We start from the raw sequence: 71,739 nt of genomic DNA, 5'->3' as shown, positions 1-71,739 counted from the left end.
GGAAAGAAGCTTTCTGAGAAACTGCTTAGTGTTCTGTTAATTCATCTCACAGAGTTACATGTGTATTTCGAGGATCTCTTTGCTAGCCCTATTTCTGTGGAATCTGAGAACAGATATTTCGGATCCCTTTGAAGACTATAGGGCCAAAGGAAATATCCTCTGATAACAAAGAGAAAGAAGCTTTCTGAGAAACTTCTTTGTGTTCTGTGAAATCATCTCACAGAGTTACAGCTTTCCCCTCAAGAAGCCTTTCGCTAAGACAGTTCTTGTGGAGTTGGCAAAGTGATACTTGGAAGCCCATAGAGGGCTATGGTGAAAAAGGAAATATCCTCAGATGAAATCTGGAAAGAAGATTTCTGAGAAACTGCTTAGTGTTCTGTTAATTCATCTCACAGAGTTACATGTGTATTTCGAGGATTTCTTTGCTAGCTCTATTTCTGTGGAATCTGAGAACAGATATTTTGGATCCCTTTGAAGACTATAGGGCCAAAGGAAATATCCTCCGATAACAAAGAGAAAGAAGCTTTCTGAGAAACTTCTTTGTGTTCTGTGAAATCATCTCACAGAGTTACAGCTTTCCCCTCAAGAAGCCTTTCGCTAAGACAGTTCTTGTGGAATTGGCAAAGTGATATTTGGAAGCCCATAGAGGGCTATGGTGAAAAAGGAAATATCGTCAGATGAAATCTGGAAAGAAGCTTTCTGAGAAACTGCTTAGTGTTTTGTTAATTCATCTCACAGAGTTACATGTGTATTTCGAGGATCTCTTTGCTAGCTCCATTTCTGTGGAATCTGAGAACAGATATTTCGGATCCCTTTGAAGACTATAGGGCCAAAGGAAATATCCTCCGATAACAAAGAGAAAGAAGCTTTCTGAGAAACTTCTTTGTGTTCTGTGAAATCATCTCACAGAGTTACAGCTTTCCCCTCAAGAAGCCTTTCGCTAAGACAGTTCTTGTGGAATTGGCAAAGTGATATTTGGAAGCCCATAGAGGGCTATGGTGAAAAAGGAAATATCGTCAGATGAAATCTGGAAAGAAGCTTTCTGAGAAACTGCTTAGTGTTCTGTTAATTCATCTCACAGAGTTACATGTGTATTTCGAGGATCTCTTTGCTAGCCCTATTTCTGTGGAATCTGAGAACAGATATTTCGGATCCCTTTGAAGACTATAGGGCCAAAGGAAATATCCTCCGATAACAAAGAAAAAGAAGCTTTCTGAGAAACTTCTTTGTGTTCTGTGAAATCATCTCACAGAGTTACAGCTTTCCCCTCAAGAAGCCTTTCGCTAAGACAGTTCTTGTGGAATTGGCAAAGTGATATTTGGAAGCCCATAGAGGGCTATGGTGAAAAAGGAAATATCCTCAGATGAAATCTGGAAAGAAGCTTTCTGAGAAACTGCTTAGTGTTCTGTGAATTCATCTCACAGAGTTACATGTGTATTTCGAGGATCTCTTTGCTAGCTCTATTTCTGTGGAATCTGAGAACAGATATTTCGGATCCCTTTGAAGACTACAGGGCCAAAGGAAATATCCTCCGATAACAAAGAGAAAGAAGCTTTCTGAGAAACTTCTTTGTGTTCTGTGAAATCATCTCACAGAGTTACAGCTTTCCCCTCAAGAAGCCTTTCGCTAAGACAGTTCTTGTGGAATTGGCAAAGTGATATTTGGAAGCCCATAGAGGGCTATGGTGAAAAAGGAAATATCGTCAGATGAAATCTGGAAAGAAGCTTGCTGCGAAACTGCTTAGTGTTCTGTTAATTCATCTCACAGAGTTACATGTGTATTTCGAGGATCTCTTTGCTAGTCCTATTTCTGTGGAATCTGAAAACAGATATTTCGGATCCCTTTGAAGACTATAGGGCCAAAGGAAATATCCTCGGATAACAAAGAGAAAGAAGCTTTCTGAGAAACTTCTTTGTGTTCTGTGAAATCATCTCACAGAGTTACAGCTTTCCCCTGAAGAAGCCTTTCACTAAGACAGTTCTTGTGGAATTGGCAAAGTGATATTTGGAAGCCCATAGAGGGCTATGGTGAAAAAGGAAATATCGTCAGATGAAATCTGGAAAGAAGCTTTCTGAGAAACTGCTTAGTGTTCTGTTAATTCATCTCACAGAGTTACATGTGTATTTCGAGGATCTCTTTGCTAGCCCTATTTCTGTGGAATCTGAGAACAGATATTTCGGATCCCTTTGAAGACTATAGGGCCAAAGGAAATATCCTCTGATAACAAAGAGAAAGAAGCTTTCTGAGAAACTTCTTTGTGTTCTGTGAAATCATCTCACAGAGTTACAGCTTTCCCCTCAAGAAGCCTTTCGCTAAGACAGTTCTTGTGGAGTTGGCAAAGTGATACTTGGAAGCCCATAGAGGGCTATGGTGAAAAAGGAAATATCCTCAGATGAAATCTGGAAAGAAGATTTCTGAGAAACTGCTTAGTGTTCTGTTAATTCATCTCACAGAGTTACATGTGTATTTCGAGGATTTCTTTGCTAGCTCTATTTCTGTGGAATCTGAGAACAGATATTTTGGATCCCTTTGAAGACTATAGGGCCAAAGGAAATATCCTCCGATAACAAAGAGAAAGAAGCTTTCTGAGAAACTTCTTTGTGTTCTGTGAAATCATCTCACAGAGTTACAGCTTTCCCCTCAAGAAGCCTTTCGCTAAGACAGTTCTTGTGGAATTGGCAAAGTGATATTTGGAAGCCCATAGAGGGCTATGGTGAAAAAGGAAATATCGTCAGATGAAAGCTGGAAAGAAGCTTTCTGAGAAACTGCTTAGTGTTCTGTTAATTCATCTCACAGAGTTACATGTGTATTTCGAGAATCTCTTTGCTAGCCCTATTTCTGCGGAATCTGAGAACAGATATTTCGGATCCCTTTGAAGACTATAGGGCCAAAGGAATTATCCTCCGATAACAAAGAGAAAGAAGCTTTCTGAGAAACTTCTTTGTGTTCTGTGAAATCATCTCACAGAGTTACAGCTTTCCCCTGAAGAAGCCTTTCGCTAAGACAGTTCTTGTGGAATTGGCAAAGTGATATTTGGAAGCCCATAGAGGGCTATGGTGAAAAAGGAAATATCGTCAGATGAAATCTGGAAAGAAGCTTTCTGAGAAACTGCTTAGTGTTTTGTTAATTCATCTCACAGAGTTACATGTGTATTTCGAGGATCTCTTTGCTAGCTCTATTTCTGTGGAATCTGAGAACAGATATTTCGGATCCCTTTGAAGACTATAGGGCCAAAGGAAAAATCCTCCGATAACAAAGAGAAAGAAGCTTTCTGAGAAACTTCTTTGTGTTCTGTGAAATCATCTCACAGAATTAGAGCTTTCCCCTCAAGAAGCCTTTCGCTAAGACAGTTCTTGTGGAATTGGCAAAGTGATATTTGGAAGCCCATAGAGGGCTATGGTGAAAAAGAAAATATCGTCAGATGAAATCTGGAATGAAGCTTTCTGAGAAACTGCTTAGTGTTCTGTTAATTCATCTCACAGAGTTACATGTGTATTTCGAGGTTCTCTTTGCTAGTCCTATTTCTGTGGAATCTGAAAACAGATATTTCGGATCCCTTTGAAGACTATAGGGCCAAAGGAAATATCCTCCGATAACAAAGAGAAAGAAGCTTTCTGAGAAACTTCTTTGTGTTCTGTGAAATCATCTCACAGAGTTACAGTTTTCCCCTCAAGAAGCCTTTCGCTAAGACAGTTCTTGTGGAATTGGCAAAGTGATATTTGGAAGCTCATAGACGGCTATGGTGAAAAAGGAAATATCGTCAGATGAAATCTGGAAAGAAGCTTTCTGAGAAACTGCTTAGTGTTCTGTGAATTCATCTCACAGAGTTACATGTATATTTCGAGGATCTCTTTGCTAGCCCTATTTCTGTGGAAACTGAGAAAGGATATTTCGGATCCCTTTGAAGACTATAGGGCCAAAGGAAATATCCTCGGATAACAAAGAGAAAGAAGCTTTCTGAGAAACTTCTTTGTGTTCTGTGAAATCATCTCACAGAGTTACAGCTTTCCCCTCAAGAAGCCTTTCGCTAAGACAGTTCTTTTGGAATTGGCAAAGTGATATTTGGAAGCCCATAGAGGGCTATGGTGAAAAAGGAAATATCCTCAGATGAAATCTGGAAAGAAGCTTTCTGAGAAACTGCTTAGTGTTCCGTTAATTCATCTCACAGAGTTACATGTGTATTTCGAGGATCTCTTTGCTAGCCCTATTTCTGTGGAATCTGAGAACAGATATTTCGGATCCCTTTGAAGACTATAGGGCCAAAGGAAATATCCTCCGATAACAAAGAGAAAGAAGCTTTCTGAGAAACTTCTTTGTGTTCTGTGAAATCATCTCACAGAGTTACAGCTTTCCCCTGAAGAAGCCTTTCGCTAAGACAGTTCTTGTGGAATTGGCAAAGTGATATTTGGAAGCCCATATAGGGCTATGGTGATATAGGAAATATCGTCAGATGAAATCTGGAAAGAAGCTTTCTGAGAAACTGCTTAGTGTTCTGTGAATTCATCTCACAGAGTTACATGTGTATTTCGAGGATCTCTTTGCTAGCCCTATTTCTGTGGAATCTGAGAACAGATATTTCGGATCCCTTTGAAGACTATAGGGCGAAAGGAAATATCCTCCGATAACAAAGAGAAAGAAGCTTTCTGAGAAACTTCTTTGTGTTCTGTGAAATCATCTCACAGAGTTACAGCTTTCCCCTGAAGAAGCCTTTCGCTAAGACAGTTCTTGTGGAATTGGCAAAGTGATATTTGGAAGCCCATAGAGGGCTATGGTGAAATAGGAAATATCCTCAGATGAAATCTGGAAAGACGCTTTCTGAGAAGCTGCTTAGTGTTCTGTGAATTCATCTCACAGAGTTACATGTGTATTTCGAGGATCTCGTTGCTAGTCCTATTTCTGTGGAATCTGAAAACAGATATTTCGGATCCCTTTGAAGACTATAGGGCCAAAGGAAATATCCTCCGATAACAAAGAGAAAGAAGCTTTCTGAGAAACTTCTTTGTGTTCTGTGAAATCATCTCACAGAGTTACAGCTTTCCCCTCAAGAAGCCTTTCGCTAAGACAGTTCTTGTGGAGTAGGCAAAGTGATATTTGGAAGCCCATAGAGGGCTATGGTGAAAAAGGAAATATCGTCAGATGAAACCTGGAAAGAAGCTTTCTGAGAAACTGCTTAGCGTTCTGTTAATTCATCTCACAGAGTTACATGTGTATTTCGAGGATCTCTTTGCTAGCCCTATTTCTGTGGAATCTGAGAACAGATATTTCGGATCCCTTTGAAGACTATAGGGCCAAAGGAAATATCCTCCGATAACAAAGAGAAAGAAGCTTTCTGAGAAACTTCTTTGTGTTCTGTGAAATCATCTCACAGAGTTACAGCTTTCCCCTGAAGAAGCCTTTCGCTAAGACAGTTCTTGTGGAATTGGCAAAGTGATATTTGGAAGCCCATAGAGGGCTATGGTGAAAAAGGAAATATCGTCAGATGAAATCTGGAAAGAAGCTTTCTGAGAAACTGCTTAGTGTTCTGTTAATTCATCTCACAGAGTTACATGTGTATTTCGAGGATCTCTTTGCTAGCCCTATTTCTGTGGAAACTGAGAAAAGATATTTCGGATCCCTTTGAAGACTATAGGGCCAAAGGAAAAATCCTCCGATAACAAACAGAAAGAAGCTTTCTGAGAAACTTCTTTGTGTTCTGTGAAATCATCTCACAGAGTTACAGCTTTCCCCTGAAGAAGCCTTTCGCTAAGACAGTTCTTGTGGAATTGGCAAAGTGATATTTGGAAGCCCATAGAGGGCTATGGTGAAAAAGGAAATATCGTCAGATGAAATCTGGAAAGAAGCTTTCTGCGAAACTGCTTAGTGTTCTGTTAATTCATCTCACAGAGTTACATGTGTATTTCGAGGTTCTCTTTGCTAGTCCTATTTCTGTGGAATCTGAAAACAGATATTTCGGATCCCTTTGAAGACTATAGGGCCAAAGGAAATATCCTCGGATAACAAAGACAAAGAAGGTTTCTGAGAAACTTCTTTGTGTTCTGTGAAATCATCTCACAGAGTTACAGCTTTCCCCTCAAGAAGCCTTTCGCTAAGACAGTTCTTGTGGAATTGGCAAAGTGATATTTGGAAGCCCATAGAGGGCTATGGTGAAAAAGGAAATATCGTCAGATGAAATCTGGAAAGAAGCTTTCTGAGAAACTGCTTAGTGTTTTGTTAATTCATCTCACAGAGTTACATGTGTATTTCGAGGATCTCTTTTCTAGCCCTATTTCTGTGGAATCTGAGAACAGATATTTCGGATCCCTTTGAAGACTATAGGGCCAAAGGAAATATCCTCCGATAACAAGGAGAAAGAAGCTTTCTGAGAAACTTCTTTGTGTTCTGTGAAATCATCTCACAGAGTTACAGCTTTCCCCTGAAGAAGCCTTTCGCTAAGACAGTTCTTGTGGAATTGGCAAAGTGATATTTGGAAGCCCATAGAGGGCTATGGTGAAATAGGAAATATCGTCAGATGAAATCTGGAAAGAAGCTTTCTGAGAAACTGCTTAGTGTTCTGTGAATTCATCTCACAGAGTTACATGTGTATTTCGAGGATCTCTTTGCTAGCCCTATTTCTGTGGAATCTGAGAACAGATATTTCGGATCCCTTTGAAGACTATAGGGCCAAAGGAAATATCCTCCGATAACAAAGAGAAAGAAGCTTTCTGAGAAACTTCTTTGTGTTCTGTGAAATCATCTCACGGAGTTACAGCTTTCCCCTGAAGAAGCCTTTCGCTAAGACAGTTCTTGTGGAATTGGCAAAGTGATATTTGGAAGCCCATAGAGGGCTATGGTGAAAAAGGAAATATCGTCAGATGAAATCTGGAAAGAAGCTTGTTGCGAAACTGCTTAGTGTTCTGTTAATTCATCTCACAGAGTTACATGTGTATTTCGAGGTTCTCTTTGCTAGTCCTATTTCTGTGGAATCTGAAAACAGATATTTCGGATCCCTTTGAAGACTATAGGGCCAAAGGAAATATCCTCGGATAACAAAGAGAAAGAAGCTTTCTGAGAAACTTCTTTGTGTTCTGTGAAATCATCTCACAGAGTTACAGCTTTCCCCTCAAGAAGCCTTTCGCTAAGACAGTTCTTGTGGAATTGGCAAAGTGATATTTGGAAGCCCATAGAGGGCTATGGTGAAAAAGGAAATATCCTCAGATGAAATCTGGAAAGAAGCTTTCTGAGAAACTGCTTAGTGTTCTGTGAATTCATCTCACAGAGTTCCATGTGTATTTCGAGGATCTCTTTGCTAGTCCTATTTCTGTGGAATCTGAGAACAGATATTTCGGATCCCTTTGAAGACTATTGAGCCAAAGGAAAAATCCTCCGATAACAAAGAGAAAGAAGCTTTCTGAGAAACTTCTTTGTGTTCTGTGATATCATCTCAGAGTTACAGCTTTCCCCTCAAGAAGCCTTTCGCTAAGACAGTTCTTGTGGAATTGGCAAAGTGATATTTGGACGCCCATAGAGGGCTATGGTGAAAAAGGAAATATCCTCAGATGAAATCTGGAAAGAAGCTTTCTGCGAAACTGCTTAGTGTTCTGTTAATTCATCTCACAGAGTTACATGTGTATTTCGAGGATCTCTTTGCTAGTCCTATTTCTGTGGAATCTGAAAACAGATATTTCGGATCCCTTTGAAGACTATAGGGCCAAAGGAAATATCCTCGGATAACAAAGAGAAAGAAGCTTTCTGAGAAACTTCTTTGTGTTCTGTGAAATCATCTCACAGAGTTACAGCTTTCCCCTCAAGAAGCCTTTCCCTAACACAGTTCTTGTGGAATTGGCAAAGTGATATTTGGAAGCCCATAGAGGGCTATGGTGAAAAAGGAAATATCCTCAGGTGAAATCTGGAAAGAAGCTTTCTGAGAAACTGCTTAGTGTTCTGTTAATTCATCTCACAGAGTTACATGGGTATTTCGAGGATCTCTTTGCTAGCCCTATTTCTGTGGAAACTGAGAAAAGATATTTCGGATCCCTTTGAAGACTATAGGGCCAAAGGAAATATCCTCCGATAACAAAGAGAAAGAAGCTTTCTGAGAAACTTCTTTGTGTTCTGTGAAATCATCTCACAGAGTTACAGCTTTCCCCTCAAGAAGCCTTTCGCTAAGACAGTTCTTGTGGAATTGGAAAAGTGATATTTGGACGCCCATAGAGGGCTATGGTGAAAAAGGAAATATCCTCAGATGAAATCTGGAAAGAAGCTTTCTGCGAAACTGCTCAGTGTTCTGTTAATTCATCTCACAGAGTTACATGTGTATTTCGAGGATCTCTTTGCTAGTCCTATTTCTGTGGAATCTGAAAACAGATATTTCGGATCCCTTTGAAGACTATAGGGCCAAAGGAAATATCCTCGGATAACAAAGAGAAAGAAGCTTTCTGAGAAACTTCTTTGTGTTCTGTGAAATCATCTCACAGAGTTACAGCTTTCCCCTCAAGAAGCCTTTCGCTAAGACAGTTCTTGTGGAATTGGCAAAGTGATATTTGGAAGCCCATAGAGGGCTATGGTGAAAAAGGAAATATCGTCAGATGAAATCTGGAAAGAAGCTTTCTGCGAAACTGCTTAGTGTTTTGTTAATTCATCTCACAGAGTTACATGTGTATTTCGAGGATCTCTTTGCTAGCCCTATTTCTGTGGAATCTGAGAACAGATGTTTCGGATCCTTTTGAAGACTATAGGGCCAAAGGAAATATCCTCCGATAACAAAGAGAAAGAAGCTTTCTGAGAAACTTCTTTGTGTTCTGTGAAATCATCTCACAGAGTTACAGCTTTCCCCTCAAGAAGCCTTTCGCTAAGACAGTTCTTGTGGTATTGGCAAAGGGATATTTGGAAGCCCATAGAGGACTATGGGGAAAAAGGAAATATCGTCAGATGAAATCTGGAAAGAAGCTTTCTGCGAAACTGCTTAGTGTTCTGTTAATTCATCTCACAGAGTTACATGTGTATTTCGAGGATCTCTTTGCTAGCCCTATATCTGTGGAATCTGAGAACAGATATTTCGGATCCCTTTGAAGACTATAGGGCCAAAGGAAAAATCCTCCGATAACAAAGAGAAAGAAGCTTTCTGAGAAACTTCTTTGTGTTCTGTGAAATCATCTCACAGAGTTACAGCTTTCCCCTCAAGAAGCCTTTCGCTAAGACAGTTCTTGTGGAATTGGCAAAGTGATATTTGGAACCCCTAGAGGGCTATGGTGAAAAAGGAAATATCCTCAGAAGAAATCTGGAAGGAAGCTTTCTGCGAAACTGCTTAGTGTTCTGTTAATTCATCTCACAGAGTTACATGTGTATTTCGAGGATCTCTTTGCTAGTCCTATTTCTGTGGAATCTGAAAACAGATATTTCGGATCCCTTTGAAGACTATAGGGCCAAAGGAAATATCCTCGGATAACAAAGAGAAAGAAGCTTTCTGAGAAACTTCTTTGTGTTCTGTGAAATCATCTCACAGAGTTACAGCTTTCCCCTCAAGAAGCCTTTCGCTAAGACAGTTCTTGTGGAATTGGCAAAGTGATATTTGGAAGCCTATAGAGGGCTATGGTGAAAAAGGAAATATCGTCAGATGAAATCTGGAAACAAGCTTTCTGAGAAACTGCTTAGTGTTCTGTTAATTCATCTCAGAGAGTTACATGTGTATTTCGAGGATCTCTTTGCTAGCCCTATTTCTGTGGAATCTGAGAACAGATATTTCGGATCCCTTTGAAGTCTATAGGGCCAAAGGAAATATCCTCGGATAACAAAGAGAAAGAAGCTTTCTGAGAATCTTCTTTGTGTTCTGTGAAATCATCTCACAGAGTTACAGCTTTCCCCTGAAGAAGCCTTTCGCTAAGACAGTTCTTGTGGAATTGGCATAGTGATATTTGGAAGCCCATAGAGGGCTATGGTGAAAAAGGAAATATCCTCAGATGAAATATGGAAAGAAGCTTTATGAGAAACTGCTTAGTGTTCTGTGATTTCATCTCACAGAGTTACATGTGTATTTCGAGGATCTCTTTGCTAGCCCTATTTCTGTGGAAACTGAGAAAAGATATTTCGGATCCCTTTGAAGACTATAAGGCCAAAGGAAAAATCCTCCGATAACAAAGAGAAAGAAGCTTTCTGAGAAACTTCTTTGTGTTCTGTGAAATCATCTCACAGAGTTACAGCATTCCCCTCAAGAAGCCTTTCGCTAAGGCAGTTCTTGTGGAATTGGCAAAGTGATATTTGGAAGCCCATAGAGGGCTATGGTGAAAAAGGAAATATCGTCAGATGAAATCTGGAAAGAAGCTTTCTGCGAAACTGCTTAGTGTTTTGTTAATTCATCTCACAGAGTTACATGTGTATTTCGAGTATCTCTTCGCTAGCCCTATTTCTGTGGAATCTGAGAACAGATATTTCGGATCCCTTTGAAGACTATAGGGCCAAAGGAAATATCCTCCGATAACAAAGAGAAAGAAGCTTTCTGAGAAACTTCTTTGTGTTCTGTGAAATCATCTCACAGAGTTACAGCTTTCCCCTCAAGAAGCCTTTCGCTAAGACAGTTCTTGTGGAATTGGCAAAGGGATATTTGGAAGCCCATAGAGGGCTATGGTGAAAAAGGAAATATCGTCAGATGAAATCTGGAAAGAAGCTTTCTGCGAAACTGCTTAGTGTTCTGTTAATTCATCTCACAGAGTTACATGTGTATTTCGAGGTTCTCTTTGCTAGTCCTATTTCTGTGGAATCTGAAAACAGATATTTCGGATCCCTTTGAAGACTATAGGGCCAAAGGAAATATCCTCCGATAACAAAGAGAAAGAAGCTTTCTGAGAAACTTCTTTGTGTTCTGTGAAATCATCTCACAGAGTTACAGCTTTCCCCTCAAGAAGCCTTTCGCTAAGAGAGTTCTTGTGGAATTGGCAAAGTGATATTTGGAAGCCCATAGAGGGCTATGGTGAAAAAGGAAATATCGTCAGATGAAATCTGGAAAGAAGCTTTCTGAGAAACTGCTTAGTGTTCTGTTAATTCATCTCACAGAGTTACATGTGTATTTCGAGAATCTCTTTGCTAGCCCTATTTCTGCGGAATCTGAGAACAGATATTTCGGATCCCTTTGAAGACTATAGGGCCAAAGGAATTATCCTCCGATAACAAAGAGAAAGAAGCTTTCTGAGAAACTTCTTTGTGTTCTGTGAAATCATCTCACAGAGTTACAGCTTTCCCCTGAAGAAGCCTTTCGCTAAGACAGTTCTTGTGGAATTGGCAAAGTGATATTTGGAAGCCCATAGAGGGCTATGGTGAAAAAGGAAATATCGTCAGATGAAATCTGGAAAGAAGCTTTCTGAGAAACTGCTTAGTGTTTTGTTAATTCATCTCACAGAGTTACATGTGTATTTCGAGGATCTCTTTGCTAGCTCTATTTCTGTGGAATCTGAGAACAGATATTTCGGATCCCTTTGAAGACTATAGGGCCAAAGGAAAAATCCTCCGATAACAAAGAGAAAGAAGCTTTCTGAGAAACTTCTTTGTGTTCTGTGACATCATCTCACAGAATTAGAGCTTTCCCCTCAAGAAGCCTTTCGCTAAGACAGTTCTTGTGGAATTGGCAAAGTGATATTTGGAAGCCCATAGAGGGCTATGGTGAAAAAGAAAATATCGTCAGATGAAATCTGGAAAGAAGCTTTCTGAGAAACTGCTTAGTGTTCTGTTAATTCATCTCACAGAGTTACATGTGTATTTCGAGGTTCTCTTTGCTAGTCCTATTTCTGTGGAATCTGAAAACAGATATTTCGGATCCCTTTGAAGACTATAGGGCCAAAGGAAATGTCCTCCGATAACAAAGAGAAAGAAGCTTTCTGAGAAACTTCTTTGTGTTCTGTGAAATCATCTCACAGAGTTACAGTTTTCCCCTCAAGAAGCCTTTCGCTAAGACAGTTCTTGTGGAATTGGCAAAGTGATATTTGGAAGCTCATAGACGGCTATGGTGAAAAAGGAAATATCGTCAGATGAAATCTGGAAAGAAGCTTTCTGAGAAACTGCTTAGTGTTCTGTGAATTCATCTCACAGAGTTACATGTATATTTCGATGATCTCTTTGCTAGCCCTATTTCTGTGGAAACTGAGAAAGGATATTTCGGATCCCTTTGAAGAATATAGGGCCAAAGGAAATATCCTCGGATAACAAAGAGAAAGAAGCTTTCTGAGAAACTTCTTTGTGTTCTGTGAAATCATCTCACAGAGTTACAGCTTTCCCCTCAAGAAGCCTTTCGCTAAGACAGTTCTTTTGGAATTGGCAAAGTGATATTTGGAAGCCCATAGAGGGCTATGGTGAAAAAGGAAATATCCTCAGATGAAATCTGGAAAGAAGCTTTCTGAGAAACTGCTTAGTGTTCCGTTAATTCATCTCACAGAGTTACATGTGTATTTCGAGGATCTCTTTGCTAGCCCTATTTCTGTGGAATCTGAGAACAGATATTTCGGATCCCTTTGAAGACTATAGGGCCAAAGGAAATATCCTCCGATAACAAAGAGAAAGAAGCTTTCTGAGAAACTTCTTTGTGTTCTGTGAAATCATCTCACGGAGTTACAGCTTTCCCCTCAAGAAGCCTTTCGCTAAGACAGTTCTTGTGGAATTGGCAAAGTGATATTTGGAAGCCCATAGAGGGCTATGGTGATATAGGAAATATCGTCAGATGAAATCTGGAAAGAAGCTTTCTGAGAAACTGCTTAGTGTTCTGTGAATTCATCTCACAGAGTTACATGTGTATTTCGAGGATCTCTTTGCTAGCCCTATTTCTGTGGAATCTGAGAACAGATATTTCGGATCCCTTTGAAGACTATAGGGCCAAAGGAAATATCCTCCGATAACAAAGAGAAAGAAGCTTTCTGAGAAACTTCTTTGTGTTCTGTGAAATCATCTCACAGAGTTACAGCTTTCCCCTGAAGAAGCCTTTCGCTAAGACAGTTCTTGTGGAATTGGCAAAGTGATATTTGGAAGCCCATAGAGGGCTATGGTGAAATAGGAAATATCCTCAGATGAAATCTGGAAAGAAGCTTTCTGAGAAACTGCTTAGTGTTCTGTGAATTCATCTCACAGAGTTACATGTGTATTTCGAGGATCTCGTTGCTAGTCCTATTTCTGTGGAATCTGAAAACAGATATTTCGGATCCCTTTGAAGACTATAGGGCCAAAGGAAATATCCTCCGATAACAAAGAGAAAGAAGCTTTCTGAGAAACTTCTTTGTGTTCTGTGAAATCATCTCACAGAGTTACAGCTTTCCCCTCAAGAAGCCTTTCGCTAAGACAGTTTTTGTGGAGTAGGCAAAGTGATATTTGGAAGCCCATAGAGGGCTATGGTGAAAAAGGAAATATCGTCAGATGAAACCTGGAAAGAAGCTTTCTGAGAACCTGCTTAGCGTTCTGTTAATTCATCTCACAGAGTTACATGTGTATTTCGAGGATCTCTTTGCTAGCCCTATTTCTGTGGAATCTGAGAACAGATATTTCGGATCCCTTTGAAGACTATAGGGCCAAAGGAAATATCCTCCGATAACAAAGAGAAAGAAGCTTTCTGAGAAACTTCTTTGTGTTCTGTGAAATCATCTCACAGAGTTACAGCTTTCCCCTGAAGAAGCCTTTCGCTAAGACAGTTCTTGTGGAATTGGCAAAGTGATATTTGGAAGCCCATAGAGGGCTATGGTGAAAAAGGAAATATCGTCAGATGAAAGCTGGAAAGAAGCTTTCTGAGAAACTGCTTAGTGTTCTGTTAATTCATCTCACCGAGTTCCATGTGTATTTCGAGGATCTCTTTGCTAGCCCTATTTCTGTGGAAACTGAGAAAAGATATTTCGGATCCCTTTGAAGACTATAGGGCCAAAGGAAAAATCCTCCGATAACAAAGAGAAAGAAGCTTTCTGAGAAACTTCTTTGTGTTCTGTGAAATCATCTCACAGAGTTACAGCTTTCCCCTGAAGAAGCCTTTCGCTAAGACAGTTCTTGTGGAATTGGCAAAGTGATATTTGGAAGCCCATAGAGGGCTATGGTGAAAAAGGAAATATCGTCAGATGAAATCTGGAAAGAAGCTTTCTGCGAAACTGCTTAGTGTTCTGTTAATTCATCTCACAGAGTTACATGTGTATTTCGAGGTTCTCTTTGCTAGTCCTATTTCTGTGGAATCTGAAAACAGATATTTCGGATCCCTTTGAAGACTATAGGGCCAAAGGAAATATCCTCGGATAACAAAGAGAAAGAAGCTTTCTGAGAAACTTCTTTGTGTTCTGTGAAATCATCTCACAGAGTTACAGCTTTCCCCTCAAGAAGCCTTTCGCTAAGACAGTTCTTGTGGAATTGGCAAAGTGATATTTGGAAGCCCATAGAGGGCTATGGTGAAAAAGGAAATATCGTCAGATGAAATCTGGAAAGAAGCTTTCTGAGAAACTGCTTAGTGTTTTGTTAATTCATCTCACAGAGTTACATGTGTATTTCGAGGATCTCTTTTCTAGCCCTATTTCTGTGGAATCTGAGAACAGATATTTCGGATCCCTTTGAAGACTATACGGCCAAAGGAAATATCCTCCGATAACAAGGAGAAAGAAGCTTTCTGAGAAACTTCTTTGTGTTCTGTGAAATCATCTCACAGAGTTACAGCTTTCCCCTCAAGAAGCCTTTCGCTAAGACAGTTCTTGTGGAATTGGCAAAGTGATATTTGGAAGCCCATAGAGGGCTATGGTGAAATAGGAAATATCGTCAGATGAAATCTGGAAAGAAGCTTTCTGAGAAACTGCTTAGTGTTCTGTGAATTCATCTCACAGAGTTACATGTGTATTTCGAGGATCTCTTTGCTAGCCCTATTTCTGTGGAATCTGAGAACAGATATTTCGGATCCCTTTGAAGACTATAGGGCCAAAGGAAATATCCTCCGATAACAAAGAGAAAGAAGCTTTCTGAGAAACTTCTTTGTGTTCTGTGAAATCATCTCACGGAGTTACAGCTTTCCCCTCAAGAAGCCTTTCGCTAAGACAGTTCTTGTGGAATTGGCAAAGTGATATTTGGAAGCCCATAGAGGGCTATGGTGAAAAAGGAAATATCCTCAGATGAAATATGGAAAGAAGCTTGCTGCGAAACTGCTTAGTGTTCTGTTAATTCATCTCACAGAGTTACATGTGTATTTCGAGGTTCTCTTTGCTAGCCCTATTTCTGTGGAAACTGAGAAAAGATATTTCGGATCCCTTTGAAGACTATAGGGCCAAAGGAAATATCCTCCGATAACAAAGAGAAAGAAGCTTTCTGAGAAACTTCTTTGTGTTCTGTGAAATCATCTCACAGAGTTACAGCTTTCCCCTCAAGAAGCCTTTCGCTAAGACAGTTCTTGTGGAATTGGCAAAGTGATATTTGGAAGCCCATAAAGGGCTATGGTGAAAAAGGAAATATCCTCAGATGAAATCTGGAAAGAAGCTTTCTGCGAAACTGCTTAGTGTTCTGTTAATTCATCTCACAGAGTTACATGTGTATTTCGAGGTTCTCTTTGCTAGTCCTATTTCTGTGGAATCTGAAAACAGATATTTCGGATCCCTTTGAAGACTATAGGGCCAAAGGAAATATCCTCCGATAACAAAGAGAAAGAAGCTTTCTGAGAAACTTCTTTGTGTTCTGTGAAATCATCTCACAGAGTTACAGCTTTCCCCTCAAGAAGCCTTTCGCTAAGAGAGTTCTTGTGGAATTGGCAAAGTGATATTTGGAAGCCCATAGAGGGCTATGGTGAAAAAGGAAATATCGTCAGATGAAATCTGGAAAGAAGCTTTCTGAGAAACTGCTTAGTGTTCTGTTAATTCATCTCACAGAGTTACATGTGTATTTCGAGAATCTCTTTGCTAGCCCTATTTCTGCGGAATCTGAGAACAGATATTTCGGATCCCTTTGAAGACTATAGGGCCAAAGGAATTATCCTCCGATAACAAAGAGAAAGAAGCTTTCTGAGAAACTTCTTTGTGTTCTGTGAAATCATCTCACAGAGTTACAGCTTTCCCCTGAAGAAGCCTTTCGCTAAGACAGTTCTTGTGGAATTGGCAAAGTGATATTTGGAAGCCCATAGAGGGCTATGGTGAAAAAGGAAATATCGTCAGATGAAATCTGGAAAGAAGCTTTCTGAGAAACTGCTTAGTGTTTTGTTAATTCATCTCACAGAGTTACATGTGTATTTCGAGGATCTCTTTGCTAGCTCTATTTCTGTGGAATCTGAGAACAGATATTTCGGATCCCTTTGAAGACTATAGGGCCAAAGGAAAAATCCTCCGATAACAAAGAGAAAGAAGCTTTCTGAGAAACTTCTTTGTGTTCTGTGACATCATCTCACAGAATTAGAGCTTTCCCCTCAAGAAGCCTTTCGCTAAGACAGTTCTTGTGGAATTGGCAAAGTGATATTTGGAAGCCCATAGAGGGCTATGGTGAAAAAGAAAATATCGTCAGATGAAATCTGGAAAGAAGCTTTCTGAGAAACTGCTTAGTGTTCTGTTAATTCATCTCACAGAGTTACATGTGTATTTCGAGGTTCTCTTTGCTAGTCCTATTTCTGTGGAATCTGAAAACAGATATTTCGGATCCCTTTGAAGACTATAGGGCCAAAGGAAATGTCCTCCGATAACAAAGAGAAAGAAGCTTTCTGAGAAACTTCTTTGTGTTCTGTGAAATCATCTCACAGAGTTACAGTTTTCCCCTCAAGAAGCCTTTCGCTAAGACAGTTCTTGTGGAATTGGCAAAGTCATATTTGGAAGCTCATAGACGGCTATGGTGAAAAAGGAAATATCGTCAGATGAAATCTGGAAAGAAGCTTTCTGAGAAACTGCTTAGTGTTCTGTGAATTCATCTCACAGAGTTACATGTATATTTCGAGGATCTCTTTGCTAGCCCTATTTCTGTGGAAACTGAGAAAGGATATTTCGGATCCCTTTGAAGAATATAGGGCCAAAGGAAATATCCTCGGATAACAAAGAGAAAGAAGCTTTCTGAGAAACTTCTTTGTGTTCTGTGAAATCATCTCACAGAGTTACAGCTTTCCCCTCAAGAAGCCTTTCGCTAAGACAGTTCTTTTGGAATTGGCAAAGTGATATTTGGAAGCCCATAGAGGGCTATGGTGAAAAAGGAAATATCCTCAGATGAAATCTGGAAAGAAGCTTTCTGAGAAACTGCTTAGTGTTCCGTTAATTCATCTCACAGAGTTACATGTGTATTTCGAGGATCTCTTTGCTAGCCCTATTTCTGTGGAATCTGAGAACAGATATTTCGGATCCCTTTGAAGACTATAGGGCCAAAGGAAATATCCTCCGATAACAAAGAGAAAGAAGCTTTCTGAGAAACTTCTTTGTGTTCTGTGAAATCATCTCACAGAGTTACAGCTTTCCCCTCAAGAAGCCTTTCGCTAAGACAGTTCTTGTGGAATTGGCAAAGTGATATTTGGAAGACCATAGAGGGCTATGGTGATATAGGAAATATCGTCAGATGAAATCTGGAAAGAAGCTTTCTGAGAAACTGCTTAGTGTTCTGTGAATTCATCTCACAGAGTTACATGTGTATTTCGAGGATCTCTTTGCTAGCCCTATTTCTGTGGAATCTGAGAACAGATATTTCGGATCCCTTTGAAGACTATAGGGCCAAAGGAAATATCCTCCGATAACAAAGAGAAAGAAGCTTTCTGAGAAACTTCTTTGTGTTCTGTGAAATCATCTCACAGAGTTACAGCTTTCCCCTGAAGAAGCCTTTCGCTAAGACAGTTCTTGTGGAATTGGCAAAGTGATATTTGGAAGCCCATAGAGGGCTATGGTGAAATAGGAAATATCCTCAGATGAAATCTGGAAAGAAGCTTTCTGAGAAACTGCTTAGTGTTCTGTGAATTCATCTCACAGAGTTACATGTGTATTTCGAGGATCTCGTTGCTAGTCCTATTTCTGTGGAATCTGAAAACAGATATTTCGGATCCCTTTGAAGACTATAGGGCCAAAGGAAATATCCTCCGATAACAAAGAGAAAGAAGCTTTCTGAGAAACTTCTTTGTGTTCTGTGAAATCATCTCACAGAGTTACAGCTTTCCCCTCAAGAAGCCTTTCGCTAAGACAGTTCTTGTGGAGTAGGCAAAGTGATATTTGGAAGCCCATAGAGGGCTATGGTGAAAAAGGAAATATCGTCAGATGAAACCTGGAAAGAAGCTTTCTGAGAACCTGCTTAGCGTTCTGTTAATTCATCTCACAGAGTTACATGTGTATTTCGAGGATCTCTTTGCTAGCCCTATTTCTGTGGAATCTGAGAACAGATATTTCGGATCCCTTTGAAGACTATAGGGCCAAAGGAAATATCCTCCGATAACAAAGAGAAAGAAGCTTTCTGAGAAACTTCTTTGTGTTCTGTGAAATCATCTCACAGAGTTACAGCTTTCCCCTGAAGAAGCCTTTCGCTAAGACAGTTCTTGTGGAATTGGCAAAGTGATATTTGGAAGCCCATAGAGGGCTATGGTGAAAAAGGAAATATCGTCAGATGAAATCTGGAAAGAAGCTTTCTGAGAAACTGCTTAGTGTTCTGTTAATTCATCTCACAGAGTTACATGTGTATTTCGAGGATCTCTTTGCTAGCCCTATTTCTGTGGAAACTGAGAAAAGATATTTCGGATCCCTTTGAAGACTATAGGGCCAAAGGAAAAATCCTCCGATATCAAAGAGAAAGAAGCTTTCTGAGAAACTTCTTTGTGTTCTGTGAAATCATCTCACAGAGTTACAGCTTTCCCCTGAAGAAGCCTTTCGCTAAGACAGTTCTTGTGGAATTGGCAAAGTGATATTTGGAAGCCCATAGAGGGCTATGGTGAAAAAGGAAATATCGTCAGATGAAATCTGGAAAGAAGCTTTCTGCGAAACTGCTTAGTGTTCTGTTAATTCATCTCACAGAGTTACATGTGTATTTCGAGGTTCTCTTTGCTAGTCCTATTTCTGTGGAATCTGAAAACAGATATTTCGGATCCCTTTGAAGACTATAGGGCCAAAGGAAATATCCTCGGATAACAAAGAGAAAGAAGCTTTCTGAGAAACTTCTTTGTGTTCTGTGAAATCATCTCACAGAGTTACAGCTTTCCCCTCAAGAAGCCTTTCGCTAAGACAGTTCTTGTGGAATTGGCAAAGTGATATTTGGAAGCCCATAGAGGGCTATGGTGAAAAAGGAAATATCGTCAGATGAAATCTGGAAAGAAGCTTTCTGAGAAACTGCTTAGTGTTTTGTTAATTCATCTCACAGAGTTACATGTGTATTTCGAGGATCTCTTTTCTAGCCCTATTTCTGTGGAATCTGAGAACAGATATTTCGGATCCCTTTGAAGACTATAGGGCCAAAGGAAATATCCTCCGATAACAAAGAGAAAGAAGCTTTCTGAGAAACTTCTTTGTGTTCTGTGAAATCATCTCACAGAGTTACAGCTTTCCCCTCAAGAAGCCTTTCGCTAAGACAGTTCTTGTGGAATTGGCAAAGTGATATTTGGAAGCCCATAGAGGGCTATGGTGAAATAGGAAATATCGTCAGATGAAATCTGGAAAGAAGCTTTCTGAGAAACTGCTTAGTGTTCTGTGAATTCATCTCACAGAGTTACATGTGTATTTCGAGGATCTCTTTGCTAGCCCTATTTCTGTGGAATCTGAGAACAGATATTTCGGATCCCTTTGAAGACTATAGGGCCAAAGGAAATATCCTCCGATAACAAAGAGAAAGAAGCTTTCTGAGAAACTTCTTTGTGTTCTGTGAAATCATCTCACGGAGTTACAGCTTTCCCCTCAAGAAGCCTTTCGCTAAGACAGTTCTTGTGGAATTGGCAAAGTGATATTTGGAAGCCCATAGAGGGCTATGGTGAAAAAGGAAATATCGTCAGATGAAATCTGGAAAGAAGCTTGCTGCGAAACTGCTTAGTGTTCTGTTAATTCATCTCACAGAGTTACATGTGTATTTCGAGGTTCTCTTTGCTAGTCCTATTTCTGTGGAATCTGAAAACAGATATTTCGGATCCCTTTGAAGACTATAGGGCCAAAGGAAATATCCTCGGATAACAAAGAGAAAGAAGCTTTCTGAGAAACTTCTTTGTGTTCTGTGAAATCATCTCACAGAGTTACAGCTTTCCCCTCAAGAAGCCTTTCGCTAAGACAGTTCTTGTGGAATTGGCAAAGTGATATTTGGAAGCCCATAGAGGGCTATGGTGAAAAAGGAAATATCCTCAGATGAAATCTGGAAAGAAGCTTTCTGAGAAACTGCTTAGTGTTCTGTGAATTCATCTCACAGAGTTCCATGTGTATTTCGAGGATCTCTTTGCTAGTCCTATTTCTGTGGAATCTGAGAACAGATATTTCGGATCCCTTTGAAGACTATTGGGCCAAAGGAAAAATCCTCCGATAACAAAGAGAAAGAAGCTTTCTGAGAAACTTCTTTGTGTTCTGTGATATCATCTCACAGAGTTACAGCTTTCCCCTCAAGAAGCCTTTCGCTAAGACAGTTCTTGTGGAATTGGCAAAGTGATATTTGGACGCCCATAGAGGGCTATGGTGAAAAAGGAAATATCCTCAGATGAAATCTGGAAAGAAGCTTTCTGCGAAACTGCTTAGTGTTCTGTTAATTCATCTCACAGAGTTACATGTGTATTTCGAGGATCTCTTTGCTAGTCCTATTTCTGTGGAATCTGAAAACAGATATTTCGGATCCCTTTGAAGACTATAGGGCCAAAGGAAATATCCTCGGATAACAAAGAGAAAGAAGCTTTCTGAGAAACTTCTTTGTGTTCTGTGAAATCATCTCACAGAGTTACAGCTTTCCCCTGAAGAAGCCTTTCGCTAAGACAGTTCTTGTGGAATTGGCAAAGTGATATTTGGAAGCCCATAGAGGGCTATGGTGAAAAAGGAAATATCCTCAGGTGAAATCTGGAAAGAAGCTTTCTGAGAAACTGCTTAGTGTTTTGTTAATTCATCTCACAGAGTTACATGTGTATTTCGAGGATCTCTTTTCTAGCCCTATTTCTGTGGAATCTGAGAACAGATATTTCGGATCCCTTTGAAGACTATAGGGCCAAAGGAAATATCCTCCGATAACAAAGAGAAAGAAGCTTTCTGAGAAACTTCTTTGTGTTCTGTGAAATCATCTCACAGAGTTACAGCTTTCCCCTCAAGAAGCCTTTCGCTAAGACAGTTCTTGTGGAATTGGCAAAGTGATATTTGGAAGCCCATAGAGGGCTATGGTGAAATAGGAAATATCGTCAGATGAAATCTGGAAAGAAGCTTTCTGAGAAACTGCTTAGTGTTCTGTGAATTCATCTCACAGAGTTACATGTGTATTTCGAGGATCTCTTTGCTAGCCCTATTTCTGTGGAATCTGAGAACAGATATTTCGGATCCCTTTGAAGACTATAGGGCCAAAGGAAATATCCTCCGATAACAAAGAGAAAGAAGCTTTCTGAGAAACTTCTTTGTGTTCTGTGAAATCATCTCACGGAGTTACAGCTTTCCCCTCAAGAAGCCTTTCGCTAAGACAGTTCTTGTGGAATTGGCAAAGTGATATTTGGAAGCCCATAGAGGGCTATGGTGAAAAAGGAAATATCGTCAGATGAAATCTGGAAAGAAGCTTGCTGCGAAACTGCTTAGTGTTCTGTTAATTCATCTCACAGAGTTACATGTGTATTTCGAGGTTCTCTTTGCTAGTCCTATTTCTGTGGAATCTGAAAACAGATATTTCGGATCCCTTTGAAGACTATAGGGCCAAAGGAAATATCCTCGGATAACAAAGAGAAAGAAGCTTTCTGAGAAACTTCTTTGTGTTCTGTGAAATCATCTCACAGAGTTACAGCTTTCCCCTCAAGAAGCCTTTCGCTAAGACAGTTCTTGTGGAATTGGCAAAGTGATATTTGGAAGCCCATAGAGGGCTATGGTGAAAAAGGAAATATCCTCAGATGAAATCTGGAAAGAAGCTTTCTGAGAAACTGCTTAGTGTTCTGTGAATTCATCTCACAGAGTTCCATGTGTATTTCGAGGATCTCTTTGCTAGTCCTATTTCTGTGGAATCTGAGAACAGATATTTCGGATCCCTTTGAAGACTATTGGGCCAAAGGAAAAATCCTCCGATAACAAAGAGAAAGAAGCTTTCTGAGAAACTTCTTTGTGTTCTGTGATATCATCTCACAGAGTTACAGCTTTCCCCTCAAGAAGCCTTTCGCTAAGACAGTTCTTGTGGAATTGGCAAAGTGATATTTGGACGCCCATAGAGGGCTATGGTGAAAAAGGAAATATCCTCAGATGAAATCTGGAAAGAAGCTTTCTGCGAAACTGCTTAGTGTTCTGTTAATTCATCTCACAGAGTTACATGTGTATTTCGAGGATCTCTTTGCTAGTCCTATTTCTGTGGAATCTGAAAACAGATATTTCGGATCCCTTTGAAGACTATAGGGCCAAAGGAAATATCCTCGGATAACAAAGAGAAAGAAGCTTTCTGAGAAACTTCTTTGTGTTCTGTGAAATCATCTCACAGAGTTACAGCTTTCCCCTCAAGAAGCCTTTCGCTAAGACAGTTCTTGTGGAATTGGCAAAGTGATATTTGGAAGCCCATAGAGGGCTATGGTGAAAAAGGAAATATCCTCAGGTGAAATCTGGAAAGAAGCTTTCTGAGAAACTGCTTAGTGTTCTGTTAATTCATCTCACAGAGTTACATGGGTATTTCGAGGATCTCTTTGCTAGCCCTATTTCTGTGGAAACTGAGAAAAGATATTTCGGATCCCTTTGAAGACTATAGGGCCAAAGGAAATATCCTCCGATAACAAAGAGAAAGAAGCTTTCTGAGAAACTTCTTTGTGTTCTGTGAAATCATTTCACAGAGTTACAGCTTTCCCCTCAAGAAGCCTTTCGCTAAGACAGTTCTTGTGGAATTGGCAAAGTGATATTTGGACGCCCATAGAGGGCTATGGTGAAAAAGGAAATATCCTCAGATGAAATCTGGAAAGAAGCTTTCTGCGAAACTGCTTAGTGTTCTGTTAATTCATCTCACAGAGTTACATGTGTATTTCGAGGATCTCTTTGCTAGTCCTATTTCTGTGGAATCTGAAAACAGATATTTCGGATCCCTTTGAAGACTATAGGGCCAAAGGAAATATCCTCGGATAACAAAGAGAAAGAAGCTTTCTGAGAAACTTCTTTGTGTTCTGTGAAATCATCTCACAGAGTTACAGCTTTCCCCTCAAGAAGCCTTTCGCTAAGACAGTTCTTGTGGAATTGGCAAAGTGATATTTGGAAGCCCATAGAGGGCTATGGTGAAAAAGGAAATATCCTCAGATGAAATCTGGAAAGAAGCTTTCTGAGAAACTGCTTAGTGTTCTGTTAATTCATCTCACAGAGTTACATGTGTATTTCGAGGATCTCTTTGCTAGCCCTATTTCTGTGGAAACTGAGAAAAGATATTTCGGATCCCTTTGAAGACTATAGGGCCAAAGGAAATATCCTCCGATAACAAAGAGAAAGAAGCTTTCTGAGAAACTTCTTTGTGTTCTGTGAAATCATCTCACAGAGTAACAGCTTTCCCCTCAAGAAGCCTTTCGCTAAGACAGTTCTTGTGAAATTGGCAAAGTGATATTTGGAAGCCCATAGAGGGCTATGGTGAAAAAGGAAATATCGTCAGATGAAATCTGGAAAGAAGCTTTCTGCGAAACTGCTTAGTGTTTTGTTAATTCATCTCACAGAGTTACATGTGTATTTCGAGTATCTCTTTGCTAGCCCTATTTCTGTGGAATCTGAGAACAGATGTTTCGGATCCCTTTGAAGACTATAGGGCCAAAGGAAATATCCTCCGATAACAAAGAGAAAGAAGCTTTCTGAGAAACTTCTTTGTGTTCTGTGAAATCATCTCACAGAGTTACAGCTTTCCCCTCAAGAAGCCTTTCGTTAAGACAGTTCTTGTGGTATTGGCAAAGGGATATTTGGAAGCCCATAGAGGACTATGGGGAAAAAGGAAATATCGTCAGATGAAATCTGGAAAGAAGCTTTCTGAGAAACTGCTTAGTGTTCTGTTAATTCATCTCACAGAGTTACATGTGTATTTCGAGGATCTCTTTGCTAGCCCTATATCTGTGGAATCTGAGAACAGATATTTCGGATCCCTTTGAAGACTATAGGGCCAAAGGAAAAATCCTCTGATAACAAAGAGAAAGAAGCTTTCTGAGAAACTTCTTTGTGTTCTGTGAAATCATCTCACAGAGTTACAGCTTTCCCCTCAAGAAGCCTTTCGCTAAGACAGTTCTTGTGGAATTGGCAAAGTGATATTTGGAACCCCTAGAGGGCTATGGTGAAAAAGGAAATATCCTCAGAAGAAATCTGGAAGGAAGCTTTCTGCGAAACTGCTTAGTGTTCTGTTAATTCATCTCACAGAGTTACATGTGTATTTCGAGGATCTCTTTGCTAGCCCTATTTCTGTGGAATCTGAGAACAGATATTTCGGATCCCTTTGAAGACTATAGGGCCAAAGGAAATATCCTCCGATAACAAAGAGAAAGAAGCTTTCTGAGAAACTTCTTTGTGTTCTGTGAAATCATCTCACAGAGTTACAGCTTTCCCCTGAAGAAGCCTTTCGCTAAGACAGTTCTTGTGGAATTGGCAAAGTGATATTTGGAAGCCCATAGAGGGCTATGGTGAAATAGGAAATATCCTCAGATGAAATCTGGAAAGAAGCTTTCTGAGAAACTGCTTAGTGTTCTGTGAATTCATCTCACAGAGTTACATGTGTATTTCGAGGATCTCGTTGCTAGTCCTATTTCTGTGGAATCTGAAAACAGATATTTCGGATCCCTTTGAAGACTATAGGGCCAAAGGAAATATCCTCCGATAACAAAGAGAAAGAAGCTTTCTGAGAAACTTCTTTGTGTTCTGTGGAATCATCTCACAGAGTTACAGCTTTCCCCTCAAGAAGCCTTTCGCTAAGACAGTTCTTGTGGAGTAGGCAAAGTGATATTTGGAAGCCCATAGAGGGCTATGGTGAAAAAGGAAATATCGTCAGATGAAACCTGGAAAGAAGCTTTCTGAGAACCTGCTTAGCGTTCTGTTAATTCATCTCACAGAGTTACATGTGTATTTCGAGGATCTCTTTGCTAGCCCTATTTCTGTGGAATCTGAGAACAGATATTTCGGATCCCTTTGAAGACTATAGGGCCAAAGGAAATATCCTCCGATAACAAAGAGAAAGAAGCTTTCTGAGAAACTTCTTTGTGTTCTGTGAAATCATCTCACAGAGTTACAGCTTTCCCCTGAAGAAGCCTTTCGCTAAGACAGTTCTTGTGGAATTGGCAAAGTGATATTTGGAAGCCCATAGAGGGCTATGGTGAAAAAGGAAATATCGTCAGATGAAATCTGGAAAGAAGCTTTCTGAGAAACTGCTTAGTGTTCTGTTAATTCATCTCACAGAGTTACATGTGTATTTCGAGGATCTCTTTGCTAGCCCTATTTCTGTGGAAACTGAGAAAAGATATTTCGGATCCCTTTGAAGACTATAGGGCCAAAGGAAAAATCCTCCGATAACAAAGAGAAAGAAGCTTTCTGAGAAACTTCTTTGTGTTCTTTGAAATCATCTCACAGAGTTACAGCTTTCCCCTGAAGAAGCCTTTCGCTAAGACAGTTCTTGTGGAATTGGCAAAGTGATATTTGGAAGCCCATAGAGGGCTATGGTGAAAAAGGAAATATCGTCAGATGAAATCTGGAAAGAAGCTTTCTGCGAAACTGCTTAGTGTTCTGTTAATTCATCTCACAGAGTTACATGTGTATTTCGAGGTTCTCTTTGCTAGTCCTATTTCTGTGGAATCTGAAAACAGATATTTCGGATCCCTTTGAAGACTATAGGGCCAAAGGAAATATCCTCGGATAACAAAGAGAAAGAAGCTTTCTGAGAAACTTCTTTGTGTTCTGTGAAATCATCTCACAGAGTTACAGCTTTCCCCTCAAGAAGCCTTTCGCTAAGACAGTTCTTGTGGAATTGGCAAAGTGATATTTGGAAGCCCATAGAGGGCTATGGTGAAAAAGGAAATATCGTCAGATGAAATCTGGAAAGAAGCTTTCTGAGAAACTGCTTAGTGTTTTGTTAATTCATCTCACAGAGTTACATGTGTATTTCGAGGATCTCTTTTCTAGCCCTATTTCTGTGGAATCTGAGAACAGATATTTCGGATCCCTTTGAAGACTATAGGGCCAAAGGAAATATCCTCCGATAACAAAGAGAAAGAAGCTTTCTGAGAAACTTCTTTGTGTTCTGTGAAATCATCTCACAGAGTTACAGCTTTCCCCTCAAGAAGCCTTTCGCTAAGACAGTTCTTGTGGAATTGGCAAAGTGATATTTGGAAGCCCATAGAGGGCTATGGTGAAATAGGAAATATCGTCAGATGAAATCTGGAAAGAAGCTTTCTGAGAAACTGCTTAGTGTTCTGTGAATTCATCTCACAGAGTTACATGTGTATTTCGAGGATCTCTTTGCTAGCCCTATTTCTGTGGAATCTGAGAACAGATATTTCGGATCCCTTTGAAGACTATAGGGCCAAAGGAAATATCCTCCGATAACAAAGAGAAAGAAGCTTTCTGAGAAACTTCTTTGTGTTCTGTGAAATCATCTCACGGAGTTACAGCTTTCCCCTCAAGAAGCCTTTCGCTAAGACAGTTCTTGTGGAATTGGCAAAGTGATATTTGGAAGCCCATAGAGGGCTATGGTGAAAAAGGAAATATCGTCAGATGAAATCTGGAAAGAAGCTTGCTGCGAAACTGCTTAGTGTTCTGTTAATTCATCTCACAGAGTTACATGTGTATTTCGAGGTTCTCTTTGCTAGTCCTATTTCTGTGGAATCTGAAAACAGATATTTCGGATCCCTTTGAAGACTATAGGGCCAAAGGAAATATCCTCGGATAACAAAGAGAAAGAAGCTTTCTGAGAAACTTCTTTGTGTTCTGTGAAATCATCTCACAGAGTTACAGCTTTCCCCTCAAGAAGCCTTTCGCTAAGACAGTTCTTGTGGAATTGGCAAAGTGATATTTGGAAGCCCATAGAGGGCTATGGTGAAAAAGGAAATATCGTCAGATGAAATCTGGAAAGAAGCTTTCGGAGAAACTGCTTAGTGTTCTGTGAATTCATCTCACAGAGTTCCATGTGTATTTCGAGGATCTCTTTGCTAGTCCTATTTCTGTGGAATCTGAGAACAGATATTTCGGATCCCTTTGAAGACTATTGGGCCAAAGGAAAAATCCTCCGATAACAAAGAGAAAGAAGCTTTCTGAGAAACTTCTTTGTGTTCTGTGATATCATCTCACAGAGTTACAGCTTTCCCCTCAAGAAGCCTTTCGCTAAGACAGTTCTTGTGGAATTGGCAAAGTGATATTTGGACGCCCATAGAGGGCTATGGTGAAAAAGGAAATATCCTCAGATGAAATCTGGAAAGAAGCTTTCTGCGAAACTGCTTAGTGTTCTGTTAATTCATCTCACAGAGTTACATGTGTATTTCGAGGATCTCTTTGCTAGTCCTATTTCTGTGGAATCTGAAAACAGATATTTCGGATCCCTTTGAAGACTATAGGGCCAAAGGAAATATCCTCGGATAACAAAGAGAAAGAAGCTTTCTGAGAAACTTCTTTGTGTTCTGTGAAATCATCTCACAGAGTTACAGCTTTCCCCTCAAGAAGCCTTTCGCTAAGACAGTTCTTGTGGAATTGGCAAAGTGATATTTGGACGCCCATAGAGGGCTATGGTGAAAAAGGAAATATCCTCAGATGAAATCTGGAAAGAAGCTTTCTGCGAAACTGCTTAGTGTTCTGTTAATTCATCTCACAGAGTTACATGTGTATTTCGAGGATCTCTTTGCTAGTCCTATTTCTGTGGAATCTGAAAACAGATATTTCGGATCCCTTTGAAGACTATAGGGCCAAAGGAAATATCCTCGGATAACAAAGAGAAAGAAGCTTTCTGAGAAACTTCTTTGTGTTCTGTGAAATCATCTCACAGAGTTACAGCTTTCCCCTCAAGAAGCCTTTCGCTAAGACAGTTCTTGTGGAATTGGCAAAGTGATATTTGGAAGCCCATAGAGGGCTATGGTGAAAAAGGAAATATCCTCAGATGAAATCTGGAAAGAAGCTTTCTGAGAAACTGCTTAGTGTTCTGTTAATTCATCTCACAGAGTTACATGTGTATTTCGAGGATCTCTTTGCTAGCCCTATTTCTGTGGAAACTGAGAAAAGATATTTCGGATCCCTTTGAAGACTATAGGGCCAAAGGAAATATCCTCCGATAACAAAGAGAAAGAAGCTTTCTGAGAAACTTCTTTGTGTTCTGTGAAATCATCTCACAGAGTTACAGCTTTCCCCTCAAGAAGCCTTTCGCTAAGACAGTTCTTGTGGAATTGGCAAAGTGATATTTGGAAGCCCATAGAGGGCTATGGTGAAAAAGGAAATATCGTCAGATGAAATCTGGAAAGAAGCTTTCTGCGAAACTGCTTAGTGTTTTGTTAATTCATCTCACAGAGTTACATGTGTATTTCGAGTATCTCTTTGCTAGCCCTATTTCTGTGGAATCTGAGAACAGATGTTTCGGATCCCTTTGAAGACTATAGGGCCAAAGGAAATATCCTCCGATAACAAAGAGAAAGAAGCTTTCTGAGAAACTTCTTTGTGTTCTGTGAAATCATCTCACAGAGTTACAGCTTTCCCCTCAAGAAGCCTTTCGCTAAGGCAGTTCTTGTGGAATTGGCAAAGTGATATTTGGAAGCCCATAGAGGGCTATGGTGAAAAAGGAAATATCGTCAGATGAAATCTGGAAAGAAGTTTCTGCGAAACTGCTTAGTGTTTTGTTAATTCATCTCACAGAGTTACATGTGTATTTCGAGGATCTCTTCGCTAGCCCTATTTCTGTGGAATCTGAGAACAGATATTTCGGATCCCTTTGAAGACTATAGGTCCGAAGGAAATATCCTCCGATAACAAAGAGAAAGAAGCTTTCTGAGAAACTTCTTTGTGTTCTGTGAAATCATCTCACAGAGTTACAGCTTTCCCCTCAAGAAGCCTTTCGCTAAGACAGTTCTTGTGGAATTGGCAAAGGGATATTTGGAAGCCCATAGAGGGCTATGGTGAAAAAGGAAATATCGTCAGATGAAATCTGGAAAGAAGCTTTCTGAGAAACTGCTTCGTGTTCTGTTAATTCATCTCACAGAGTTACATGTGTATTTCGAGGATCTCTTTGCTAGCCCTATTTCTGTGGAATCTGAGAACAGATATTTCGGATCCCTTTGAAGACTATAGGGCTAAAGGAAATATCCTCGGATAACAAAGAGAAAGAAGCTTTCTGACAAACTGCTTTGTGTTCTGTGAAATCATCTCACAGAGTTACAGCTTTCCCCTCAAGAAGCCTTTCGCTAACACAGTTCTTGTGGATTTGGCAAAGTGATATTTGGAAGCCCATAGAGGGCTATGTTGAAAAAGGAAATATCCTCAGATGAAATCGGGAAAGAAGCTTTCTGAGAAACTGCTTAGTGTTCTGTGAATTCATCTCACAGAGTTACATGTGTATTTCGAGGATCTCTTTGCTAGCCCTATTTCTGTGGAAACTGAGAAAAGATATTTCGGATCCCTTTGAAGACTATAGGGCCAAAGGAAAAATCCTCCGATATCAAAGAGAAAGAAGCTTTCTGAGAAACTTCTTTGTGTTCTGTGAAATCACCTCACGGAGTTACAGCTTTCCCCTCAAGAAGCCTTTCGCTAAGACAGTTCTTGTGGAATTGGCAAAGTGATATTTGGAAGCCCATAGAGGGCTATGGTGAAAAAGGAAATATCGTCAGATGAAATCTGGAAAGAAGCTTGCTGCGAAACTGCTTAGTGTTCTGTTAATTCATCTCACAGAGTTACATGTGTATTTCGAGGTTCTCTTTGCTAGTCCTATTTCTGTGGAATCTGAAAACAGATATTTCGGATCCCTTTGAAGACTATAGGGCCAAAGGAAATATCTTCGGATAACAAAGAGAAAGAAGCTTTCTGAGAAACTTCTTTGTGTTCTGTGAAATCATCTCACAGAGTTACATCTTTCCCCTCAAGAAGCCTTTCGCTAAGACAGTTCTTGTGGAATTGGCAAAGTGATATTTGGAAGCCCATAGAGGGCTATGGTGAAAAAGGAAATATCCTCAGATGAAATCTGGAAAGAAGCTTTCTGAGAAACTGCTTAGTGTTCTCTTAATTCATCTCACAGAGTTACATGTGTATTTCGAGAATCTCTTTGCTAGCCCTATTTCTGTGGAATCTGAGAACAGATATTTCGGATCCCTTTGAAGACTATAGGGCCAAAGGAAAAATCCTCCGATAACAAAGAGAAAGAAGCTTTCTGAGAAACTTCTTTGTGTTCTGTGAAATCATCTCACAGAGTTACAGCTTTCCCCTCAAGAAGCCTTTCGCTAAGACAGTTCTTGTGGAATTGGCAAAGTGATATTTGGAACCCCTAGAGGGCTATGGTGAAAAAGGAAATATCCTCAGAAGAAATCTGGAAGGAAGCTTTCTGTGAAACTGCTTAGTGTTCTGTTAATTCATCTCACAGAGTTACATGTGTATTTCGAGGATCTCTTTGCTAGTCCTATTTCTGTGGAATCTGAAAACAGATATTTCGGATCCCTTTGAAGACTATAGGGCCAAAGGAAATATCCTCGGATAACAAAGAGAAAGAAGCTTTCTGAGAAACTTCTTTGTGTTCTGTGAAATCATCTCACAGAGTTACAGCTTTCCCCTCAAGAAGCCTTTCGCTAAGACAGTTCTTGTGGAATTGGCAAAGTGATATTTGGAAGCCCATAGAGGGCTTTGGTGAAAAAGGAAATATCGTCAGATGAAATCTGGAAAGAAGCTTTCTGAGAAACTGCTTAGTGTTCTGTTAATTCATCTCACAGAGTTACATGTGTATTTCGAGGATCTCTTTGCTAGCCCTATTTCTGTGGAATCTGAGAACAGATATTTCGGATCCCTTTGAAGACTATAGGGCCAAAGGAAATATTCTCGGATAACAAAGAGAAAGAAGCTTTCTGAGAATCTTCTTTGTGTTCTGTGAAATCATCTCACAGAGTTACAGCTTTCCCCTGAAAAAGCCTTTCGCTAAGACAGTTCTTGTGGAATTGGCAATGTGATATTTGGAAGCCCATAGAGGGCTATGGTGAAAAAGGAAATATCCTCAGATGAAATCTGGAAACAAGGTTTCTGAGAAACTGGTTAGTGTTCTGTGATTTCATCTCACAGAGTTACATGTGTATTTTGAGGATCTCTTTGCTAGCCCTATTTCTTTGGAAACTGAGAAAAGATATTTCGGATCCCTTTGAAGACTATAGGGCCAAAGGAAAAATCCTCCGATAACAAAGAGAAAGAAGCTTTCTGAGAAACTTCTTTGTGTTCTGTGAAATCATCTCACAGAGTTACAGCTTTCCCCTCAAGAAGCCTTTCTCTAAGACAGTTCTTGTGGAATTGGAAAAGTGATATTTGGAAGCCCATAGAGGGCTATAGTGAAAAAGGAAATATCCTCAGATGAAATCTGGAAAGAAGCTTTCTGCGAAACTGCTTAGTGTTTTGTTAATTCATCTCACAGAGTTACATGTGTATTTCGAGGATCTCTTTGCTAGCCCTATTTCTGTGGAATCTGAGAACAGATATTTCGGATCCCTTTGAAGACTATAGGGCCAAAGGAAATATCCTCCGATAACAAAGAGAAAGGAGCTTTCTGAGAAACTTCTTTGTGTTCTGTGAAATCATCTCACAGAGTTAAAGCTTTCCCCTCAAGAAGCCTTTCGCTAAGACAGTTCTTGTGGAATTGGCAAAGGGATATTTGGAAGCCCATAGAGGGCTATGGGGAAAAAGGAAATATCCTCAGATGAAATCTGGAAAGAAGCTTTCTGAGAAACTGCTTAGTGTTCTCTTAATTCATCTCAGACAGTTACATGTGTATTTCGAGGATCTCTTTGCTAGCCCTATTTCTGTGGAATCTGAGAACAGATATTTCGGATCCCTTTGAAGACTATAGGGCCAAAGGAAAAATCCTCCGATAACAAAGAGAAAGAAGCTTTCTGAGAAACTTCTTTGTGTTCTGTGAAATCATCTCACAGAGTTACCGCTTTCCCCTCAATAAGCCTTTCGCTAAGACAGTTCTTGTGGAATTGGCAAAGTGATATTTGGAAGCCCATAGAGGGCTATGGTGAAAAAGGAAATATCCTCAGATGAAATCTGGAAAGAAGCTTTCTGAGAAACTGCTTAGTGTTCTGTTAATTCATCTCACAGAGTTACATGTGTATTTCGAGGATCTCTTTGCTAGCCCTATTTCTGTGGAATCTGAGAACAGATATTTCGGATCCCTTTGAAGACAATAGGGCCAAAGGAAATATCCTCCGATAACAAAGAGAAAGAAGCTTTCTGAGAATCTTCTTTGTGTTCTGTGAAATCATCTCACAGAGTTACAGCTTTCCCCTCAAGAAGCCTTTCGCTAAGACAGTTCTTGTGGAATTGGCAAAGTGATATTTGGAAGCCCATAGAGGGCTATGGTGAAAAAGGAAATATCGTCAGATGAAATCTGGAAAGAAGCTTGCTGCGAAACTGCTTAGTGTTCTGTTAATTCATCTCAGAGAGTTACATGTGTATTTCGAGGATCTCTTTGCTAGCTATATTTCTGTGGAATCTGAGAACAGATATTTCGGATCCCTTTGAAGACTATAGGGCCAAAGGAAATATCCTCCGATAACAAAGAGAAAGAAGCTTTCTGAGAAACTTCTTTGTGTTCTGTGAAATCATCTCACAGAGTTACAGCTTTCCCCTCAAGAAGCCTTTCGCTAAGACAGTTCTTGTGGAATTGGCAAAGTGATATTTGGAAGCCCATAGAGGGCTGTGGTGAAAAAGGAAATATCGTCAGATGAAATCTGGAAAGAAGCTTTCTGCGAAACTGCTTAGTGTTCTGTTAATTCATCTCACAGAGTTACAAGAGTATTTCGAGGTTCTCTTTGCCTGTCCTATTTCTGTGGAATCTGAAAACAGATATTTCGGATCCCTTTGAAGGCTATAGGGCCAAAGGAAATATCCTCGGATAACAATGAGAAAGAAGCTTTCTGAGAAACTTCTTTGTGTTCTGTGAAATCATCTCACAGAGTTACAGCTTTCCCCTCAAGAAGCCTTTCGCTAAGACAGTTCTTGTGGAATTGGCAAAGTGATATTTGGAAGCCCATACAGGGCTATGGTGAAAAAGGAAATATCCTCAGATGAAATCTGGAAAGAAGCTTTCTGAGAAACTGCTTAGTGTTCTGTTAATTCATCTCACAGAGTTACATGTGTATTTCGAGGATCTCTTTGCTAGCCCTATTTCTGTGGAAACTGAGAAAAGATATTTCGGATCCCTTTGAAGACTATAGGGACAAAGGAAAAATCCTCCGATAACAAAGAGAAAGAAGCTTTCTGAGAAACTTCTTTGTGTTCTGTGAAATCATCTCACAGAGTTACAGCTTTCCCCTCAAGAAGCCTTTCGCTAAGACAGTTCTTGTGGAATTGGCAAAGTGATATTTGGAAGCCCATAGAGGGCTATGGTGAAAAAGGAAATATCGTCAGATGAAATCTGGAAAGAAGCTTTCTGCGAAACTGCTTAGTGTTCTGTTAATTCATCTCACAGAGTTACATGTGTATTTCGAGGATCTCTTTGCTAGTCCTATTTCTGTGGAATCTGAAAACAGATATTTCGGATCCCTTTGAAGACTATAGGGCCAAAGGAAATATCCTCGGATAACAAAGAGAAAGAAGCTTTCGGAGAAACTTCTTTGTGTTCTGTGAAATCATCTCACAGAGTTACAGCTTTCCCCTCAAGAAGCCTTTCGCTAAGACAGTTCTTGTGGAATTGGCAAAGTGATATTTGGAAGCCCATAGAGGGCTATGGTGAAAAAGGAAATATCGTCAGATGAAATCTGGAAAGAAACTTTCTGAGAACCTGCTTAGTGTTCTGTTAATTCATCTCACCGAGTTCCATGTGTATTTCGAGGATCTCTTTGCTAGCCCTATTTCTGTGGAATCTGAGAACAGATATTTCGGATCCCTTTGAAGACTATAGGGCCAAAGGAAATATCCTCGGATAACAAAGAGAAAGAAGCTTTCTGAGAAACTTCTTTGTGTTCTGTGAAATCATCTCACAGAGTTACAGCTTTCCCCTCAAGAAGCCTTTCGCTAAGACAGTTCCTGTGGAATTGGCAAAATGATATTTGGAAGCCCATAGAGGGCTATGGTGAAAAAGGAAATATCCTCAGATGAAATCTGGAAAGAAGCTTTCTGAGAACCTGCTTAGTGTTCTGTTAATTCATCTCACAGAGTTACATGTGTATTTCGAGGATCTCTTTGCTAGCCCTATTTCTGTGGAATCTGAGAACAGATATTTCGGATCCCTTTGAAGACTATAGGGCCAAAGGAAATATCCTCGGATAACAAAGAGAAAGAAGCTTTCTGAGAAACTTCTTTGTGTTCTGTGAAATCATCTCACAGAGTTACAGCTTTCCCCTCACGAAGCCTTTCGCTAAGACAGTTCTTGTGGAATTGGCAAAGTGATATTTGGAAGCCCATAGAGGGCTATGGTGAAAAAGGAAATATCCTCAGATGAAATCTGGAAAGAAGCTTTCTGAGAAACTGCTTAGTGTTCTGTGAATTCATCTCACAGAGTTCCATGTGTATTTCGAGGATCTCTTTGCTAGCCCTATTTCTGTGGAAACTGAGAAAAGATATTTCGGATCCCTTTGAAGACTATAGGGCCAAAGGAAAAATCCTCTGATAACAAAGGAAAGAAGCTTTCTGAGAAACTTCTTTGTGTTCTGTGAAATCATCTCACAGAGTTACAGCTTTCACCTCAAGAAGCCTTTCGCTAAGACAGTTCTTGTGGAATTGGCAAAGTGATATTTGGAAGCCCATAGAGGGCTATGGTGAAAAAGGAAATATCGTCAGATGAAATCTGGAAAGAAGCTTTCTGCGAAACTGCTTAGTGTTTTGTTAATTCATCTCACAGAGTTACATGTGTATTTCGAGGATCTCTTTGCTAGCTCTATTTCTGTGGAATCTGAGAACAGATATTTCGGATCCCTTTGAAGACTACAGGGCCAAAGAAAATATCCTCCGATAACAAAGAGAAAGAAGCTTTCTGAGAAACTTCTTTGTGTTCTGTGAAATCATCTCACAGAGTTACAGCTTTCCCCTCAAGAAGCCTTTCGCTAACACAGTTCTTGTGGAATTGGCAAAGTGATATTTGGAAGCCCATAGAGGGCTATGGTGAAAAAGGAAATATCGTCAGATGAAATCTGGAAAGAAGCTTTCTGCGAAAATGCTTAGTGTTCTGTTAATTCATCTCACAGAGTTACATGTGTATTTCGAAGATCTCTTTCCTAGCTCTATTTCTGTGGAATCTGAGAACAGATATTTCGGATCCCTTTGAAGACTACAGGGCCAAAGGAAATATCCTCCGATAACAAAGAGAAAGAAGCTTTCTGAGAAACTTCTTTGTGTTCTGTGAAATCATCTCACAGAGTTACAGCTTTCCCCTCAAGAAGCCTTTCGCTAAGACAGTTCTTGTGGAATTGGCAAAGTGATATTTGGAAGCCCATAGAGGGCTATGGTGAAAAAGGAAATATCGTCACATGAAATCTGGAAAGAAGCTTTCTGAGAAACTGCTTAGTGTTCTGTTAATTCATCTCACCGAGTTCCATGTGTATTTCGAGGATCTCTTTGCTGGCCCTATTTCTTTGAAATCTGAGAACAGATATTTCGGATCCCTTTGAAGACTATAGGGCCAAAGGAAATATCCTCCGATAACAAAGAGAAAGAAGCTTTCTGAGAAACTTCTTTGTGTTCTGTGAAATCATCTCACAGAGTTACAGCTTTCCCCTGAAGAAGCCTTTCGCTAAGACAGTTCTTGTGGAATTGGCAAAGTGATATTTGGAAGCCCATAGAGGGCTATGGTGAAAAAGGAAATATCGTCAGATGAAATCTGGAAAGAAGGTTTCTGAGAAACTGCTTAGTGTTCTGTTAATTCATCTCACAGAGTTACATGTGTATTTCGAGGATCTCTTTGCTAGCCCTATTTCTTTGGAATCGGAGAACAGATATTTCGGATCCCTTTGAAGACTATAGGGCCAAAGGAAATATCCTCTGATAACAAAGAGAAAGAAGCTTTCTGAGAAACTTCTTTGTGTTCTGTGAAATCATCTCACAGAGTTACAGCTTTCCCCTGAAGAAGCCTTTCGCTAAGACAGTTCTTGTGGAATTGGCAAAGTGATATTTGGAAGCCCATAGAGGGCTATGGTGAAATAGGAAATATCGTCAGATGAAATCTGGAAAGAAGTTTTCTGAGAAACTGCTTAGTGTTCTGTGAATTCATCTCACAGAGTTACATGTGTATTTCGAGGATCTCTTTGCTAGCCCTATTTCTGTGGAAACTGAGAAAAGATATTTCGGATCCCTTTGAAGACTATAGGGCCAAAGGAAAAATCCTCCGATAACAAAGAGAAAGAAGTTTCTGAGAAACTTCTTTGTGTTCTGTGAAATCATCTCACAGAGTTACAGCTTTCCCCTCAAGAAGCCTTTCGCTAAGACAGTTCTTGTGGAATTGGCAAAGTGATATTTGGAAGCCCATAGAGGGCTATGGTGAAAAAGGAAATATCGTCAGATGAAATCTGGAAAGAAGCTTTCTGCGAAACTGCTTAGTGTTTTGTTAATTCATCTCACAGAGTTACATGTGTATTTCGAGGATCTCTTTGCTAGCTCTATTTCTGTGGAATCTGAGAACAGATATTTCGGATCCCTTTGAAGACTACAGGGCCAAAGAAAATATCCTCCGATAACAAAGAGAAAGAAGCTTTCTGAGAAACTTCTTTGTGTTCTGTGAAATCATCTCACAGAGTTACAGCTTTCCCCTCAAGAAGCCTTTCGCTAAGACAGTTCTTGTGGAATTGGCAAAGTGATATTTGGAAGCCCATAGAGGGCTATGGTGAAAAAGGAAATATCGTCAGATGAAATCTGGAAAGAAGCTTTCTGCGAAAATGCTTAGTGTTCTGTTAATTCATCTCACAGAGTTACATGTGTATTTCGAGGATCTCTTTGCTAGCTCTATTTCTGTGGAATCTGAGAACAGATATTTCGGATCCCTTTGAAGACTACAGGGCCAAAGGAAATATCCTCCGATAACAAAGAGAAAGAAGCTTTCTGAGAAACTTCTTTGTGTTCTGTGAAATCATCTCACAGAGTTACAGCTTTCCCCTGAAGAAGCCTTTCGCTAAGACAGTTCTTGTGGAATTGGCAAAGTGATATTTGGAAGCCCATAGAGGGCTATGGTGAAAAAGGAAAAATCGTCACATGAAATCTGGAAAGAAGCTTTCTGAGAAACTGCTTAGTGTTCTGTTAATTCATCTCACCGAGTTCCATGTGTATTTCGAGGATCTCTTTGCTGGCCCTATTTCTGTGGAAACTGAGAAAAGATATTTCGGATCCCTTTGAAGACTATAGGGCCAAAGGAAAAATCCTCCGATAACAAAGAGAAAGAAGCTTTCTGAGAATCTTCTTTGTGTTCTGTGAAATCATCTCACAGAGTTACAGCTTTCCCCTCAAGAAGCCTTTCGCTAAGACAGTTCTTGTGGAATTGGCAAAGTGATATTTGGAGGCCATAGAGGGCTATGGTGAAAAAGGAAATATCCTCAGATGAAATCTGGAAAGAAGCTTTCTGAGGAACTGCTTAGTGTTCTGTGAATTCATCTCACAGAGTTACATGTGTATTTCGAGGATCTCTTTGTTAGCCCTATTTCTGTGGAAACTGAGAAAAGATATTTCGGATCCCTTTGAAGACTATAGGGCCAAAGGAAAAATCCTCCGATAACAAAGAGAAAGAAGCTTTCTGAGAAACTTCTTCTGTTCTGTGAAATCATCTCACAGAGTTACAGCTTTCCCCTCAAGAAGCCTTTCGCTAAGACAGTTCTTGTGGAATTGGCAAAGTGATATTTGGAAGCCCATAGAGGGCTATGGTGAAAAAGGAAATATCGTCAGATGAAATCTGGAAAGAAGCTTTCTGAGAAACTGCTTAGTGTTCTGTTAATTCATCTCACAGAGTTCCATGTGTATTTCGAGGATCTCTTTGCTAGCCCTATTTCTGTGGAATCTGAGAACAGATATTTCGGATCCCTTTGAAGACTATAGGGCCAAAGGAAATATCCTCCGATAACAAAGAGAAAGAAGCTTTCTGAGAAACTTCTTTGTGTTCTGTGAAATCATCTCACAGAGTTACAGCTTTCCCCTGAAGAAGCCTTTCGCTAAGACAGTTCTTGTGGAATTGGCAAAGTGATATTTGGAAGCCCATAGAGGGCTATGGTGAAAAAGGAAATATCCTCAGATGAAATCTGGAAAGAAGCTTTCTGAGAAACTGCTTAGTGTTCTGTTAATTCATCTCACAGAGTTATATGTGTATTTCGAGGATCTCTTTGCTAGCCCTATTTCTGTGGAAACTGAGAAAAGATATTTCGGATCTCTTTGAAGACTATAGGGCCAAAGGAAATATCCTCCGATAACAAAGAGAAAGAAGCTTTCTGAGAAACTTCTTTGTGTTCTGTGAAATCATCTCACAGAGTTACAGCTTTCCCCTCAAGAAGCCTTTCGCTAAGACAGTTCTTGTGGAATTGGCAAAGTGATATTTGGAAGCCCATAGAGGGCTATGGTGAAAAAGGAAATATCGTCAGATGAAATCTGGAAGGAAGCTTTCTGAGAAACTGCTTAGTGTTCTGTTAATTCATCTCACAGAGTTACATGTTTATTTCGAGCATCTCTTTGCTAGCCCTATTTCTGTGGAATCTGAGAACAGATATTTCAGATCCCTTTGAAGACTATAGGGCCAAAGGAAATTTCCTCCGATAACAAAGAGAAAGAAGCTTTCTGAGAAACTTCTTTGTGTTCTGTGAAATCATCTCACAGAGTTACAGCTTTCCCCTCAAGAAGCCTTTTGCTAAGACAGTTCTTGAGGAATTGGCAAAGTGATATTTGGAAGCCCATAGAGGGATATGGTGAAAAAGGAAATATCGTCACATGAAATCTGGAAAGAAGCTTTCTGAGAAACTGCTTAGTGTTCTGTTAATTCATCTCACTGAGTTACATGTGTATTTCGAGGATCTCTTTGCTAGCCCCATTTCTGTGGAATCTGAGAACAGATATTTCGGATCCCTTTGAAGACTATAGGGCCAAAGGAAATATCCTCCGATAACAAAGAGAAAGAAGCTTTCTGAGAAAGTTCTGTGTGTTCTGTGAAATCATCTCACAGAGTTACAGCTTTCCCCTCAAGAAGCCTTTCGCTAAGACAGTTCTTGTGGAATTGGCAAAGTGATATTTGGAAGCCCATAGAGGGCTATGGTGAAAAAGGAACTATCGTCAGATGAAATCTGGAAAGAAGCTTTCTGAGAAACTGCTTAGTGTTCTGTTAATTCATCTCACAGAGTTACATGTGTATTTCGAGGATCTCTTTGCTAGCCCTATTTCTGTGGAATCTGAGAACAGATATTTCGGATCCCTTTGAAGACTATCGGGCCAAAGGAAATATCCTCCGATAACAAAGAGAAAGAAGCTTTCTGAGAAACTTCTTTGTGTTCTGTGAAATCATCTCACAGAGTTACAGCTTTCCCCTCAAGAAGCCTTTCGCTAAGACAGTTCTTGTGGAATTGGCAAAGTGATATTTTGAAGCCCATAGAGGGCTATGGTGAAAAAGGAAATATCCTCAGATGAAATCTGGAAAGAAGCTTTCTGAGTAACTGCTTAGTGTTCTGTGAATTCATCTCACAGAGTTACATGTGTATTTCGTAGATCTCTTTGCTAGCCCTGTTTCTGTGGAAACTGAGAAAAGATATTTCGGATCCCTTTTAAGACTATAGGGCCAAAGGAAAAATCCTCCGATAACAAAGAGAAAGAAGCTTTCTGAGAAACTTCTTTGAGTTCTGTGAAATCATCTCACAGAGTTACAGCTTTCCCCTCAAGAAGCCTTTCCCTAAGACAGTTCTTGTGGAATTGGCAAAGTGATATTTGGAAGCCCAGAGAGGGCTATGGTGAAAAAGGAAATATCGTCAGATGAAATCTGGAAAGAAGCTTTCTGAGAAACTGCTTAGTGTTCTGTTAATTCATCTCACAGAGTTACATGTGTATTTCGAGGATCTCTTTGCTAGCCCTATTTCTTTGGAATCTGAGAACAGATATTTCGGATCCCTTTGAAGACTATAGGGCCAAAGGAAATATCCTCCGATAACAAAGAGAAAGAAGCTTTCTGAGAAACTTCTTTGTGTTCTGTGAAATCATCTCACAGAGTTACAGCTTTCCCCTGAAGAAGCCTTTCGCTAAGACAGTTCTTGTGGAATTGGCAACGTGATATTTGGAAGCCAATAGAGGGCTATGGTGAATAAGGAAATATCGTCAGATCAAATCTGGAAAGAAGCTTTCTGAGAAACTGCTTAGTGTTCTGTTAATTCATCTCACAGAGTTACATGTGTATTTCGAGGATCTCTTTGCTAGCCCTATTTCTTTGGAATCTGAGAACAGATATTTCGGATCCCTTTGAAGACTATAGGGCCAAAGGAAATATCCTCCGATAACAAAGAGAAAGAAGCTTTCTGAGAAACTTCTTTGTGTTCTGTGAAATCATCTCACAGAGTTACTGCTTTCCCCTAAAGAAGCCTTTCGCTAAGACAGTTCTTGTGGAATTGGCAAAGTGATATTTGGAAGCCCATAGAGGGCTATGGTGAAATAGGAAATATCGTCAGATGAAATCTGGAAAGAAGCTTTCTGAGAAACTGCTTAGTGTTCTGTGAATTCATCTCACAGAGTTACATGTGTATTTCGAGGATCTCTTTGCTAGCCCTATTTCTGTGGAAACTGAGAAAAGATATTTCGGATCCCTTTGAAGACTATAGGGCCAAAGGAAAAATCCTCCGATAACAAAGAGAAAGAAGTTTCTGAGAAACTTCTTTGTGTCCTGTGAAATCATCTCACAGAGTTACAGCTTTCCCCTCAAGAAGCCTTTCCCTAAGACAGTTCTTGTGGAATTGGCAAAGTGATATTTGGAAGCCCAGAGAGGGCTATGGTGAAAAAGGAAATATCGTCAGATGAAATCTGGAAAGAAGCTTTCTGAGAAACTGCTTAGTGTTCTGTTAATTCATCTCACAGAGTTACATGTGTATTTCGAGGATCTCTTTGCTAGCCCTATTTCTTTGGAATCTGAGAACAGATATTTCGGATCCCTTTGAAGACTATAGGGCCAAAGGAAATATCCTCCGATAACAAAGAGAAAGAAGCTTTCTGAGAAACTTCTTTGTGTTCTGTGAAATCATCTCACAGAGTTACAGCTTTCCCCTGAAGAAGCCTTTCGCTAAGACAGTTCTTGTGGAATTGGCAACGTGATATTTGGAAGCCAATAGAGGGCTATGGTGAATAAGGAAATATCGTCAGATCAAATCTGGAAAGAAGCTTTCTGAGAAACTGCTTAGTGTTCTGTTAATTCATCTCACAGAGTTACATGTGTATTTCGAGGATCTCTTTGCTAGCCCTATTTCTTTGGAATCTGAGAACAGATATTTCGGATCCCTTTGAAGACTATAGGGCCAAAGGAAATATCCTCCGATAACAAAGAGAAAGAAGCTTTCTGAGAAACTTCTTTGTGTTCTGTGAAATCATCTCACAGAGTTACTGCTTTCCCCTAAAGAAGCCTTTCGCTAAGACAGTTCTTGTGGAATTGGCAAAGTGATATTTGGAAGCCCATAGAGGGCTATGCTGAAATAGGAAATATCGTCAGATGAAATCTGGAAAGAAGCTTTCTGAGAAACTGCTTAGTGTTCTGTGAATTCATCTCACAGAGTTACATGTGTATTTCGAGGATCTCTTTGCTAGCCCTATTTCTGTGGAAACTGAGAAAAGATATTTCGGATCCCTTTGAAGACTATAGGGCCAAAGGAAAAATCCTCCGATAACAAAGAGAAAGAAGTTTCTGAGAAACTTCTTTGTGTTCTGTGAAATCATCTCACAGAGTTACAGCTTTCCCCTCAAGAAGCCTTTCGCTAAGACAGTTCTTGTGGAATTGGCAAAGTGATATTTGGAAGCCCATAGAGGGCTATGGTGAAAAAGGAAATATCCTCAGATGAAATCTGGAAAGAAGCTTTCTGAGAAACTGCTTAGTGTTCTGTTAATTCATCTCACAGAGTTACATGTGTATTTCGAGGATCTCTTTGCTAGCCCTATTTCTTTGGAATCTGAGAACAGATATTTCGGATCCCTTTGAAGACTATAGGGCCAAAGGAAATATCCTCCGATAACAAAGAGAAAGAAGCTTTCTGAGAAACTTCTTTGTGTTCTGTGAAATCATCTCACAGAGTTACAGCTTTCCCCTGAGAAGCCTTTCGCTAAGACAGATCTTGTGGAATTGGCAAAGTGATATTTGGAAGCCCATAGAGGGCTATGGTGAAAAAGGAAATATCGTCAGATGAAATCTGGAAAGAAGGTTTCTGAGAAACTGCTTAGTGTTCTGTTAATTCATCTCACAGAGTTACATGTGTATTTCGAGGATCTCTTTGCTAGCCTTATTTCTTTGGAATCGGAGAACAGATATTTCGGATCCCTTTGAATACTATAGGGCCAAAGGAAATATCCTCCGATAACAAAGAGAAAGAAGCTTTCTGAGAAACTTCTTTGTGTTCTGTGAAATCATCTCACAGAGTTACAGCTTTCCCCTGAAGAAGCCTTTCGCTAAGACAGTTCTTGTGGAATTGGCAAAGTGATATTTGGAAGCCCATAGAGGGCTATGGTGAAATAGGAAATATCGTCAGATGAAATCTGGAAAGAAGCTTTCTGAGAAACTGCTTAGTGTTCTGTTAATTCATCTCACAGAGTTACATGTGTATTTCGAGGATCTCTTTGCTAGCCCTATTTCTGTGGAAACTGAGAACAGATATTTCGGATCCCTTTGAAGACTATAGGGCCAAAGGAAATATCCTCCGATAACAAAGAGAAAGAAGCTTTCTGAGAAACTTCTTTGTGTTCTGTGAAATCATCTCACAGAGTTACAGCTTTCCCCTCAAGAAGCCTTTCGCTAAGACAGTTCTTGTGGAATTGGCAAAGTGATATTTGGAAGCCCATAGAGGGCTATGGTGAAAAAGGAAATATCGTCAGATGAAATCTGGAAAGAAGCTTTCTGCGAAACTGCTTAGTGTTTTGTTAATTCATCTCACAGAGTTACATGTGTATTTCGAGGATCTCTTTGCTAGCTCTATTTCTGTGGAATCTGAGAACAGATATTTCGGATCCCTTTGAAGACTACAGGGCCAAAGAAAATATCCTCCGATAACAAAGAGAAAGAAGCTTTCTGAGAAACTTCTTTGTGTTCTGTGAAATCATCTCAAAGAGTTACAGCTTTCCCCTCCAGAAGCCTTTCGCTAACACAGTTCTTGTGGAATTGGCAAAGTGATATTTGGAAGCCCTTAGAGGGCTATGGTGAAAAAGGAAATATCGTCAGATGAAATCTGGAAAGAAGCTTTCTGCGAAAATGCTTAGTGTTCTGTTAATTCATCTCACAGAGTTACATGTGTATTTCGAGGATCTCTTTGCTAGCTCTATTTCTGTGGAATCTGAGAACAGATATTTCGGATCCCTTTGAAGACTACAGGGCCAAAGGAAATATCCTCCGATAACAAAGAGAAAGAAGCTTTCTGAGAAACTTCTTTGTGTTCTGTGAAATCATCTCACAGAGTTACAGCTTTCCCCTCAAGAAGCCTTTCGCTAAGACAGTTCTTGTGGAATTGGCAAAGTGATATTTGGAAGCCCATAGAGGGCTATGGTGAAAAAGGAAATATCGTCACATGAAATCTGGAAAGAAGCTTTCTGAGAAACTGCTTAGTGTTCTGTTAATTCATCTCACCGAGTTCCATGTGTATTTCGAGGATCTCTTTGCTGGCCCTATTTCTTTGGAATCGGAGAACAGATATTTCGGATCCCTTTGAAGACTATAGGGCCAAAGGAAAAATCCTCCGATAACAAAGAGAAAGAAGCTTTCTGAGAAACTTCTTTGTGTTCTGTGAAATCATCTCACAGAGTTACAGCTTTCCCCTCAAGAAGCCTTTCGCTAAGACAGTTCTTGTGGAATTGGCAAAGTGATATTTGGAGGCCATAGAGGGCTATGGTGAAAAAGGAAATATCCTCAGATGAAATCTGGAAAGAAGCTTTCTGAGAAACTGCTTAGTGTTCTGTGAATTCATCTCACAGAGTTACATGTGTATTTCGAGGATCTCTTTGCTAGCCCTATTTCTGTGGAAACTGAGAAAAGATATTTCGGATCCCTTTGAAGACTATAGGGCCAAAGGAAAAATCCTCCGATAACAAAGAGAAAGAAGCTTTCTGAGAAACTTCTTTGTGTTCTCTGAAATCATCTCACAGAGTTACAGCTTTCCCCTCAAGAAGCCTTTCGCTAAGACAGTTCTTGTGGAATTGGCAAAGTGATATTTGGAAGCCCATAGAGGGCTATGGTGAAAAAGGAAATATCGTCAGATGAAATCTGGAAAGAAGGTTTCTGAGAAACTGCTTAGTGTTCTGTGAATTCATCTCACAGAGTTCCATGTGTATTTCGAGGATCTCTTTGCTAGCCCTATTTCTGTGGAATCTGAGAACAGATATTTCGGATCCCTTTGAAGACTATAGGGCCAAAGGAAATATCCTCCGATAACAAAGAGAAAGAAGCTTTCTGAGAAACTTCTTTGTGTTCTGTGAAATCATCTCACAGAGTTACAGCTTTCCCCTCAAGAAGCCTTTCGCTAAGAAAGTTATTGTGGAATTGGCAAAGTGATATTTGGAAGCCCATAGAGGGCTATGGTGAAAAAGGAAATATCCTCAGATGAAATCTGGAAAGAAGCTTTCTGAGAAACTGCTTAGTGTTCTGTTAATTCATCTCACAGAGTTATATGTGTATTTCGAGGATCTCTTTGCTAGCCCTGTTTCTGTGGAAACTGAGAAAAGATATTTCGGATCCCTTTGAAGACTATAGGGCCAAAGGAAATATCCTCCGATAACAAAGAGAAAGAAGCTTTCTGAGAAACTTCTTTGTGTTCTGTGAAATCATCTCACAGAGTTACAGCTTTCCCCTCAAGAAGCCTTTCGCTAAGACAGTTCTTGTGGAATTGGCAAAGTGATATTTGGAAGCCCATACAGGGCTATGGTGAAAAAGGAAATATCATCAGATGAAATCTGGAAAGAAGCTTTCTGAGAAACTGCTTAGTGTTCTGTTAATTCATCTCACAGAGTTCCATGTGTATTTCGAGGATCTCTTTGCTACTCCTATTTCTGTGGAATCTGAAAACAGATATTTCGGATCCCTTTGAAGACTATAGGGCCAAAGGAAATATCCTCGGATAACAAAGAGAAAGAAGCTTTCTGAGAAACTTCTTTGTGTTCTGTGAAATCATCTCACAGAGTTACAGCTTTCCCCTCAAGAAGCCTTTCGCTAAGACAGTTCTTGTGGAATTGGCAAAGTGATATTTGGAAGCCCATAGAGGGCTATGGTGAAAAAGGAAATATCGTCAGATGAAATCTGGAAGGAAGCTTTCTGAGAAACTGCTTAGTGTTCTGTTAATTCATCTCACAGAGTTACATGTTTATTTCGAGCATCTCTTTGCTAGCCCTATTTCTGTGGAATCTGAGAACAGATATTTCAGATCCCTTTGAAGACTATAGGGCCAAAGGAAATTTCCTCCGATAACAAAGCGAAAGAAGCTTTCTGAGAAACTTCTTTGTGTTCTGTGAAATCATCTCACAGAGTTACAGCTTTCCCCTCAAGAAGCCTTTCGCTAAGACAGTTCTTGAGGAATTGGCAAAGTGATATTTGGAAGCCCATAGAGGGCTATGGTGAAAAAGGAAATATCGTCACATGAAATCTGGAAAGAAGCTTTCTGAGAAACTGCTTAGTGTTCTGTTAATTCATCTCACAGAGTTACATGTGTATTTCGAGGATCTCTTTGCTAGCCCTATTTCTGTGGAATCTGAGAACAGATATTTCGGATCCCTTTGAAGACTATAGGGCCAAAGTAAATATCCTCCGATAACAAAGAGAAAGAAGCTTTCTGAGAAACTTCTTTGTGTTCTGTGAAATCATCTCACAGAGATACAGCTTTCCCCTCAAGAAGCCTTTCGCTAAGACAGTTCTTGTGGAATTGGCAAAGTGATATTTTGAAGCCCATAGAGGGCTATGGTGAAAAAGGAAATATCCTCAGATGAAATCTGGAAAGAAGCTTTCTGAGTAACTGCTTAGTGTTCTGTGAATTCATCTCACAGAGTTACATGTGTATTTCGTAGATCTCTTTGCTAGCCCTGTTTCTGTGGAAACTGAGAAAAGATATTTCGGATCCCTTTGAAGACTATAGGGCCAAAGGAAATATCCTCCGATAAGAAAGAAAAAGAAGCTTTCTGAGAAACTTCTTTGAGTTCTGTGAAATCATCTCACAGAGTTACAGCTTTCCCCTCAAGAAGCCTTTCCCTAAGACAGTTCTTGTGGAATTGGCAAAGTGATATTTGGAAGCCCATAGAGGGCTATGGTGAAAAAGGAAATATCGTCAGATGAAATCTGGAAAGAAGCTTTCTGAGAAACTGCTTAGTGTTCTGTTAATTCATCTCACAGAGTTACATGTGTATTTCGAGGATCTCTTTGCTAGCCCTATTTCTTTGGAATCTGAGAACAGATATTTCGAATTCCTTTGAAGACTATAGGGCCAAAGGAAATATCCTCCGATAACAAAGAGAAAGAAGCTTTCTGAGAAACTTCTTTGGGTTCTGTGAAATCATCTCACAGAGTTACAGCTTTCCCCTGAAGAAGCCTTTCGCTAAGACAGTTCTTGTGGAATTGGCAACGTGATATTTGGAAGCCCATAGAGGGCTATGGAGAAAAAGGAAATATCGTCAGATGAAATCTGGAAAGAAGCTTTCTGAGAAACTGCTTAGTGTTCTGTTAATTCATCTCACAGAGTTACATGTGTATTTCGAGGATCTCTTTGCTAGCCCTATTTCTTTGGAATCGGAGAACAGATATTTCGGATCCCTTTGAAGACTATAGGGCCAAAGGAAATATCCTCCGATAACAAAGAGAAAGAAGCTTTCTGAGAAACTTCTTTGTGTTCTGTGAAATCATCTCACAGAGTTACAGCTTTCCCCTGAAGAAGCCTTTCGCTAAGACAGTTCTTGTGGAATTGGCAAAGTGATATTTGGAAGCCCATAGAGGGCTATGGTGAAATAGGAAATATCGTCAGATGAAATCTGGAAAGAAGCTTTCTGAGAAACTGCTTAGTGTTCTGTGAAATCATCTCACAGAGTTACATGTGTATTTCGAGGATCTCTTTGCTAGCCCTATTTCTGTGGAAACTGAGAAAAGATATTTCGGATCCCTTTGAAGAATATAGGGCCAAAGGAAAAATCCTCCGATAACAAAGAGAAAGAAGTTTCTGAGAAACTTCTTTGTGTTCTGTGAAATCATCTCACAGAGTTACAGCTTTCCCCTCAAGAAGCCTTTCGCTAAGACAGTTCTTGTGGAATTGGCAAAGTGATATTTGGAAGCCCATAGAGGGCTATGGTGAAAAAGGAAATATCCTCAGATGAAATCTGGAAAGAAGCGTTCTGAGAAACTGCTTAGTGTTCTGTTAATTCATCTCACAGAGTTCCATGTGTATTTCGAGGATCTCTTTGCTAGCCCTATTTCTGTGGAAACTGAGAAAAGATATTTCGGATCCCTTTGAAGACTATAGGGCCAAAGGAAAAATCCTCCGATAACAAAGAGAAAGAAGCTTTCTGAGAAACTTCTTTGTGTTCTGTGAAATCATCTCACAGAGTTACAGCTTTCCCCTGAAGAAGCCTTTCGCTAAGACAGTTCTTGTGGAATTGGCAAAGTGATATTTGGAAGCCCATAGAGGGCTATGGTGAAAGAGGAAATATCCTCAGATGAAATCTGGAAAGAAGCTTTCTGAGAAACTGCTTAGTGTTCTGTTAATTCATCTCACAGAGTTCCATGTGTATTTCGAGGATCTCTTTGCTAGCCCTATTTCTGCGGAATCTGAGAACAGATATTTCGGATCCCTTTGAGGACTATAGGGCCAAAGGAAATATCCTCCTATAACAAAGAGAAAGAAGCTTTCTGAGAAACTTCTTTGTGTTCTGTGAAATCATCTCACAGAGTTACAGCTTTCCCCTCAAGAAGCCTTTCGCTAAGACAGTTCTTGTGGAATTGGCAAAGTGATATTTGGAAGCCCATAGAGGGCTATGGTGAAAAAGGAAATATCGTCAGATGAAATCTGGAAAGAATCTTTCTGAGAAACTGCTTAGTGTTCTGCTAATTCATCTCACAGAGTTACATGTGTATTTCGAGGATCTCTTTGCTAGCCCTATTTCTGTGGAATCTGAGAACTGATATTTCGGATCCCTTTGAAGACTATAGGGCCAAAGGAAATATCCTCGGTAACAAAGAGAAAGAAGCTTTCTGAGAATCTTCTTTGTGTTCTGTGAAATCATCTCACAGAGTTACAGCTTTCCCCTCAAGAAGCCTTTCGCTAAGACAGTTCTTGTGGAATTGGCAAAGTGATATTTGGAAGCCCATAGAGGGCTATGGTGAAAAAGGAAATATCCTCAGATGAAATCTGGAAAGAAGCTTTCTGAGAAACTGCTTAGTGTTCTGTGAATTCATCTCACAGAGTTACATGTGTATTTCGAGGATCTCTTTGCTAGCCCTATTTCTGTGGAAACTGAGAAAAGATATTTCGGATCCCTTTGAAGACTGTAGGGCCAAAGGAAAAATCCTCCGATAACAAAGAGAAAGAAGCTTTCTGAGAAACTTCTTTGTGTTCTGTGAAATCATCTCACAGAGTTACAGCTTTCCCCTCAAGAAGCCTTTCGCTAAGACAGTTCTTGTGGAATTGGCAAAGTGATATTTGGAAGCCCATAGAGGGCTATGGTGAAAAAGGAAATATCGTCAGATGAAATCTGGAAAGAAGCTTTCTGAGAAACTGCTTAGTGTTCTGTTAATTCATCTCACAGAGTTACATGTGTATTTCGAGGATCTCTTTGCTAGCCCTATTTCTGTGGAAACTGAGAAAAGATATCTCGGATCTCTTTGAAGACTATAGGGCCAAAGGAAATATCCTCCGATAACAAAGAGAAAGAAGCTTTCTGAGAAACTTCTTTGTGTTCTGTGAAATCATCTCACAGAGTTACAGCTTTCCCCTCAAGAAGCCTTTCGCTAAGACAGTTCTTGTGGAATTGGCAAAGTGATATTTGGAAGCCCATAGAGGGCTGTGGTGAAAAAGGAAATATCGTCAGATGAAATCTGGAAAGAAGCTTGCTGCGAAACTGCTTAGTGTTCTGTTAATTCATCTCACAGAGTTACATGTGTATTTCGAGGATCTCTTTGCTACTCCTATTTCTGTGGAATCTGAAAACAGATATTTCGGATCCCTTTGAAGACTATAGGGCCAAAGGAAATATCCTCGGATAACAAAGAGAAAGAAGCTTTCTGAGAAACTTCTTTGTGTTCTCTGAAATCATCTCACAGAGTTACAGCTTTCCCCTCAAGAAGCCTTTCGCTGAGACAATTCTTGTGGAATTGACAAAGTGATATTTGGAAGCCCATAGAGGGCTATGGTGAAAAAGGAAATATCGTCAGATGAAACCTGGAAGGAAGCTTTCTGAGAAACTGCTTAGTGTTCTGTGAATTCATCTCACAGAGTTACATGTGTATTTCGAGGATCTCTTTGCTAGCCCTATTTCTGTGGAATCTGAGAACAGATATTTCGGATCCCTTTGAAGACTATAGGCGCAAAGGAAATATCCTCCGATAACAAAGAGAAAGAAGCTTTCTGAGAAACTTCTTTGTGTTCTGTGAAATCATCTCACAGAGTTACAGCTTTCCCCTCAAGAAGCCTTTCGCTAAGACAGATCTTGTGGAATTGGCAAAGTGATATTTGGAAGCCCATAGAGGGCTATGGTGAAAAAGGAAATATCGTCAGATGAAATCTGGAAAGAAGCTTTCTGAGAAACTGCTTAGTGGTCTGTTAATTCATCTCACAGAGTTACATGTGTATTTCGAGGATCTCTTTGCTAGCCCTATTTCTGTGGAATCTGAGAACAGATATTTCGGATCCCTTTGAAGACTATAGGGCCAAAGGAAAAATCCTCCGATAACAAAGAGAAAGAAGCTTTCTGAGAAACTTCTTTGTGTTCTGTGAAATCATCTCACAGAGTTACAGCTTTCCCCTCAAGAAGCCTTTCGCTAAGACAGTTCTTGTGGAATTGGCAAAGTGATATTTGGAAGCCCATAGAGGGCTATGGTGAAAAAGGAAATATCGTCAGATGAAATCTGGAAAGAAGCTTTCTGCGAAACTGCTTAGTGTTTTGTTAATTCATCTCACAGAGTTACATGTGTATTTCGAGGATCTCTTTGCTAGCTCTATTTCTGTGGAATCTGAGAACAGATATTTCGGATCCCTTTGAAGACTATAGGGCCAAAGGAAATATACTCCGATAACAAAGAGAAAGAAGCTTTCTGAGAAACTTCTTTGTGTTCTGAGAAATCATCTCACAGAGTTACAGCTTTCCCCTCAAGAAGCCTTTCGCTAAGACAGTTCTTGTGGAATAGGCAAAGTGATATTTGGAAGCCCATAGAGGGCTATGGTGAAAAAGGAAATATCGTCAGATGAAATCTGGAAAGAAGCTTTCTGAGAAACTGCTTAGTGTTCTGTTAATTCATCTCACAGAGTTCCATGTGTATTTCGAGGATCTCTTTGCTAGCCCTATTTCTGTGGAATCTGAGAACAGATATTTCGGATCCCTTTGAAGACTATAGGGCCAAAGGAAAAATCCTCCGATAACAAAGAGAAAGAAGCTTTCTGAGAAACTTCTTTGTGTTCTGTGAAATCATCTCACAGAGTTACAGCTTTCCCCTCAAGAAGCCTTTCGCTAAGACAGTTCTTGTGGAATTGGCAAAGTGATATTTGGAAGCCCATAGAGGGCTATGGTGAAAAAGGAAATATCGTCAGATGAAATCTGGAAAGAAGCTTTCTGAGAAACTGCTTAGTGTTCTGTTAATTCATCTCACAGAGTTACATGTGTATTTCGAGGATCTCTTTGCTAGTCCTATTTCTGTGGAATCTGAGAACAGATATTTCGGATCCCTTTGAAGACTATAGGGCCAAAGGAAAAATCCTCCGATAACAAAGAGAAAGAAGCTTTCTGAGAAACTTCTTTGTGTTCTGTGAAATCATCTCACAGAGTTACAGCTTTCCCCTCAAGAAGCCTTTTGCTAAGACAGTTCTTGTGGAATTGGCAAAGTGATATTTGGAAGACCATAGAGGGCTATGGTGAAAAAGGAAATATCCTCAGATGAAATCTGGAAAGAAGCTTTCTGAGTAACTGCTTAGTGTTCTGTTAATTCATCTCACAGAGTTACATGTGTATTTCGAGGATCTCTTTGCTAGCCCTATTTCTGCGGAATCTGAGAACAGATATTTCGGATCCCTTTGAAGACTATAGGGCCAAAGGAAATATCCTCGGATAACAAAGAGAAAGAAGCTTTCTGAGAAACTTCTTTGTGTTCTGTGAAATCATCTCACAGAGTTACAGCTTTCCCCTCAAGAAGCCTTTCCCTAAGACAGTTCTTGTGGAATTGGCAAAGTGATATTTGGAAGCCCATAGAGGGCTATGGTGAAAAAGGAACTATCGTCAGATGTAATCTGGAAAGAAGCTTTCTGAGAAACTGCTTAGTGTTCTGTTAATTCATCTCACAGAGTTACATTTGTATTTCGAGGATCTCTTTGCTAGCCCTATTTCTTTGGAATCGGAGAACAGATATTTCGGATCCCTTTGAAGACTATAGGGCCAAAGGAAATATCCTCCGATAACAAAGAGAAAGAAGCTTTCTGAGAAACTTCTTTGTGTTCTGCGAAATCATCTCACAGAGTTACAGCTTTCCCCTGAAGAAGCCTTTCGCTAAGACAGTTCTTGTGGAATTGGCAAAGTGATATTTGGAAGCCCATAGAGGGCTATGGTGAAATAGGAAATATCGTCAGATGAAATCTGGAAAGAAGCTTTCTGCGAAACTGCTTAGTGTTCTGTGAATTCATCTCACAGAGTTACATGTGTATTTCGAGGATCTCTTTGCTAGCCCTATTTCTGTGGAATCTGAGAACTGATATTTCGGATCCCTTTGAAGACTATAGGGCCAAATGAAATATCCTCGGTAACAAAGAGAAAGAAGCTTTCTGAGAATCTTCTTTGTGTTCTGTGAAATCATCTCACAGAGTTACAGCTTTCCCCTGAAGAAGCCTTTCGCTAAGACAGTTCTTGTGGAATTGGCAAAGTGATATTTGGAAGCCCATAGAGGGCTACGGTGAAAAAGGAAATATCGTCAGATGAAATCTGGAAAGAAGCTTTCTGAGAAACTGCTTAGTGTTCTGTTAATTCATCTCATAGAGTTCCATGTGTATTTCGAGGATCTCTTTGCTACTCCTATTTCTGTGGAATCTGAAAACAGATATTTCAGATCCCTTTGAAGACTATAGGGCCAAAGGAAATATCCTCGGATAACAAAGAGAAAGAAGCTTTCTGAGAAACTTCTTTGTGTTCTCTGAAATCATCTCACAGAGTTACAGCTTTCCCCTCAAGAAGCCTTTCGCTAAGACAGTTCTTTGTGTAATTGGCAAAGTGATATTTGGAAGCCCATAGAGGGCTATGGTGAAAAATCAAATATCGTCAGATGAAATCTGGAAGGAAGCTTTCTGAGAAACTGCTTAGTGTTCTGTTAATTCATCTCACAGAGTTCCATGTGTATTTCGAGGATCTCTTTGCTAGCCCTATTTCTGTGGAATCTGAGAACAGATATTTCGGATCTCTTTGAAGACTATAGGGCCAAAGGAAATATCCTCCGATAACAAAGAGAAAGAAGCTTTCTGAGAAACTTCTTTGTGTTCTGTGAAATCATCTCACAGAGTTACAGCTTTCCCCTCAAGAAGCCTTTCGCTAAGACAGTTCTTGTGGAATTGGCAAAGTGATATTTGGAAGCCCATAGAGGGCTATGGTGAAAAAGGAAATATCCTCAGATGAAATCTGGAAAGAAGCTTTCTGAGAAACTGCTTAGTGTTCTGTTAATTCATCTCACAGAGTTATATGTGTATTTCGAGGATCTCTTTGCTAGCCCTATTTCTGTGGAAACTGAGAAAAGATATTTCGGATCCCTTTGAAGACTATAGGGCCAAAGGAAATATCCTCCGATAACAAAGAGAAAGAAGCTTTCTGAGAAACTTCTTTGTGTTCTGTGAAATCATCTCACAGAGTTACAGCTTTCCCCTCAAGAAGCCTTTCGCTAAGACAGTTCTTGTGGAATTGGCAAAGTGATATTTGGAAGCCCATAGAGGGCTATGGTGAAAAAGGAAATATCATCAGATGAAATCTGGAAAGAAGCTTTCTGAGAAACTGCTTAGTGTTCTGTTAATTCATCTCACCGAGTTCCATGTGTATTTCGAGGATCTCTTTGCTACTCCTATTTCTGTGGAATCTGAAAACAGATATTTCGGATCCCTTTGAAGACTATAGGGCCAAAGGAAATATCCTCGGATAACAAAGAGAAAGAAGCTTTCTGAGAAACTTCTTTGTGTTCTGTGAAATCATCTCACAGAGTTACAGCTTTCCCCTCAAGAAGCCTTTCGCTAAGACAGTTCTTGTGGAATTGGCAAAGTGATATTTGGAAGCCCATAGAGGGCTATGGTGAAAAAGGAAATATCGTCAGATGAAATCTGGAAGGAAGCTTTCTGAGAAACTGCTTAGTGTTCTGTTAATTCATCTCACAGAGTTACATGTTTATTTCGAGCATCTCTTTGCTAGCCCTATTTCTGTGGAATCTGAGAACAGATATTTCAGATCCCTTTGAAGACTATAGGGCCAAAGGAAATTTCCTCCGATAACAAAGAGAAAGAAGCTTTCTGAGAAACTTCTATGTGTTCTGTGAAATCATCTCACAGAGTTACAGCTTTCCCCTCAAGAAGCCTTTCGCTAAGACAGTTCTTGAGGAATTGGCAAAGTGATATTTGGAAGCCCATAGAGGGCTATGGTGAAAAAGGAAATATCGTCACATGAAATCTGGAAAGAAGCTTTCTGAGAAACTGCTTAGTGTTCTGTTAATTCATCTCACAGAGTTACATGTGTATTTCGAGGATCTCTTTGCTAGCCCTATTTCTGTGGAATCTGAGAACAGATATTTCGGATCCCTTTGAAGACTATAGGGCCAAAGGAAATATCCTCCGATAACAAAGAGAAAGAAGCTTTCTGAGAAAGTTCTGTGTGTTCTGTGAAATCATCTCACGGAGTTACAGCTTTCCCCTCAAGAAGCCTTTCGCTAAGACAGTTCTTGTGGAATTGGCAAAGTGATATTTGGAAGTCCATAGAGGGCTATGGTGAAAAAGGAACTATCGTCAGATGAAATCTGGAAAGAAGCTTTCTGAGAAACTGCTTAGTGTTCTGTTAATTCATCTCACAGAGTTACATGTGTATTTCGAGGATCTCTTTGCTAGCCCTATTTCTGTGGAATCTGAGAACAGATATTTCGGATCCCTTGGAAGACTATAGGGCCAAAGTAAATATCCTCCGATAACAAAGAGAAAGAAGCTTTCTGAGAAACTTCTTTGTGTTCTGTGAAATCATCTCACAGAGTTACAGCTTTCCCCTCAAGAAGCCTTTCGCTAAGACAGTTCTTGTGGAATTGGCAAAGTGATATTTGGAAGCCCATAGAGGTCTATGGTGAAAAAGGAAATATCGTCAGATGAAATCTGGAAAGAAGCTTTCTGAGTAACTGCTTAGTGTTCTGTGAATTCATCTCACAGAGTTACATGTGTATTTCGTAGATCTCTTTGCTAGCCCTGTTTCTGTGGAAACTGAGAAAAGATATTTCGGATCCCTTTGAAGACTATAGGGCCAAAGGAAAAATTCTCCGATAAGAAAGAGAAAGAAGCTTTCTGAGAAACTTCTTTGTGTTCTGTGAAATCATCTCACAGAGTTACAGCTTTCCCCTCAAGAAGCCTTTTGCTAAGACAGTTCTTGTGGAATTGGCAAAGTGATATTTGGAAGCCCATACAGGGCTATGGTGAAAAAGGAAATATCCTCAGATGAAATCTGGAAAGAAGCTTTCTGAGAAACTGCTTAGTGTTCTGTTAATTCATCTCACAGAGTTACATGTGTATTTCGAGGATCTCTTTGCTAGCCCTATTTCTGCGGAATCTGGGAACAGATATTTCGGATCCCTTTGAAGACTATAGGGCCAAAGGAAATATCCTGGATAACAAAGAGAAAGAAGCTTTCTGAGAAACTTCTTTGTGTTCTGTGAAATCATCTCACAGAGTTACAGCTTTCCCCTCAAGAAGCCTTTCCCTAAGACAGTTCTTGTGGAATTGGCAAAGTGATATTTGGAAGCCCATAGAGGGCTATGGTGAAAAAGGAAATATCGTCAGATGAAATCTGGAAAGAAGCTTTCTGAGAAACTGCTTAGTGTTCTGTTAATTCATCTCACAGAGTTACATGTGTATTTCGAGGATCTCTTTGCTAGCCCTATTTCTTTGGAATCGGAGAACAGATATTTCGGATCCCTTTGAAGACTATAGGGCCAAAGGAAATATCCTCCGATAACAAAGAGAAAGAAGCTTTCTGAGAAACTTCTTTGTGTTCTGTGAAATCATCTCACAGAGTTACAGCTTTCCCCTCAAGAAGCCTTTCGCTAAGACAGTTCTTGTGGAATTGGCAAAGTGATATTTGGAAGCCCATAGAGGGCTATGGTGAAAAAGGAAATATCGTCACATGAAATCTGGAAAGAAGCTTTCTGAGAAACTGCTTAGTGTTCTGTTAATTCATCTCACCGAGTTCCATGTGTATTTCGAGGATCTCTTTGCTGGCCCTATTTCTTTGGAATCGGAGAACAGATATTTCGGATCCCTTTGAAGACTATAGGGCCAAAGGAAAAATCCTCCGATAACAAAGAGAAAGAAGCTTTCTGAGAAACTTCTTTGTGTTCTGTGAAATCATCTCACAGAGTTACAGCTTTCCCCTCAAGAAGCCTTTCGCTAAGACAGTTCTTGTGGAATTGGCAAAGTGATATTTGGAGGCCATAGAGGGCTATGGTGAAAAAGGAAATATCCTCAGATGAAATCTGGAAAGAAGCTTTCTGAGAAACTGCTTAGTGTTCTGTGAATTCATCTCACAGAGTTACATGTGTATTTCGAGGATCTCTTTGCTAGCCCTATTTCTGTGGAAACTGAGAAAAGATATTTCGGATCCCTTTGAAGACTATAGGGCCAAAGGAAAAATCCTCCGATAACAAAGAGAAAGAAGCTTTCTGAGAAACTTCTTTGTGTTCTCTGAAATCATCTCACAGAGTTACAGCTTTCCCCTCAAGAAGCCTTTCGCTAAGACAGTTCTTGTGGAATTGGCAAAGTGATATTTGGAAGCCCATAGAGGGCTATGGTGAAAAAGGAAATATCGTCAGATGAAATCTGGAAAGAAGGTTTCTGAGAAACTGCTTAGTGTTCTGTGAATTCATCTCACAGAGTTCCATGTGTATTTCGAGGATCTCTTTGCTAGCCCTATTTCTGTGGAATCTGAGAACAGATATTTCGGATCCCTTTGAAGACTATAGGGCCAAAGGAAATATCCTCCGATAACAAAGAGAAAGAAGCTTTCTGAGAAACTTCTTTGTGTTCTGTGAAATCATCTCACAGAGTTACAGCTTTCCCCTCAAGAAGCCTTTCGCTAAGAAAGTTATTGTGGAATTGGCAAAGTGATATTTGGAAGCCCATAGAGGGCTATGGTGAAAAAGGAAATATCCTCAGATGAAATCTGGAAAGAAGCTTTCTGAGAAACTGCTTAGTGTTCTGTTAATTCATCTCACAGAGTTATATGTGTATTTCGAGGATCTCTTTGCTAGCCCTGTTTCTGTGGAAACTGAGAAAAGATATTTCGGATCCCTTTGAAGACTATAGGGCCAAAGGAAATATCCTCCGATAACAAAGAGAAAGAAGCTTTCTGAGAAACTTCTTTGTGTTCTGTGAAATCATCTCACAGAGTTACAGCTTTCCCCTCAAGAAGCCTTTCGCTAAGACAGTTCTTGTGGAATTGGCAAAGTGATATTTGGAAGCCCATACAGGGCTATGGTGAAAAAGGAAATATCATCAGATGAAATCTGGAAAGAAGCTTTCTGAGAAACTGCTTAGTGTTCTGTTAATTCATCTCACAGAGTTCCATGTGTATTTCGAGGATCTCTTTGCTACTCCTATTTCTGTGGAATCTGAAAACAGATATTTCGGATCCCTTTGAAGACTATAGGGCCAAAGGAAATATCCTCGGATAACAAAGAGAAAGAAGCTTTCTGAGAAACTTCTTTGTGTTCTGTGAAATCATCTCACAGAGTTACAGCTTTCCCCTCAAGAAGCCTTTCGCTAAGACAGTTCTTGTGGAATTGGCAAAGTGATATTTGGAAGCCCATAGAGGGCTATGGTGAAAAAGGAAATATCGTCAGATGAAATCTGGAAGGAAGCTTTCTGAGAAACTGCTTAGTGTTCTGTTAATTCATCTCACAGAGTTACATGTTTATTTCGAGCATCTCTTTGCTAGCCCTATTTCTGTGGAATCTGAGAACAGATATTTCAGATCCCTTTGAAGACTATAGGGCCAAAGGAAATTTCCTCCGATAACAAAGCGAAAGAAGCTTTCTGAGAAACTTCTTTGTGTTCTGTGAAATCATCTCACAGAGTTACAGCTTTCCCCTCAAGAAGCCTTTCGCTAAGACAGTTCTTGAGGAATTGGCAAAGTGATATTTGGAAGCCCATAGAGGGCTATGGTGAAAAAGGAAATATCGTCACATGAAATCTGGAAAGAAGCTTTCTGAGAAACTGCTTAGTGTTCTGTTAATTCATCTCACAGAGTTACATGTGTATTTCGAGGATCTCTTTGCTAGCCCTATTTCTGTGGAATCTGAGAACAGATATTTCGGATCCCTTTGAAGACTATAGGGCCAAAGTAAATATCCTCCGATAACAAAGAGAAAGAAGCTTTCTGAGAAACTTCTTTGTGTTCTGTGAAATCATCTCACAGAGATACAGCTTTCCCCTCAAGAAGCCTTTCGCTAAGACAGTTCTTGTGGAATTGGCAAAGTGATATTTTGAAGCCCATAGAGGGCTATGGTGAAAAAGGAAATATCCTCAGATGAAATCTGGAAAGAAGCTTTCTGAGTAACTGCTTAGTGTTCTGTGAATTCATCTCACAGAGTTACATGTGTATTTCGTAGATCTCTTTGCTAGCCCTGTTTCTGTGGAAACTGAGAAAAGATATTTCGGATCCCTTTGAAGACTATAGGGCCAAAGGAAATATCCTCCGATAAGAAAGAAAAAGAAGCTTTCTGAGAAACTTCTTTGAGTTCTGTGAAATCATCTCACAGAGTTACAGCTTTCCCCTCAAGAAGCCTTTCCCTAAGACAGTTCTTGTGGAATTGGCAAAGTGATATTTGGAAGCCCATAGAGGGCTATGGTGAAAAAGGAAATATCGTCAGATGAAATCTGGAAAGAAGCTTTCTGAGAAACTGCTTAGTGTTCTGTTAATTCATCTCACAGAGTTACATGTGTATTTCGAGGATCTCTTTGCTAGCCCTATTTCTTTGGAATCTGAGAACAGATATTTCGAATTCCTTTGAAGACTATAGGGCCAAAGGAAATATCCTCCGATAACAAAGAGAAAGAAGCTTTCTGAGAAACTTCTTTGGGTTCTGTGAAATCATCTCACAGAGTTACAGCTTTCCCCTGAAGAAGCCTTTCGCTAAGACAGTTCTTGTGGAATTGGCAACGTGATATTTGGAAGCCCATAGAGGGCTATGGAGAAAAAGGAAATATCGTCAGATGAAATCTGGAAAGAAGCTTTCTGAGAAACTGCTTAGTGTTCTGTTAATTCATCTCACAGAGTTACATGTGTATTTCGAGGATCTCTTTGCTAGCCCTATTTCTTTGGAATCGGAGAACAGATATTTCGGATCCCTTTGAAGACTATAGGGCCAAAGGAAATATCCTCCGATAACAAAGAGAAAGAAGCTTTCTGAGAAACTTCTTTGTGTTCTGTGAAATCATCTCACAGAGTTACAGCTTTCCCCTGAAGAAGCCTTTCGCTAAGACAGTTCTTGTGGAATTGGCAAAGTGATATTTGGAAGCCCATAGAGGGCTATGGTGAAATAGGAAATATCGTCAGATGAAATCTGGAAAGAAGCTTTCTGAGAAACTGCTTAGTGTTCTGTGAAATCATCTCACAGAGTTACATGTGTATTTCGAGGATCTCTTTGCTAGCCCTATTTCTGTGGAAACTGAGAAAAGATATTTCGGATCCCTTTGAAGAATATAGGGCCAAAGGAAAAATCCTCCGATAACAAAGAGAAAGAAGTTTCTGAGAAACTTCTTTGTGTTCTGTGAAATCATCTCACAGAGTTACAGCTTTCCCCTCAAGAAGCCTTTCGCTAAGACAGTTCTTGTGGAATTGGCAAAGTGATATTTGGAAGCCCATAGAGGGCTATGGTGAAAAAGGAAATATCCTCAGATGAAATCTGGAAAGAAGCGTTCTGAGAAACTGCTTAGTGTTCTGTTAATTCATCTCACAGAGTTCCATGTGTATTTCGAGGATCTCTTTGCTAGCCCTATTTCTGTGGAAACTGAGAAAAGATATTTCGGATCCCTTTGAAGACTATAGGGCCAAAGGAAAAATCCTCCGATAACAAAGAGAAAGAAGCTTTCTGAGAAACTTCTTTGTGTTCTGTGAAATCATCTCACAGAGTTACAGCTTTCCCCTGAAGAAGCCTTTCGCTAAGACAGTTCTTGTGGAATTGGCAAAGTGATATTTGGAAGCCCATAGAGGGCTATGGTGAAAGAGGAAATATCCTCAGATGAAATCTGGAAAGAAGCTTTCTGAGAAACTGCTTAGTGTTCTGTTAATTCATCTCACAGAGTTCCATGTGTATTTCGAGGATCTCTTTGCTAGCCCTATTTCTGCGGAATCTGAGAACAGATATTTCGGATCCCTTTGAGGACTATAGGGCCAAAGGAAATATCCTCCTATAACAAAGAGAAAGAAGCTTTCTGAGAAACTTCTTTGTGTTCTGTGAAATCATCTCACAGAGTTACAGCTTTCCCCTCAAGAAGCCTTTCGCTAAGACAGTTCTTGTGGAATTGGCAAAGTGATATTTGGAAGCCCATAGAGGGCTATGGTGAAAAAGGAAATATCGTCAGATGAAATCTGGAAAGAATCTTTCTGAGAAACTGCTTAGTGTTCTGCTAATTCATCTCACAGAGTTACATGTGTATTTCGAGGATCTCTTTGCTAGCCCTATTTCTGTGGAATCTGAGAACTGATATTTCGGATCCCTTTGAAGACTATAGGGCCAAAGGAAATATCCTCGGTAACAAAGAGAAAGAAGCTTTCTGAGAATCTTCTTTGTGTTCTGTGAAATCATCTCACAGAGTTACAGCTTTCCCCTCAAGAAGCCTTTCGCTAAGACAGTTCTTGTGGAATTGGCAAAGTGATATTTGGAAGCCCATAGAGGGCTATGGTGAAAAAGGAAATATCCTCAGATGAAATCTGGAAAGAAGCTTTCTGAGAAACTGCTTAGTGTTCTGTGAATTCATCTCACAGAGTTACATGTGTATTTCGAGGATCTCTTTGCTAGCCCTATTTCTGTGGAAACTGAGAAAAGATATTTCGGATCCCTTTGAAGACTGTAGGGCCAAAGGAAAAATCCTCCGATAACAAAGAGAAAGAAGCTTTCTGAGAAACTTCTTTGTGTTCTGTGAAATCATCTCACAGAGTTACAGCTTTCCCCTCAAGAAGCCTTTCGCTAAGACAGTTCTTGTGGAATTGGCAAAGTGATATTTGGAAGCCCATAGAGGGCTATGGTGAAAAAGGAAATATCGTCAGATGAAATCTGGAAAGAAGCTTTCTGAGAAACTGCTTAGTGTTCTGTTAATTCATCTCACAGAGTTACATGTGTATTTCGAGGATCTCTTTGCTAGCCCTATTTCTGTGGAAACTGAGAAAAGATATCTCGGATCTCTTTGAAGACTATAGGGCCAAAGGAAATATCCTCCGATAACAAAGAGAAAGAAGCTTTCTGAGAAACTTCTTTGTGTTCTGTGAAATCATCTCACAGAGTTACAGCTTTCCCCTCAAGAAGCCTTTCGCTAAGACAGTTCTTGTGGAATTGGCAAAGTGATATTTGGAAGCCCATAGAGGGCTGTGGTGAAAAAGGAAATATCGTCAGATGAAATCTGGAAAGAAGCTTGCTGCGAAACTGCTTAGTGTTCTGTTAATTCATCTCACAGAGTTACATGTGTATTTCGAGGATCTCTTTGCTACTCCTATTTCTGTGGAATCTGAAAACAGATATTTCGGATCCCTTTGAAGACTATAGGGCCAAAGGAAATATCCTCGGATAACAAAGAGAAAGAAGCTTTCTGAGAAACTTCTTTGTGTTCTCTGAAATCATCTCACAGAGTTACAGCTTTCCCCTCAAGAAGCCTTTCGCTGAGACAATTCTTGTGGAATTGACAAAGTGATATTTGGAAGCCCATAGAGGGCTATGGTGAAAAAGGAAATATCGTCAGATGAAACCTGGAAGGAAGCTTTCTGAGAAACTGCTTAGTGTTCTGTGAATTCATCTCACAGAGTTACATGTGTATTTCGAGGATCTCTTTGCTAGCCCTATTTCTGTGGAATCTGAGAACAGATATTTCGGATCCCTTTGAAGACTATAGGCGCAAAGGAAATATCCTCCGATAACAAAGAGAAAGAAGCTTTCTGAGAAACTTCTTTGTGTTCTGTGAAATCATCTCACAGAGTTACAGCTTTCCCCTCAAGAAGCCTTTCGCTAAGACAGATCTTGTGGAATTGGCAAAGTGATATTTGGAAGCCCATAGAGGGCTATGGTGAAAAAGGAAATATCGTCAGATGAAATCTGGAAAGAAGCTTTCTGAGAAACTGCTTAGTGGTCTGTTAATTCATCTCACAGAGTTACATGTGTATTTCGAGGATCTCTTTGCTAGCCCTATTTCTGTGGAATCTGAGAACAGATATTTCGGATCCCTTTGAAGACTATAGGGCCAAAGGAAAAATCCTCCGATAACAAAGAGAAAGAAGCTTTCTGAGAAACTTCTTTGTGTTCTGTGAAATCATCTCACAGAGTTACAGCTTTCCCCTCAAGAAGCCTTTCGCTAAGACAGTTCTTGTGGAATTGGCAAAGTGATATTTGGAAGCCCATAGAGGGCTATGGTGAAAAAGGAAATATCGTCAGATGAAATCTGGAAAGAAGCTTTCTGCGAAACTGCTTAGTGTTTTGTTAATTCATCTCACAGAGTTACATGTGTATTTCGAGGATCTCTTTGCTAGCTCTATTTCTGTGGAATCTGAGAACAGATATTTCGGATCCCTTTGAAGACTATAGGGCCAAAGGAAATATACTCCGATAACAAAGAGAAAGAAGCTTTCTGAGAAACTTCTTTGTGTTCTGTGAAATCATCTCACAGAGTTACAGCTTTCCCCTCAAGAAGCCTTTCGCTAAGACAGTTCTTGTGGAATAGGCAAAGTGATATTTGGAAGCCCATAGAGGGCTATGGTGAAAAAGGAAATATCGTCAGATGAAATCTGGAAAGAAGCTTTCTGAGAAACTGCTTAGTGTTCTGTTAACTCATCTCACAGAGTTCCATGTGTATTTCGAGGATCTCTTTGCTAGCCCTATTTCTGTGGAATCTGAGAACAGATATTTCGGATCCCTTTGAAGACTATAGGGCCAAAGGAAAAATCCTCCGATAACAAAGAGAAAGAAGCTTTCTGAGAAACTTCTTTGTGTTCTGTGAAATCATCTCACAGAGTTACAGCTTTCCCCTCAAGAAGCCTTTCGCTAAGACAGTTCTTGTGGAATTGGCAAAGTGATATTTGGAAGCCCATAGAGGGCTATGGTGAAAAAGGAAATATCGTCAGATGAAATCTGGAAAGAAGCTTTCTGAGAAACTGCTTAGTGTTCTGTTAATTCATCTCACAGAGTTACATGTGTATTTCGAGGATCTCTTTGCTAGTCCTATTTCTGTGGAATCTGAGAACAGATATTTCGGATCCCTTTGAAGACTATAGGGCCAAAGGAAAAATCCTCCGATAACAAAGAGAAAGAAGCTTTCTGAGAAACTTCTTTGTGTTCTGTGAAATCATCTCACAGAGTTACAGCTTTCCCCTCAAGAAGCCTTTTGCTAAGACAGTTCTTGTGGAATTGGCAAAGTGATATTTGGAAGACCATAGAGGGCTATGGTGAAAAAGGAAATATCCTCAGATGAAATCTGGAAAGAAGCTTTCTGAGTAACTGCTTAGTGTTCTGTTAATTCATCTCACAGAGTTACATGTGTATTTCGAGGATCTCTTTGCTAGCCCTATTTCTGCGGAATCTGAGAACAGATATTTCGGATCCCTTTGAAGACTATAGGGCCAAAGGAAATATCCTCGGATAACAAAGAGAAAGAAGCTTTCTGAGAAACTTCTTTGTGTTCTGTGAAATCATCTCACAGAGTTACAGCTTTCCCCTCAAGAAGCCTTTCCCTAAGACAGTTCTTGTGGAATTGGCAAAGTGATATTTGGAAGCCCATAGAGGGCTATGGTGAAAAAGGAACTATCGTCAGATGTAATCTGGAAAGAAGCTTTCTGAGAAACTGCTTAGTGTTCTGTTAATTCATCTCACAGAGTTACATTTGTATTTCGAGGATCTCTTTGCTAGCCCTATTTCTTTGGAATCTGAGAACAGATATTTCGGATCCCTTTGAAGACTATAGGGCCAAAGGAAATATCCTCCGATAACAAAGAGAAAGAAGCTTTCTGAGAAACTTCTTTGTGTTCTGCGAAATCATCTCACAGAGTTACAGCTTTCCCCTGAAGAAGCCTTTCGCTAAGACAGTTCTTGTGGAATTGGCAAAGTGATATTTGGAAGCCCATAGAGGGCTATGGTGAAATAGGAAATATCGTCAGATGAAATCTGGAAAGAAGCTTTCTGAGAAACTGCTTAGTGTTCTGTGAATTCATCTCACAGAGTTACATGTGTATTTCGAGGATCTCTTTGCTAGCCCTATTTCTGTGGAAACTGAGAAAAGATATTTCGGATCCCTTTGAAGACTATAGGGCCAAAGGAAAAATCCTCCGATAACAAAGAGAAAGAAGCTTTCTGAGAAACTTCTTTGTGTTCTGTGAAATCATCTCACAGAGTTACAGCTTTCCCCTCAAGAAGCCTTTCCCTAAGACAGTTCTTGTGGAATTGGCAAAGTGATATTTGGAAGCCCATAGAGGGCTATGGTGAAAAAGCAAATATCGTCAGATGAAATCTGGAAAGAAGCTTTCTGCGAAACTGCTTAGTGTTCTGTTAATTCATCTCACAGAGTTACATGTGTATTTCGAGGATCTCTTTGCTAGCCCTATTTCTGTGGAATCTGAGAACTGATATTTCGGATCCCTTTGAAGACTATAGGGCCAAAGGAAATATCCTCCGATAACAAAGAGAAAGAAGCTTTCTGAGAAAGTTCTGAGTGTTCTGTGCAATCATCTCACAGAGTTACAGCTTTCCCCTCAAGAAGCCTTTCGCTAAGACAGTTCTTGTGGAATTGGCAAAGTGATATTTGGAAGCCCTTAGAGGGCTATGGTGAAAAAGGAAATATCCTCAGAAGAAATCTGGAAAGAAGCTTGCTGCGAAACTGCTTAGTGTTCTGTTAATTCATCTCGCAGAGTTACATGTGTATTTCGAGGATATTTTTGCTAGTCCTATTTCTGTGGAATCTGAAAACAGATATTTCGGATCCCTTTGAAGACTATAGGGGCAAAGGAAATATCCTCCGATAACAAAGCGAAAGAAGCTTTCTGAGAAACTTCTTTGTGTTCTTTGAAATCATCTCACAGAGTTACAGCTTTCCCCTCAAGAAGCCTTTTGCTAAGAAAGTTCTTGTGGAATTGGCAAAGTGATATTTGGAAGCCCATACAGGGCTATGGTGAAAAAGGAAATATCCTCAGATGAAATCTGGAAAGAAGCTTTCTGAGAAACTGCTTAGTGTTCTGTTAATTCATCTCACAGAGTTACATGTGTATTTCGAGGATCTCTTTGCTAGCCCTATTTCTGCGGAATCTGAGAACAGATATTTCGGATCCCTTTGAAGACTATAGGGCCAAAGGAAATATCCTCGGATAACAAAGAGAAAGAAGCTTTCTTAGAAACTTCTTTGTGTTCTGTGAAATCATCTCACAGAGTTACAGCTTTCCCCTCAAGAAGCCTTTCCCTAAGACAGTTCTTGTGGAATTGGCAAAGTGATATTTGGAAGCCCATAGAGGGCTCTGGTGAAAAAGGAAATATCGTCAGATGAAATCTGGAAAGAAGCTTTCTGAGAAACTGCTTAGTGTTCTGTTAATTCATCTCACAGAGTTACATGTGTATTTCGAGGATCTCTTTGCTAGCCCTATTTCTTTGGAATCGGAGAACAGATATTTCGGATCCCTTTGAAGACTATAGGGCCAAAGGAAATATCCTCCGATAACAAAGAGAAAGAAGCTTTCTGAGAAACTTCTTTGTGTTCTGTGAAATCATCTCACAGAGTTACAGCTTTCCCCTGAAGAAGCCTTTCGCTAAGACAGTTCTTGTGGAATTGGCAAAGTGATATTTGGAAGCCCATAGAGGGCTATGGTGAAAAAGGAAATATCGTCAGATGAAATCTGGAAAGAAGCTTTCTGCGAAACTGCTTAGTGTTCTGTTAATTCATCTCACAGAGTTACATGTGTATTTCGAGGAACTCTTTGCTAGCCCTATTTCTTTGGAATCTGAGAACTGATATTTCGGATCCCTTTGAAGACTATAGGGCCAAATGAAATATCCTCGGTAACAAAGAGAAAGAAGCTTTCTGAGAATCTTCTTTGTGTTCTGTGAAATCATCTCACAGAGTTACAGCTTTCCCCTCAAGAAGCCTTTCGCTAAGACAGTTCTTGTGGAATTGGCAAAGTGATATATGGAAGCCCATAGAGGGCTATGGTGAAAAAGGAAATATCGTCAGATGAAATCTGGAAAGAAGCTTTCTGAGAAACTGCTTAGTGTTCTGTGAATTCATCTCACAGAGTTACATGTGTATTTCGAGGATCTCTTTGCTAGCCCTATTTCTGTGGAAACTGAGAAAAGATATTTCGGATCCCTTTAAAGACTATAGGGCCAAAGGAAATATCCTCCGATAACAAAGAGAAAGAAGCTTTCTGAGAAACTTCTTTGTGTTCTGTGAAATCATCTCACAGAGTTACAGCTTTCCCCTCAAGAAGCCTTTCGCTAAGACAGTTCTTGTGGAATTGGCAAAGTGATATTTGGAAGCCCATAGAGGGCTTTGGTGAAAAAGGAAATATCGTCAGATGAAATCTGGAAAGAAGCTTACTGAGAAACTGCTTAGTGTTCTGTTAATTCATCTCATAGAGTTCCATGTGTATTTCGAGGATCTCTTTGCTACTCCTATTTCTGTGGAATCTGAAAACAGATATTTCAGATCCCTTTGAAGACTATAGGGCCAAAGGAAATATCCTCGGATAACAAAGAGAAAGAAGCTTTCTGAGAAACTTCTTTGTGTTCTCTGAAATCATCTCACAGAGTTACAGCTTTCCCCTCAAGAAGCCTTTCGCTAAGACAGTTCTTTGTGTAATTGGCAAAGTGATATTTGGAAGCCCATAGAGGGCTATGGTGAAAAATGAAATATCGTCAGATGAAATCTGGAAGGAAGCTTTCTGAGAAACTGCTTAGTGTTCTGTTAATTCATCTCACACAGTTACATGTGTATTTCGAGGATCTCTTTGCTAGCCCTATTTCTGTGGAATCTGAGAACAGATATTTCGGATCCCTTTGAAGACAATAGGGCCAAAGGAAATATCCTCCGATAACAAAGAGAAAGAAGCTTTCTGAGAAACTTCTTTGTGTTCTGTGAAATCATCTCACAGAGTTACAGCTTTCCCCTCAAGAAGCCTTTCGCTAAGACAGTTCTTGTGGAATTGGCAAAGTGATATTTGGAAGCCCTTAGAGGGCTATGGTGAAAAAGGAAATATCCTCAGAAGAAATCTGGAAAGAAGCTTGCTGCGAAACTGCTTAGTGTTCTGTTAATTCATCTCGCAGAGTTACATGTGTATTTCGAGGTTCTTTTTGCTAGTCCTATTTCTGTGGAATCTGAAAACAGATATTTCGGATCCCTTTGAAGACTATAGGGGCAAAGGAAACATCCTCCGATAACAAAGAGAAAGAAGCTTTCTGAGAAACTTCTTTGTGTTCTGTGAAATCATCTCACAGAGTTACAGCTTTCCCCTCAAGAAGCCTTTCGCTAAGACAGTTCTTGTGGAATTGGCAAAGTGATATTTGGAAGCCCATAGAGGGCTATGGTGAAAAAGGAAATATCGTCAGATGAAATCTGGAAAGAAGCTTTCTGAGAAACTGCTTAGTGTTCTGTTAATTCATCTCACAGAGTTACATGTGTATTTCGAGGATCTCTTTGCTAGCCCTATGTCTGTGGAATCTGAGAACAGATATTTCGGATCCCTTTGAAGCCTATAGGGCCAAAGGAAATATCCTCCGATAACAAAGAGAAAGAAGCTTTCTGAGAAAGTTCTGTGTGTTCTGTGAAATCATCTCACAGAGTTACAGCTTTCCCCTCAAGAAGCCTTTCGCTAAGACAGTTCTTGTGGAATTGGCAAAGTGATATTTGGAAGCCCTTAGAGGGCTATGGTGAAAAAGGAAATATCCTCAGAAGAAATCTGGAAAGAAGCTTGCTGCGAAACTGCTTAGTGTTCTGTTAATTCATCTCGCAGAGTTACATGTGTATTTCGAGGATCTTTTTGCTAGTCCTATTTCTGTGGAATCTGAAAACAGATATTTCGGATCCCTTTGAAGACTATAGGGGCAAAGGAAATATCCTCCGATAACAAAGAGAAAGAAGCTTTCTGAGAAACTTCTTTGTGTTCTGTGAAATCATCTCACAGAGTTACAGCTTTCCCCTCAAGAAGCCTTTTGCTAAGACAGTTCTTGTGGAATTGGCAAAGTGATATTTGGAAGCCCATACAGGGCTATGGTGAAAAAGGAAATATCCTCAGATGAAATCTGGAAAGAAGCTTTCTGAGAAACTGCTTAGTGTTCTGTTAATTCATCTCACAGAGTTACATGTGTATTTCGAGGATCTCTTTGCTAGCCCTATTTCTGCGGAATCTGAGAACAGATATTTCGGATCCCTTTGAAGACTATAGGGCCAAAGGAAATATCCTCGGATAACAAAGAGAAAGAAGCTTTCTGAGAAACTTCTTTGTGTTCTGTGAAATCATCTCACAGAGTTACAGCTTTCCCCTCAAGAAGCCTTTCCCTAAGACAGTTCTTGTGGAATTGGCAAAGTGATATTTGGAAGCCCATAGAGGGCTATGGTGAAAAAGGAAATATCGTCAGATGAAATCTGGAAAGAAGCTTTCTGAGAAACTGCTTAGTGTTCTGTTAATTCATCTCACAGAGTTACATGTGTATTTCGAGGATCTCTTTGCTAGCCCTATTTCTTTGGAATCGGAGAACAGATATTTCGGATCCCTTTGAAGACTATAGGGCCAAAGGAAATATCCTCCGATAACAAAGAGAAAGAAGCTTTCTGAGAAACTTCTTTGTGTTCTGTGAAATCATCTCACAGAGTTACAGCTTTCCCCTCAAGAAGCCTTTCGCTAAGACAGTTCTTGTGGAATTGGCAAAGTGATATTTGGAAGCCCATAGAGGGCTATGGTGAAAAAGGAAATATCGTCAGATGAAATCTGGAAAGAAGCTTTCTGCGAAACTGCTTAGTGTTCTGTTAATTCATCTCACAGAGTTCCATGTGTATTTCGAGGATCTCTTTGCTAGCCCTATTTCTGTGGAATCTGAGAACAGATATTTCGGATCTCTTTGAAGACTATAGGGCCAAAGGAAATATCCTCCGATAACAAAGAGAAAGAAGCTTTCTGAGAAACTTCTTTGTGTTCTGTGAAATCATCTCACAGAGTTACAGCTTTCCCCTCAAGAAGCCTTTCGCTAAGACAGTTCTTGTGGAATTGGCAAAGTGATATTTGGAAGCCCATAGAGGGCTATGGTGAAAAAGGAAATATCCTCAGATGAAATCTGGAAAGAAGCTTTCTGAGAAACTGCTTAGTGTTCTGTTAATTCATCTCACAGAGTTATATGTGTATTTCGAGGATCTCTTTGCTAGCCCTATTTCTGTGGAAACTGAGAAAAGATATTTCGGATCCCTTTGAAGACTATAGGGCCAAAGGAAATATCCTCCGATAACAAAGAGAAAGAAGCTTTCTGAGAAACTTCTTTGTGTTCTGTGAAATCATCTCACAGAGTTACAGCTTTCCCCTCAAGAAGCCTTTCGCTAAGACAGTTCTTGTGGAATTGGCAAAGTGATATTTGGAAGCCCATAGAGGGCTATGGTGAAAAAGGAAATATCATCAGATGAAATCTGGAAAGAAGCTTTCTGAGAAACTGCTTAGTGTTCTGTTAATTCATCTCACCGAGTTCCATGTGTATTTCGAGGATCTCTTTGCTACTCCTATTTCTGTGGAATCTGAAAACAGATATTTCGGATCCCTTTGAAGACTATAGGGCCAAAGGAAATATCCTCGGATAACAAAGAGAAAGAAGCTTTCTGAGAAACTTCTTTGTGTTCTGTGAAATCATCTCACAGAGTTACAGCTTTCCCCTCAAGAAGCCTTTCGCTAAGACAGTTCTTGTGGAATTGGCAAAGTGATATTTGGAAGCCCATAGAGGGCTATGGTGAAAAAGGAAATATCGTCAGATGAAATCTGGAAGGAAGCTTTCTGAGAAACTGCTTAGTGTTCTGTTAATTCATCTCACAGAGTTACATGTTTATTTCGAGCATCTCTTTGCTAGCCCTATTTCTGTGGAATCTGAGAACAGATATTTCAGATCCCTTTGAAGACTATAGGGCCAAAGGAAATTTCCTCCGATAACAAAGAGAAAGAAGCTTTCTGAGAAACTTCTATGTGTTCTGTGAAATCATCTCACAGAGTTACAGCTTTCCCCTCAAGAAGCCTTTCGCTAAGACAGTTCTTGAGGAATTGGCAAAGTGATATTTGGAAGCCCATAGAGGGCTATGGTGAAAAAGGAAATATCGTCACATGAAATCTGGAAAGAAGCTTTCTGAGAAACTGCTTAGTGTTCTGTTAATTCATCTCACAGAGTTACATGTGTATTTCGAGGATCTCTTTGCTAGCCCTATTTCTGTGGAATCTGAGAACAGATATTTCGGATCCCTTTGAAGACTATAGGGCCAAAGGAAATATCCTCCGATAACAAAGAGAAAGAAGCTTTCTGAGAAAGTTCTGTGTGTTCTGTGAAATCATCTCACGGAGTTACAGCTTTCCCCTCAAGAAGCCTTTCGCTAAGACAGTTCTTGTGGAATTGGCAAAGTGATATTTGGAAGTCCATAGAGGGCTATGGTGAAAAAGGAACTATCGTCAAATGAAATCTGGAAAGAAGCTTTCTGAGAAACTGCTTAGTGTTCTGTTAATTCATCTCACAGAGTTACATGTGTATTTCGAGGATCTCTTTGCTAGCCCTATTTCTGTGGAATCTGAGAACAGATATTTCGGATCCCTTGGAAGACTATAGGGCCAAAGTAAATATCCTCCGATAACAAAGAGAAAGAAGCTTTCTGAGAAACTTCTTTGTGTTCTGTGAAATCATCTCACAGAGTTACAGCTTTCCCCTCAAGAAGCCTTTCGCTAAGACAGTTCTTGTGGAATTGGCAAAGTGATATTTGGAAGCCCATAGAGGTCTATGGTGAAAAAGGAAATATCGTCAGATGAAATCTGGAAAGAAGCTTTCTGAGTAACTGCTTAGTGTTCTGTGAATTCATCTCACAGAGTTACATGTGTATTTCGTAGATCTCTTTGCTAGCCCTGTTTCTGTGGAAACTGAGAAAAGATATTTCGGATCCCTTTGAAGACTATAGGGCCAAAGGAAAAATTCTCCGATAAGAAAGAGAAAGAAGCTTTCTGAGAAACTTCTTTGTGTTCTGTGAAATCATCTCACAGAGTTACAGCTTTCCCCTCAAGAAGCCTTTTGCTAAGACAGTTCTTGTGGAATTGGCAAAGTGATATTTGGAAGCCCATACAGGGCTATGGTGAAAAAGGAAATATCCTCAGATGAAATCTGGAAAGAAGCTTTCTGAGAAACTGCTTAGTGTTCTGTTAATTCATCTCACAGAGTTACATGTGTATTTCGAGGATCTCTTTGCTAGCCCTATTTCTGCGGAATCTGGGAACAGATATTTCGGATCCCTTTGAAGACTATAGGGCCAAAGGAAATATCCTGGATAACAAAGAGAAAGAAGCTTTCTGAGAAACTTCTTTGTGTTCTGTGAAATCATCTCACAGAGTTACAGCTTTCCCCTCAAGAAGCCTTTCCCTAAGACAGTTCTTGTGGAATTGGCAAAGTGATATTTGGAAGCCCATAGAGGGCTATGGTGAAAAAGGAAATATCGTCAGATGAAATCTGGAAAGAAGCTTTCTGAGAAACTGCTTAGTGTTCTGTTAATTCATCTCACAGAGTTACATGTGTATTTCGAGG

This window comes from Macaca nemestrina, chromosome 11 (genome assembly GCF_043159975.1).
Source record: "Macaca nemestrina isolate mMacNem1 chromosome 11, mMacNem.hap1, whole genome shotgun sequence".
Classification (NCBI taxonomy): domain Eukaryota; kingdom Metazoa; phylum Chordata; class Mammalia; order Primates; family Cercopithecidae; genus Macaca; species Macaca nemestrina.
The sequence above is the reverse complement of the archived record's forward strand: the minus strand, read 5'-3'. Positions refer to the sequence as shown.